Genomic DNA, 72089 nt, shown 5'->3' with positions numbered 1-72089 from the left:
AAGTTTGTATAAGACCGGACCACAAAATGAATAGTCTCATTATATAACGTTGTTAATAATAGAGACTTACATTTCACCAGGATGACCATAAGTGACATGACCTGAATAATCTTGAGTGAGTTGTGAACTCTTGCCTACTAGAAAGCAAAAATACTTCAAATTATACATAGAATCGATATCGGATATGGATACGTCTAGATACATGTCTGATATGTGATTTGTCTGATTATTTTTATTTTTAATTTTAATTTTCAGATGCGTGTATCTGCTTCCAGATATGAAGGGGATACGTTGGTCATTTTTTTTTTTTTTCAAATTTAAGCCCAACCACTCAAAAAACCCAACCCACAACCCATTTTATTTTAGTACATGTTTAGGGGTGATTTTAAAATTATCAAAAATCACTTTTTTTATAAAAAAAAAAAAATACTCGAAAACACACTTTTAATTACTCAAAATTAATTTAGTTTTTAATTTTACACGTTTAAATGCAATTTTCATATCGTCAAAATTAGTTTTGAATGATTAAACATGTTTCACCGTAATTTTGAAAATAACAAAAGTGATTTCAACCATTTTAAAATCACTTCCAAACATAAAAGTCCACTTAAATTGAGCAATGTAAGACAAAATAAATTAAAAATGATAAAAATATAAAAAAAAATGAAGAAAAAAATCGAAACATAATTAAATATTCATTCTTCCCTTTTCTCTCTCTATTTAAATCATGATTCACACCCCCCTTCATCCTCAACTTCATTATTCAATCTTCATCTTCTACTTCTTTCCTACCGTCTATTCTAGTCGCTCAACAATTACTCGACGTTAGTGGATTTTTTTTTTCAAGTTTTCACTCTCTTCTTGGATCTACTTTAATCTAACTTAAAATAAGTATTATAGCAATTAATTAGACATTATATATAAGAAGGGTTTGATCATAGTTGGACTATGAATTATTGTTCATTAGAGGGATCAGTGGTACTTAGGAGTTAGATGTAACTGTAGGAGAAAACAATAATTTTAACCTTGATGTACTTACGAGCAATTTGTGAAGGGTCATCGCACTGTTGACTAATTATATCCAATGGACACAGAGATATATAGTGCAAATAGTGCAACTGTCAGTCTTTAGTGGAGTGACCGGTAGTTAATGGATGTTGAGTAATTTAATTAAAGAAGTTTAATTAATTATTCAAGTACCATTGAAGCTTCATCTACAAGTCCATAAGGTCCCATTGTAGTTAAATGGGATTATTGAGAATTAATTTGAATTGTTCAAATTAATTGAGAGAATTAATTATATATGATCTAATTAATTTAAATTAATTATATGTGATATAATTAATATAATGTATTTGATATATTATAGTATAAAGTTTATTTTGAGAGAAATTAAATATTTGGATATGATTCAAATAATAATTGTATGGATCAGATTCATATAATTAAATTTAGTATAATTGTGATTTATATTAAATACCATACATTATTGAGAGAAATACAAACTATAAGTTATATTGTATTTGATATAATATAAACTATAGGTTGTGTGTTATATAATAATTTAGTTATTATATTTTTATTCAAATTAAATTCTGGTTTTTAATTTAAATTAAGGGGAGGAGGTTATTAAATAACTTCCTTCCCTTTTTTCTCTTTGTGGTGGGAAGTTGGAGGATCTTCATCTTCCTTTTGCCTTTTACGCAGAGTGAGTCGGGTCTGTTCAATAAAAAAAAAATTCATAGAATCTCTCTACCAAAGAAATTCCTCTCACAAAAATCTTTTCCTTCCTCGAAAAATTAGAGATACCCACAACGTTCTATTTATTCTTAAACCTTAAGGAGAATACATAAGATTCTCTTGTTGTGGTGGTCAAATTAGGCTGTTGTACTTTTGTTCAAGGATATCTGAAGTCTTCGTGATCGGATTGATGAGAAATTCATGAAGAATGGGTTCTTCAAGGGTAAGTGTTATTTATAACCTTAATTCTTCCTTTTAGAAGCATGCTGTAAAATATTCTCTATAATTTGCATAATTTGAGATCTCTGTTTTTTTAATTATGTGAGGTTTGAGATTTGGGACCAATCCTCGCTTCCGCTATGGACCTCACAATCCTTCCGCTCGATCATTATTTAAAATTTTATTTTAAAAAGAAGTTACATGTCAATAAGGTAAAATAATTTGTTTAATTATTTTCACGTACTGAAATAAGATTAACAAATCAATTTTAATTATAATATGAACATTTTATTTCCATACTATTAAAAAATTATTTTATATAATTGGTGAATAATAAATAATCTAAAAAATCATGAATTTAAGTAAAATTAAAATGAACATATGTATATACAATTGCATTTGAAGTAAACAAAAATGTATGATTTTTAATATTAATAATAAGTTCGAGTTATTTTTAGTAAATGCATGAACTAATCCAATCCATAAAGTTTTCATGAACTAACCCAACGAAATGAATTAATAACCAAACCCAAAACTTTTTGGATTGGGTTTAGTTGATCAGAGTTTTTCGGGTTATCGAGTTTGTTAGAACAGCCCTAGATATTATACTGACATACTCATCCTATCAAATAATAATAATAATCCGATTAAAGACAAGACTAAGTTACAATAAGATAAATTTTGTATGTCACCTCTCTCACAAAGTCGTACATAAATGCTACTGATACAGCAATAAGTACAGAGTTCTCTATAAGAAATAGAAGTGAGACACTAACCCGACATTTTTTTTTAATCTAATACATTTGGTAAGTTATTCTAAAAAGAAACTAGTTTTTCTTTTAACTAGATTTCTAAAAATATTTTTTTAATCAATCTAAACAATATATTTACATACACTCTTCTCATCAAACAATCTAAACGAACATTTTCTATGACTTCATTTAAATAAATAAATAAATAAGGAAAAAGATAAAACATCGATGGTCATAGCCAAATAATACCTTTTAATAATTTTCACACTTTATTTAAAAATATTTCACATCCAATTTTAGAAAGATAATCCAAGAATCAAGTTTCAAATACCTTGAAAATTCAACTCATGTTTTTATATTTATTATTATTATTTTTAAAAATCCCAACCACCTTAACATTAGTGGATGACAATGCAAATAATAATAGACAATTTCACTAATTCCCCACTTGAAATGTCATTGATAAAATAATAATTGTTGTTATTATTATAAAATTATAATCTTATAAAAGGAATAGCCTGCGCCATTTGACTACCAACTCTTGTTTGTCAAAGGTCAACTCCCATCAGATGTAATTTTAATTTAAGCATAAAAATAAATAAAATAAAATAATACGTTTTTGTGACGTAAACATGATTCCTTTAAGACGTCACAGTGCTTGCCTAAGCGATCACTGAAGCATGCCAATTGGCAATTGCGGCCGTAATTGCGTGCTTCACGTCGGGTTTACCATTGGGCACGTGCATTTTTAGGTTAAATTGTGAATTTTAATCTTTAATATATTTAATATGTATTTAATAAGTTTTTAATTCAATTACAAATTTGGTCTTATAGATTAAAAAAAGTTAGAATTTAGAACGTATAATTTATAATTAGAATTTAGTTCATACAATTTAATAAAATTTTAGTAAATAGTCCTTATAGTGTGTGTTAAATTGTAAAGATACTCATCTTTTAGGATATTCATATGTTACGTTGAGATTTGTTAGGATGTTTGTTAGGAGATCTATTAGGATCTGTTAACTATTTTTAGTACTTGTATACCTATTTATATGTGTACTCTACTTTGTTGAAACATAGAATACACATAGAAATTATTCATTCAAGTATTGTTTTCAACATGGTATCAAAGCCCTGCTAGTTTTTTTTCTCTCTCTTCTTCCATTGTTGTCGTCAACCCCGTAGCAGACAACAACCACTATTATTCTGTGGAGCAACCAACCAGATCGAACAGAAATCGTCGTCCAGATCTTCTTTTGTTCTATTCCATTTTTTCTTCATATCGTTTCGTTTGCCATCTGCTCTCAACCATATCGAACACGTCGTCCGTCGGTGAGATCATGCCTTTGTTGTCCGCCCAATCTTCTTGATCTCCATTCTTTTCGCCCAAATCTCCATCCCGTCGTGTACATGCACTGCCCCAGATCTCTGTTCGTTCCCAGAACTCCGTTCGTTCCAACAACCCTTTTTTTTCTGTCCTTGTTGTCGAGTCATGAAGACGAGCCACGCGGTAAGCCGAGTCGATCTGAGGAAATCGAGCCAAACCGTGCCGAAGGAACCGAGCCGAGCTACGTCGAGCCAAGTACGCCGAGCCACGCCAAGCTGAGCCCTACTGGGTTTTTTTTCTTGGTTGTTTCTATCCTTTTTTGTCTGTCTGATTGTTTTTGTTGGATTTTTTCCGTTATAATGGGAAAAAATGGCATCTTTTGTCCTATCAGCACAATCCTTTATGGAACCAACTACATTACCTGGACCTATCGAATGAAGAGCTTTCTGATTGATCATAAACTGTGGTGAGTTGTGACAGGTGATGTCGCTAAACCTGTCAAAGGAGCTACTAAAGAAGATAATAAGTTTGTGGACAAACAGAAGACTGGGACAACAAGAATCAATAAATAATCACCTGGTTAGATAATACTTCCATCTCAGCATCCAAACCTAGTTTGATGCGTTCGACACAGCTAAAGAATTTTGGGATTTTCTATCTGAATGGTTCCAAACCGTTGGTTTTGCTCACTACTATCAACTTCATATTACTCTGGTTGGCACAAGTCAGAAGATCGAACAATCTGTGAATGAGTACCTCATTATTCTTCAGCCTATTTGGACTCAATTAGACCATATTAAGATTATCTAGATCATCTCCGACTTATCAAGGTTCTTATGGGGCTTTGTCCTGAGTACTAGTTTGTTCGTACTGCCATGTTATGTTGCAGTCCTCTGCCATATTTTAATGTCGCGATTCTGGAAATTCTCTTTGAGGAGAAGCGGCTTGGGCTAGTCTCCTCACCATCTCCGGATGTTGCCCTCGCAACCACCCACTCACAGTCTCCAACTAAGTCAATTTTTTGCAAGAACTGTAAACAACATGGTCACAAGTTTTCCACTTGTCCCACCATTTAGTGCAGGTACTGCCACAGACGAGGTCATATTTTGGACAACTATCCTACCATACCACCTCGGTTTCCAGGATACACCAATAAATCCAATAATTCCTCTAAGAATGGTTATTCGTCTGTTGTGACTGCTGCCACTGGCTCCGATGTGGTACCCTCCAATCTTTTGAGTATCCAAGTCAGCGATCTTCAAGACTTGCTGAAACATGTGCTATCTTCCAGTTCTTCTGCCCTTGCTATCACACTAGGTACATATTGGCTTCTTGATTCAGCATGTTGCAATCACATGACCTCAAATATGGCCTTGTTGTCTTTCTCCACCCCTGTAAATTCCCTATCTCCAGTAGATTCTACTGACAGTAACCACATGCCTATTTCACATATTTGGATTATTAGTACACCGAGTATTAGGCTATCCACTACTTATCATGTTCTGAACTTGACCTTTAATCTTGTCTCTGTTGGACAACTGTGCAACCCGGGACTAACTATTCTCTTTTCCTCTCATCGTTGTCAAGTTCAGGATCCACAGACGGGTCAAATAGTTGGTATGGGTCGCAAGGTGGGAAGATTATTTGAGCCCACATCCTTTCAGCTTCCTATCTTGCCATCTATTTCTGTATCTGTCATAGATACCGACATGTATCACTGGCACCTTCGTCTTGGTCATGCATCATCTGATAAACTTCATAGCCTAATTTATGTTGGTGACTTAAGTAATGTTTCTCAATTTCATTCATTTGATTGTTTACATTGCAAACTGGCAAAACAGTCAGCTCTGTCATTTCCTACTTCAGCATCTCTATGTGATAAACCATTTGGTCTTTTTCATTCCAATATTTGCGGCTCTACTTCTACCTTTACAATAAATGGTTATCGATATTTTGTATTATTCATTTATGACTACTCTCATTTTACCTGGATATATTTTCTTAGGAATCGTTCCTTTTTACCCCAAATTTACATTGAATTTGCTAAAATGATTCAAACTCAGTTTTCTCACACTATCAAAATTCTTCGGACTAACAATGCAATGGAGTATAAGGACTCTCACGTGCTCTCCTTCCTGACCCAACAAGACACTCTTATCCAACGCTTTTGTCCTCATACTTCTCAACAGAATGGTCGGGCTGAAAGAAAGCATTGTCATATTCTTGACTCTGTCTGTGCACAACTTCTCTCCACCTCTTGTCCTGGAAAGTTTTAGGGTGAAGTTGCACTTACATCTGTTTATGTTATTAATCGTCTTCCCTCTACTATTCTCCGCAACGTATCTCCGTTTGAACAGTTACATGGCACTCATCCCTTCTTATTCTTATTTCAAAGTTTTTGGTTGTGCATGCTTTATTTTACTTCATCCCCATAAACATTCCAAACTTAAACCTCTGGCTCATTTGTGTTGCTTTCTTGGTTATGGAACTTAACATAAAAGGTTACGGTGTTGGGATCCCATATCAAACCGATTATGTATCTCTCGTCATGTCACCTTCTGGGAACATCGTATATTTTCTAGTATATCTTCTTTTCATGCTTCTTTTCTTGGTACCCAATCATTCTTCCTTAATCCTACCATGGAAATATTTCTCGCCTATGAATTTTCATCTAGTTTCGAGTCTCCCACTCCACCCGTAGTAGAGTTTGCATCTCCCACTCTACCCATCCCAAAGCTCGATCAATCTTCTCCTTCTGCTGCACTATCAAATCTACCATATGTCCCTGATGCTGATCATGAACTTGCACATGTTCATCTGTCTGCCCGGGTAAGAGAAACCCCTCATTATCTACAAGACCATCATTGTTTTTCCACTATAATGTCCTTAGCTGAACCGTAGTTCTATCATGAGGCTTATACTAACCCTCTTTGGCAGCAAGCTATGGATGAGGAACTTCAAGCTTTAGAAAAGACTCATACTTTGGAGTATGTTGATTTATCACCTGGCAAGAAACCTATTGGATGTAATTAAATCTATAAAATCAATACTCATTCTGATGGATATGTCGAACGCTATAAGGCTCGTCTGTGCCAAAGAATATTCACAGGGATATGGTATTGACTATGAGGAAACCTTCACCCCAGTTGCATGAATGACATTTGACCAGAGTCTTTTGGCCGTAACAGTTGTCAGGCAATGGCCCCTTCTTCAAATGGATGTTAAAAATACTTTCCTCAATGGCACACTGTTTGAAGAAGTTTACATGCAACCACCACCTAACGTCTCCCCTCAACCAAATAAGGTCTGTCATATTCGTCGTGTATTATATAGGCTCAAACAAGCTCCACGTGCTTAGTTTACAACCTTTAGTTCTACCGTTACCAAACTTGGGTTTACCTCCAACGTTCATGACTCTACCCTGTTTACTCGGAAAACTCCCGGTGGAATTGTCCTCCTCTCGTTATATGTGAATGATATGATTATTATAGGTGATGATTCTCAGGCTATTTCGGATCTCCGATGATATCTAGGAAAAAATTTTGAGATGAAAGATCTGGGACTACTCAATTACTTTCTCGGTCTTCAGATCTCATCACGCTCTGATAGATACTACTTATCTCAAGCGAAGTATGCATAGATCTTTTAGCTCGTCTAGGTATCACTGATTTTGCCACAACACCAACATCATTGGATTCCAATATTTGTCCAACCTCTTTTGATGGTGTTCCCTTCCAGGATCCAACATTGTATAAACAATTGGTTGGCAACCTTATCTATTTTACAGTAACTCATCTATACATAGCTTATGTCATTCATGTTGTCAATCAGTTCATGTCCACTCCCTACACTATCTATTTCACAACTATTCTTCGCACTATGCATTATGTTAAAGGTACACTGGGGAATGGAAATTCCATTTTTCTCTAAATCCTCTTTGGTTCTGTCTAAGTATTCTGAAGCTGATTGGGTAGGTAATCCTACAGATAGACGATCAACCACAGGTTACTGTTTTTATTTGGGTGATTCTCTCATTTCCTGGTGGAGTAAGAAACAAACGATTGTTTCTCGATCCAACACTGAATCGAAGTATTGTGTAATTGTTGATGAAACTTTAGAGGTCTTATGGTTGTGTTGACTCTTAGCTGACATGGGGGATCCTCAAAATTATGCCACTGTTCTTTATTATGACAATCATAATGCCATTCAGATAGCACACAATGATGTTTTTCATGAACAGACGAAGCACATTGAGATTGACTGCCACTTTGTCCGCCATCATTTTCAAAGTTCCACTTTACGCCTCCAAACCATACCTACAAGCGAGCAACCGACCGACATCTTCAACAAAATCCTTCACTCTAATCGTTTTCATCAGCTACCATGCAAACTCAAGTTGGTTTCTACCCAATCATCTTGAGTTTGAGAGGGGATATTAAATTGTAAAGATACTCTTCTGTTAGGATATTCATATGTTAGGTTGAGATTTGTTAGGATGTTTATTAGGAGATCTATTAGGACCTGTTAGCTATTTTTAGTAATTGTATACCTATTTATACTTGTACTCTACTTTATTGAAACATAAAATACACACATAAATTATTCATTCAAGTTTTTTTTTTTTTTCAACAGTGTGGACTATTTTTTGGGATTTTATCAAATTATAGAAACTATTTATGAGATTTTATTAAACTATAATGACTAATTTTAATGTTCTCCAAATCATAGGGACCAAATTAATAATTTAACTTATGTATTTTTATGTAACGTTTAGGGCAAATTGCAAAAACCACTCCTAAACTATGATAATAGTTGCAATTTCACCCTTTGAATTTTAAAAATTAAATCCTTTAACTTTTATGTTGGTAAGAATTGGGCCCTCAAAGATTGACAACCGTTGACATGTAAGAATCAAATAAGAAAATCTGTCATTGATTCTCTGTCAATTGTTTAACAAATAATGGCGTGACATATACTTAAACAACACATATATATCAATTGAAACGAGTTTTGAATGGATGTATATTAAACGACAAAATAACAAGTTATAGACGATTTTGGACCGAATGACATAAAACAAGCACAAAACCAACATGACCAAGAAAACAACAAATTTTAGGCCGAAAACAATACCTTATGACCAAAATGGCCTAGGGAACAAAGTTGACTTTGACCAAGACCCAAATCGATGTGTTTAGCCTTAATTGAGCTAGTAAAATATGGTACGAGGTATGTCTCATACATGTCTGACTCGAAACATCACTCCTAAGACTAAATTGGGCCTAGGAGAAGTTGCTCAATCTCGACTAAGGCCAATATCGAGCCTAGAAAATTTGTCCAATAAGGCATGCCTCGACCCAGTGAACAAAAATTATCTAGTGTATCCCCAAAACCCTATTGGAGACAATATTCCTGTAATATATCATTATAGCTCCATGGATAGGAAATCAATTCACACTCTCAAAATTCTAAAACTTTCATATTCTTACACTTTTGACTTAAGCATCGAGTGCGCGGTAAATATCACACTGGTGTCACATATATAATATTTGACTCTCTTTTTTTTCTACATTTTAACATAACAATAACAATTACCAAAATTTATCTATTCAAAGTTTAAACTCAAATTGACCTAAAATTAGAAACTAAAACATAGCGATTTCGAAATTAAATCCATAAAGTAAACAGGTGGGCTCCTTTTTTCTTTGCTTTTCTTTTTTTAAAAAAATACATTAAAATAATAAAATTAATACAGCAGCAGTAGTAGATTGGTAATAAACTCAGTGAACCAATATATATATATATATATAATAATAATAATAATAATAATAACTTTTACATATTTTATTAATATGTAGTCCTCGTGGAGTTGAAATTTAAACAGGTCTTACCAACTATCAACCCTTTGATTAATTCCGGTCAAAATTTTTATTTAATAAATATTTGGTTTAATGTTAACCATCCAATTGCAAAATTAAGTGTCAATTAAAAAATATTTGAACCTCAATTTCAAACTAAAGTACGATTGGCATGCACCTTCGACTTTTTTTTCCCCTTTTAAACTATATTATTTTTAATAGCTGTGATTTTTTTTTTCAAAAATATTTAGTTAGATAACTTGTAAAAGATTAAAATATTGGTGGAAAAAATACAAATTAAGTCTCTAGATCTCGAAGTTAATTTTCATCCGGTCCATTCAAATGTTACATTTCTATTCGTATATTTTGATTTAATTTCTATTTTGTCCCTATATTTCAATGCTACATTTACTCTAGAGTTTTGAATTAAAAATTCATTGATCCTTAAGTTTCAATATTTTACACTTTTACCCCTTTAATTTTTCATAATGCTTACTTTAGTCTCTGAATTTAAATTTTATTTAATTAATTTAAAATAATTATGAAAACTTTTATGGGTGATTTTGGACCGAAGGGTATAGTTAATATTTAAGAACGACAATGTCTAAAAAAGAAGCGTGATGTGAGTAAAAAGTGGAAATTGAGGACCAAAATGGGCCAGAAAAAAAGTCAATGCAATTGTGGGTCTTTAGTGGAGTGTATTAACGAATATTGATTAATTTGGTTAATGAGTTTAACTAATTAATCTCGTTGTAGCTTTTGATCTACAGGTCCACCTGGTCCCTTCGTTAGCTAACTAGAGGATACTTAAAAGGGATAATTTGAATTGTTCAAATTAATTTGAAGAAACTATATATTAATGAGATTAATATATAATTAATTATGAGTATGATCTATAATTAAATTGGAGAATAATATTGAATAAGATTCGAATTAATTAATTCAAGTGAATTAGATTCACAAAGAATTAATTAATAGAGAGGTTTTGCACGTATACATGGGATGTATGTGATAATCAAATGTATACATTAAATTGAGCTTGATGTATAAGTAATTATTTGATTATTGTCCAAATCAAAATTAAATAAGTATTGTTTAATTGTGTAAAATAAATAAGTGTTATTTAATTGGGCTAATTAATTGAATAAGTGTTATTTAATTAAATGAGCTAACTAATTAAATAAGTGTTACTTAATTAATTATAAAAAAAAAAAAAGAAAATATATTGGGAAAGATCCTTGACCCTTCTCTATACAAATACCTCTCAATAGCCCTTTGGGAATGCACAACACTGAATGCATAATTCTCATTGCAGAGAAACTCTGATAATATACAACTTCTTAGTATTATTGTGCATGATTTTCTCTAAGACATAAATTATCTCTACTCTCTGAAACCTTATTCTCCTCTCCATCTCTCAATAGTCGGATACCACCTATCCCTCTAATGAAATCCTAGAGAATAACGAGGTAACTCTCGTGGTAGTATTTGAGATCGCTCAATGAGTTGTTCGTGATCAAGACTGTTTGAAGATCCGTTCGTTGGAACCTTGGAGAGGATTGTTTGTGGCACTTGGAGAATCTACCGAGGTAAGAACCATTCTAATGCTTTCCCCAATAGCATGCTAGTTTACGTGTTTATCTATTCCATCAAGTAAAACGAATTTGTTTATTGTAAAAATGGAATCGCGGGATGCAAGACGTTTTAACAAAACGCTTCCGTTGTGTGATTCAATCCCTCCACAAACAAGATGCTTGGCCTCAACCGCCAAACATAAAACCAGGTCCATCTCTTGGTTTGGTAGGTCATCTAATTATCCTAAGGCGCATTCAAAACTCTAGGAACAACCTAGTTCAAGTTTTCCTATAAATACACCCCTTATGGTTCATATGAAGTAATTACAACTTCTGACTTCTTCTTTATTCTTCAATTATCTTATTAACTTAGATATCAAAGTCATTTTTCTTTGTTTTGCAGGTTCTATTTTCCCCAAATTACAAACTCAACTACCAGTGACATACAAGGGTCAGGTGCACTTTCTCTATCCTAAATTTTGCATCAATAAAGACCTTAATTGCAACTTGATCGGTCATATGCTCAAAAAATAAAAAACTTGAGTGGTGAAAGTACTTTTAAAAACAAATTTGAATTTATTGGTTCATAGTACTTAATAGTCATCATTTATGGTTATTTGATATTAATAGAAATAATCTAACCTTATAAAAAAAATTAAACAAATTTTATATAAAAACACACTTATGAAAACACGTAACCAAACCCATGAGTTATTTTAGACATTTAAAAAAAATATTTAAATTAAAATGACTTTTTGAAAAGAAAAAAAATCTAATTAACTTTAAAAGAAATTAGTTTGTTCGTATCAATCAGTTTTGTTTATTTATTGGTTTAAATATATATATTGGTTGCTAGTTGCTCTGCTAGAAAAGGTCGGTTAAGAATAGCGGGACCCTCTTTAAAAAAAAAAAGTTTATTATTTATTAATTTATTTTACTTGAAAATTCATATGTAAGAAGTTTTTAGTTGAATAGCGAGTCAACTAACTGCACGCACATGCTCAAGGTGCGGTATATACTTTATACTTTATTTATTTATGTATTATTTGTTTATTTATTATTTGTTCTTCCCTTTCTTCAAGGAATGAGGATGTGCTTCGTACTAGAGTGAAACTCAGATTTAGTTTTATTGGCTTTGAGGCGAATCAATGATCAAACTAAATCGATCGATTTTATAAAAAAATGGTCTAAATTTATATAATTAAATTCAACGATTTTATAAAAAAATGTCTAAATCGATATTCAATAAAGAACAATATCGATGAATTAGTTTTTATTTGATTAATTTTAGTATCATTTTGGTTTTTTTTTTTCCTTCTAATTTTTCATCATTTTTTCTCTTTTTACTTTGAATGGATCCTTTTGCTATTTTCAAATTAAAATTGGATCCTCTTTTTTATGGATTGAAATTTATTATTATTATTATTATTTTCCGTTATATAAATTTCTAAAGTTGGAGTTTATTTTTAAACGGTTCGCTCCAATATTTTTTTTTTGTTGACTCCAAATACTAACCAAAATGTTTAATTTTATACTAAAAAAACCAAATTAAACTAGTGAAACGATTACATTGGTTGGTTTTTTTTCAAGATTTCCATTTTTTTTTGCACTCCTACCAAATACTTATTTGTTTCTCAAACATCAAATTGGATTAAATTGAACAATTACTAATTATTTTTACAATTGAGATATCTTTTTTTAATTATATTTTTTTAACGTAATGTGATGTGTATTAAGAGTGTTCGTGGATTGAGTTGAGTTAGGTCGAATAATTTTTTAGACTCAACTCAATTGTTCGGATTGTAAATTTCTTCAACCCAAATAAATTTTATTAAAAAAACGAATCAACCCAACCCAACCATGAAACATTTGGGTTGAGTTGACTTGGGTTACTCGGTTCATTCATTTAAATTTTTATTCTAAAAATAAGTAAAATTTTAATACGTAAAAATCTGATTGAATTATTTTCATATATTGAATTAAGAATAAAATTTAATTTCATATTTATGAAAATTTTATTTTCCAAAGTACCAAGAAAAACTATTTTTAGGAGTTGGTGGAGAATAATTGGTAAAAAAAAATGAACTTAAATAAAACTAAAATAAATATATGTATATATACTTGATACATTTTAAAGTTAATATAAATAAGTTCGGGTTGATTCAAATTGGTTCGTGCTATTTTAAGTGATTCATGAACCAATCCAATCCATAATTTTTATTTATTTATTTGAACCAAATCTAACCAAAATGAGTTGATAACTCAACCCAAACCGCAGGAATTGAGTTGAGTTGATCCGTTTTTTCGGTTCTTCAATACATCAACTTAAAATTATGCTCTATTTGATGATCATTTGATTTTTAAAAATTTATTAGGTACACACCGCTTCTCTATGTTGGTTTTTTATTTAATAATTTTTTCAATTTGAAATTTAACTAAAAATTTAAGTATTTAATTAGAAAAATATTAAAAAAAAGGTTAAGAGACTTTAGAATCAAACCCAATTTAAAAACTTAAATGATTATCAAATAGGAAGATTTTGATGTTCATCTATGCTCTCGTGATAAATACCTCACTAGATAGTTGATTGATGTGTATTTTATATCGTCTCGCTCGAGTTGTGTTACTAGACACACACAACCTTAAATTTTGTAGACTCATGTATGGTAAGTATATTCATGATATATGTGTTTTAAAAAACTATAACCTCGTAATATTTAAATTTTAATTTTGAAGAGTTTGGAGATTTAATATTTTAATAATATTGTTTTTGTTAATAGAATTTATTATATTTTATTTAAATAGAAATTGTATTGGAAATGCTCTATTTAAAGAATTAAAAACCAAAAAAATTATTTAATTAAACATAAATAAAAGTTTGCTTAAAAATATAAATAAATTAAAAAACGATCCCCTTGAAACTCCACGAATGAGGATTGAAATAAAGGTAGAAACGAAGGATGTTTGAGTCAATGAGTTAGTTATTATAGTCCGATTATTATAGTTGGATTATGATAATTTGTATTTATGGTGTAAACTATTTTAGTTTGAGAAGAAAATAATGAACAATATAGCAAATAATAAAAAAATAATGAATGTAAAATAGTAAAAACGGTAGTAAATAGTAAATACTGTAACTAATTAGAGGTTTTAAAATAGTTTTTATTGTAACAAGAGGTAGTTACTATATTTTGATAATAACCCTTACCCCAAACACACCATTTGTCTCTGTTCCATTCTATATATATCTTTACTTTTGACTTACATATTTTATAGCTTATATCAATCAAATTATATTGATATTGACGGAACCACCTTTAAACGTTCCATATAGATAAAATACACTTTTCATAGATACAAAGTTTTTTTTTTTTTTTTTTTTTTGGAAAAAAACACTCCAATTTTCATATTATTTCATATTTAGCAATCATTACAAGAAACTTTTGAAATAAAAATCGATAAAAAAAAAAAAAAAAAGACAGAAAAATGAAAACCATAGAATATATTAGATAAAACAAAGAAGAAGCTTCCTAGATCGTAAGCCATGTCCAGCCCAACGCGCCTGATGGTCCGCGTGAACGTGTTTCCTGTTTAACCAAAATTAATAAAAACCTGAAACCGAACCTTCGGCTCCATCTTCCTCCACTCGCTCAATCACTTAACCCCTAATTCCTGACCGCGTACACCCCTTACCAAAATTAACATTTTTAATTCATAAATTTTGGATGATATATATGTTATTTAGCCCCTAAATTTTAAAATATAATAAATTTAGTTATACAAATTTGAATTTAATTTCTATTTAGTCTTTATGTTTCAAAACTTTACGTTAAACCTTAATTTTTCATTAAATACATATTTTTATTTATTGAAGTTAATGTCTATTAATTAATTTAAAACAAGTGTGAAGTTGAATTTAATTTTAATAGTGATAACACTAAATATTGAAAGTGGATATTTAGTAAACAAATAGACATTAAGAGGCATTTGGCTTGTTGAGTGGAGATAATATGTTGGAATTAGTTAGTTTGTGATAGAGGTATAGAATTGTAAGATAAAATTTTTCGATAATTGTGAAAAGTAAATTAAGAGAGGAAGATGAAGCTACTTGATAAATGTGAAAAAGTAGGAATATAGGAAAAGATGAATTCCTCGATAAATATGATAAGTATAAAAAGATGTGAAGATGTGGTTACTTGATAAATGTGTTGATTTCAATAGTGTTTACTATTTAAGTTGAGTTATTTGAATCAACTCAAAAAATTGGTGGGCTAAACGACTTCTAAAAGTGTAAATCCTGAAACATGAACCAAATTAAAACAAAACTATAATTTTAGAGATAAAATAATAACATTTTTTAAATGTAAGGACCAAATTGAAATCAAACTCAAAACTAAGAACTAAGATCTTATTTGGTGACCATTTCATTTTTTGTTTTTTATTTTTTAAAATTAATGCTGTTTTCTCTAATTTTCTACCATGATTTGCATCTTTATCAAGTACAAAATTAGAATTCCTAGTCAAATTTCAATAACATAAACAAGTTTTTAAAAGTTTCTTTTTTAATTTTTGAAATTTTAACTTGGTTTTTTAAACCATTGGTAAAAAGTAGATAACTAAGGAAGAATTTGGATGTGGGAGTAATGTAGGCCTAATTTTTTTTTTACAAAAAATCAAATGGTTATCAAACGAGACCTAAATGTATATCATTTTTTAAATTTAAGGACCAAACAGAAACTAAACTCAAAATATAGGACTAAAATAGTGTATTCATTATTTGATTTTAGAACAAGTCACAATTACATCCTTAAACGAGTATTAAAATTGGACACTCATACTTTCAATAGTCGTAGATATTCAATCCCTAAATGATAAAAATCGACCCTTCAAACTTATACAATTGTTATAATTTCTAAACTCGTTTCCTATAAAAAAAAAAAAAATTCTACAACTATATAAATTTGAGAGCCTAATTTTAAGACTTATATAAGTTTGAATATTTAGTTTGTATAATAGGATATAATTACAACTATCATCGTACTTTATAAGGCATCTTTGCAATCTTTTCATAATTTGAGTAAAAATATATATATATATATATAAAATAAAGAAAAAAAGAAATGGGTCCAATCTCCAATTTCAAGTCACCGTCAAACAATCCTCTACGCGTTCCCACTTACCCACACGTTTCTTCAAACACTCTGTATTTTTTTTTAATTTTCCTTTCTCTGTTCATATAAATATCAACAATTTTCCTTCATTTCTCATTCTCACTTCCATCTTCTCTTTTCACATTCAACAAAAATTCAAACCCCTTCCTCTAATATTTTCTTCAATTCATACGCATTTCACAAAAATTCCTTCCATTTCATGGAAATCTCCTCTTTCCCATTTCTTAATCAAGAAGAATTATTACCCATCTTCAATCTCTTCTCCGATATGGATAATAATCATAACAACACCAACGCCACTTTCAGTGTGAATCAAAGCCCCAAAAAACGGCGAAGATCAGACGAAAATGGCGACGACCACAGTCAATTCAACAACATTTCCTTCACTGAAAACGATGAAGCTTTACAAAAACTCCCCTGCTGGTTCGAATCTCAAGAAAATTGGATTATGGATTCCGAAGAACCAAAACCCAGAAACGAATTTCATCTCTCTGATCAAAATCCCACTCAATTTTCTAAAAAACCCCGTCGTACAACGGCGGAAAATGGTTCTCCGGCGAAAAATCCCACCGGAGGAGGAGCTCAGCAGCGACGGCTATGGGTGAAAGACCGATCCAAGGATTGGTGGGATCAATGCAACCATCCAGATTTTCCCGATGAGGAATTCCGACGAGCATTTCGAATGAGTAAATCAACATTCGATATGATCTGTAAAGAATTGGATTCGACGGTGATGAAAAAGGACACAATGCTTCGTGTTGCGATTCCGGTACGGCAGCGCGTCGCCGTCTGTATATGGCGGTTAGCCACTGGCGAGCCACTCCGATTAGTTTCAAAGCGATTTGGGCTTGGAATTTCCACTTGCCATAAATTAGTCCTCGAGGTTTGTTCAGCAATTCGCAAAGTTCTAATGCCGAAATTCCTCCAATGGCCAGATGAATCAAAATTAACCAAAATCAAACAAGAATTCGAGTCGATTTCAGGAATTCCCAAAGTGGGTGGCTCAATTTACACAACACATATCCCAATAATCGCACCAAAAAACAACGTAGCTGCTTATTTCAACAAACGCCACACAGAACGCAACCAAAAAACTTCATATTCCATCACTGTTCAAGGCGTCGTCGATCCCGCCGGCGTATTCACCGACGTTTGCATCGGATGGCCGGGATCGATGCCAGACGATCAAGTTCTTGAGAAATCAGTCCTATTCGAAAGAGCAAACATGGGTTTATTGAACGACGTCTTCATCGTCGGAAATTCAGGGTACCCATTAATGGATTGGCTTTTAGTTCCTTATACAGTACAAAATTTGACATGGACACAGCATGGTTTTAATGAGAAAGTTGGGGAAATTCAGGCGGCGGCGAAGACAGCGTTTGGGCGGCTGAAAGGGCGGTGGTCATGTCTGCAGAAAAGAACAGAGGTGAAACTGCAGGAGCTGCCGGTGGTGCTCGGAGCTTGTTGTGTTCTTCACAATATATGTGAAATTAGGAAGGAAAAATTCGATCCAGATCTGAAATTTGAGCTTTATGACGATGAAATGGTGCCGGAGAATAATGGGTTGAGATCGGTGAGTGCGATTCAAGCTAGAGATCATATTGCTCATAATCTTCTTCACCATGGACTTGCTGGAACTGGGTTTCTTTAAGGAGATTGAAATTTGATGAAGAATGGAGAATTTATATATATATTTTTTGTTGAAAAGAAATATTTATATTTGTTTTTTTGGGATATAGAGTATAGTTATGTTTTTAGAATAAGGTGACTTTGTGAGTATACTTGTAATTTGGAGGGAAAAAAAATGAAGATTTGGTAGTTTTAGGGGATTTTCATGGTTAGTGGTTAGTGGTTTAGTGGTAGTGTTACATCTTGGAAAAGGGAATTACAGGGATGTAATCAAGCAATGTTTCTTTTGCATCTTTTGAATGGAAGATTGCATTTTTATAATTTGGGACTTGAATTTGGAAGACCAGGTTTGCTAACATTCTCTTTGGAAAATTTTGCCATGGTTTTTGGACCAATATAAAAAGTATTCTAGACCAATATAAAAAGCATTTTTATAAGTAGTTGCTTGCTTGGATGACACTGGCCTGACTTAACTCCGAGGCGACCGATTCTAGAGCTATGGGTTGGCCAAAAGGGCCTCGACCGATCTCTAGGGGGTCGACCATGAGGCCTTGACCAAAATGGTTTTTGTGGGTTAGTTATCTATAGAGTATTGATAAACCCTCTAGGCCTAGGCCATTTTTTCTACCAAAGGTCATACCGTCGACCTAGAGCGGACTTCTATCTCTTGTGTCAACTTGGGCTCAACCTTTTAACTCTTATGATCTTTTGACTTGATTTAATAGTCATTTTCACACCTAACATGGTTGGTTGTATATATGATTGTTCGTATTAGTTTTGAGTTGAAAATGTAAACATAATAGTTTGCTAAATATCGACAAAAGTCTCTTATGTGCTACATTAGATAAACTTTTCATGATTAAGTTTGGATTGAAGATCTAGTTTGAGAACAACTACGTTTAAAATTCTAAAAACAAGTGAACAAGAGATTAACTATAGATTTCTTTCTATAGAAGGATATATATATTTTAAAGAAGAAAACATACTTCATTAAGAAGAAATACCCCTTATCATGTTACAAACCAGAACATCATGTACAATCATAGGCCTAAGCCACATGGGTATGTTAAAAGTCTACATTCCCCCTCGTATTAGAATCACATTACACTCATGAAGAATGAAATTAAAATCCAAAATATGAATATGAATCATCCACTCTCTAGTCTTGTCTAAAATATCTTCAAATTGTGACTGTTCTATAGAGTTTTCATAAATGTTTTTTTTACTAATCTTTGATAATTAAATTCAACTTATATATTAGTAAGACTCATCTCATCAACATTTTGAAGCACAAAAAGAACCAAAACTTCGATAGCCACCACTTCTACCGATAAACCCACAAATCAAATAGCGAGGGATATTAGTTATACAAGTGTTGTCATTGTTGAAAGACTTTTGCAATAATCTATGAGCTACCACTTAAATGGAGTCAAAACCCAACCTATTCTAAAGAGTCCCCCTATGAATTGGTTACGTACTTACATTTTATGTGGTATAAATTTAGACTTTAGATATCAATATCTAGATTATGTTGGTGGGTTTGAAAATGAGTATGAATTCAATAGGAAAAACAAATGACATGACAACAGTCTGAACACACAAAATTTGGTAGCATATTTGATCAAACTCACAATTTTTTTTTTTGTAGATTACGAGTTTATAATATGTTTGTCATTAAAAAAAACTATGCCTAAAATACTACAAATTGTGGTTTACCTCTAATTTTAAACAATATGTACATAAAAAATTAGTATGCAATAACTCTAGCCTAACTCAATTAATTAAGATAAATGTTCTTTTTATTAAAGTGTCCGATGTTAAAATGTTTTCACCCCTATTAAAAAAAGAAAAATTGATTAAAACATATTTTGATATTTGAAATTTCATGGATAATGGAAGTAACCACTTAGTCCCTAAGTTTTATTTTGTCACAATTTAGTCTCTACACTTTTAAATCCGTGACAATGTAGTCATTGTAACGATTTTGTTCCTATCATGAAAAATATTACAAAGATTTAATGGGAATTCTCATGTAAGTTATTGGTAAACTAATTGTAGATTAAATTTATTTATAAGCTCTAGAAATTAAGTCGGTTCCGTAATAAAAATTGGCAATTAATTTTGATGAGATTTTTCATGCTAGAGACTAACTAGTTACAAATTTGAAAGTATAAGAACCAAATTGATACTGCCTAAATTTAAAGGACTAGAAAAATTAACCTAAGAAAAAAAAAACTTTGACCATCTAAAAGTCAAGTTAAGAGGATAAATTACGACTAAAATAACATTTTGATCCCTATATTTTGGATTGTTCTATTTTAATTTTTGTACTTTTAAATATTTAGTTTTCATCCCTATACTTTTAACACATCTTAAATTTAGTCATTGTAGGTAGGTTAATAGATTATTGTAATTTTTTTAAAAAACAAAGACATAGTCTCTCATGACATTTCCTTTAGAATTTGCGAAAACATGTTCACAAAGGGTATTTTCTTGAATAGAATTATTATTATTAAACCAATTTTGATCGAGGACTAAATTTAAAATCCAAATCATAGGAACTAAATTTATATTTAGTCAAAATATCATTTTGATCCCTATAATTCGATGGTTGTGCAATTTTAGTCCTTATACTTTCAAAAGTCTAATTTTAATCTACATACTTTTAATAAATCTTAAAGTTAGTTCCTAAAAGATAAACTTTTATCAAACTTAGCTAAATAATGACAATAATCTTCATCCAAGGGAATATAATATGTGAATGTGTTTTTAAAATTTAGAGTGAAAATGCTAATAAATAACGAAAAGTTTTTGGAAAAAATCAACCATGAGACTAATTTTAAGATTACTTGAAATTACTGCCTATTAATCATGGTGACCCAAGTATGTTTTCTAGTACGTGTCAGCAGGCTGCAATCATATAAACTAAAATTGAACAAACTTTAAAGTACATAACCAAAATTGTGGAAAAAATTCCTTACTACACAATTTTTCATACTCCCTATTTATTGTGTATCATACCAACATGCTTTTAAAAATAGGGCGAGATTAATAAGCTAATATGCTTTTAAAAATAGGGTGAGACTAACTTATATTGATATGATGTCTAATAATATTTAGGTTTAAATACTACTTTGGTCCTTCTAGTCTTTGTTCATTTTGGTCTCTCTTTTGGTCCTTATATTTTCAATTTGTTGGGTTTTATGTCCTAAAACTCGTGGTATGTAAACAATAAAGCTTATTCTGAAAATTCAATAAAGGTGTTATTGAATAGATATATTGCTTGAATAAAAATTCAATAGATCTAAAAGTCCCTTGACTATTGGATGAGTACTTGAACTTTATGTGGAGACATAAAGGTGGATCAGGTTCAAGTAAATAGTCAAAATGATCTAAAGTATATGGATAAGGATGGGTACCTTATTCTGGTAACACTATTGGATACGACCTACTTTGTAGTTGTTACAAGGAGTTGTAAAGTGCTACAAACGAAGTGATCCTAATTCGTTTATGTTAGACATGAGGAGTGGGAGTGTCCTTGTGCTAAAGAGTTTGTACAAGATCGAACCACGAAATGAGTCACTCTTACTTTATAACGTTGTTTACTGTTTAAGACTGACTATTTCAAAGCGATAACCTAAGTAACTTTACCTTAATCCTGAGCAAACTATGGACTTTTATTTATCTATGATTGCCCTTAAATTTGCATAGGTGAGGGTTGACTCAACAATGCTGGCTCAATATGACTGCCATTTCAGGGGTAAGACCAAATATATAGCTGAGGACATAGGGTGCAAGAGAGAATTCACTCCTACCTGCTTTAGAGATAGTAGAGAGATTGTTCCCTTATGTTGATTATGGGGCTTGAATAAGGGATCTCGCCCTCTCATTTGGCGTGAGAGAGACTTGGTTTTGTGATTGGATCACAAAACAATTGTTCATTAGGGGATCAGTGGGGACTTAAGAAACAAGAGGTAATTTCGAGGGTAAAATAGAGATTTGACCTAACCGTTATTACGAACAACATGTAAAGAGTTAACTTACTAATCGTGGTTATATCGAGTGGACATAATATATCTACAGTGAGGGGAGTTCAACAATGAGCTTTAGTGGAGTGACCCATTAGTTAACGAATGAGGGTTAGATCGGTCTAATGAGTTTAATTGATTAATCTCGAATCGTTGGAGTCCATGTTTTGTAGGTCCATGAGGTCCCCTACTAGCTCGAAAATGGATTAGCTCTAGAGTAGCGTGATAAGTTAATTTAAAACGTTCAAATTAGAATCAAATGAAATTGGAGAAAATATATCTGAACATGATTTAAATATATGAAGATGACTATTGTGCAAAAATTAATTTAATATTTGATATTGAATTAATTTATGAAATTAATTTGTAAAATTAATAAATTTTGATTTTAGAAATAAAACATGATTTTAAAATCAAAATAGATTTTGGAAATTGAAAAATTACACAAAATTTAAAATGAGTTTTTCATGTTCATCTTCAACTAGCTTACAAGGAACTCACCTCTTCTTTTGATTTCCTCCAAGCATGAGTTGCATCACATGCAGGCCATCTCTTTGCATGATAGTCTAAAATATATTGAAGAGATTGGAGTGGAGAAATGGATGATGAACCGATAGAATTTTTGTTGAAAAATTCGGACGAAGAAGGTGTTCTTCAATGGGTTGGTTTAGTGAGCTTTCTCTATATTCCCTTTGATTCCAACTTATTTTGAGTCTCACGACTCAATCTAGAGCACCAAAAAGATAGTAGGGAAGATCCCGTGGTAGTCTACCCAAGAATTCAGAGTATTTAACAACTGAAAATGAAGATTTCGATGGTTCGGCCAAGGTATGTTCTTGAAACCCATTATACTATGTTTAACATGTTTCTTTTCAACCAAAATTAATGAATTAGAATGCTTATGGATCTTGTTTCCTTCCGCTACGTGCTGGTGTCGATCCAACACAATTTTGGTTAATTTCTGTTCCTGTACTTTAAAAATGTTCATTTGGATTACTTTCAACTTTGGTTTTTGAACTTTAAAAAAATGATCGTTTCTATCATTTAGTGAAAATGAACGAATCAAAATGGCAACTTTTTAAAAGTATAAAGACTAAAATGAATTAAAATTAAAAGTAAACGACTTACATTTTAAAATATAAGAACAGAAAAGAACAAAAATTGAACAAAATGAACATTTTAAAATATAAAAATTAAAATAAACTAATATAAAAAAATATAGAGAATAAAATGAATAATTTGAAAACAAATTTAGAACGTGTATAAAGGAAATATACTACTCTCGAAAATTTTCCCAAAATTATTTTAAAAAAAAGACAGTAAAAGTATGGACATAAATTCTGGTACAACGCTCTGACTGTTGCCTGTCTCGAATTTTGATTGCAGTGGCATTGAATGATACATCTCATTGAAAGAGAGAGAGAGCGAAAATGGCGGGCCGCGTCAGACATTGCCAGGTGGAAGGCCATTGCAAAAGCTTTGGAAAGCAATGGAAGGAACGAATCGCCATTTCCCACATTTCAGGTCAACAATTTGGATTTCAAACGAACAAAAAAGTCGTCAGCTTTGTTAATTTTTTGAGGTCCCATTCTTCTCAACAATTTTTACCTCTTACCCACATCACAAAACGGAATTTCAGACAATATACACAGAGAAAATTTCTGGTTTTTGGAGAAAAATCATCAGGAGAAATTGAAAAAACAGAAAACCCCCAATAGAAAAAAAAGGCATTTATGGAGGATCATCAGGAGGTTGAAGGCGAGGAAGAAGATGAAGTGGGACCCATCACTGTGGAGGAGGAAGAAATTGGATTTGTGGGTTCGAGCTTGACTTTGGAGAAGGTCGCTGCAGCAAAACAGTACATTGAGAATCATTACAAAGCTCAGAAAAAGCACATTCAAGAACGCAAAGAGAGGTTTGAACCTGATTCTTCCAAGATCGCTTTCTTTATTTGTATTGGTGAACCTTCATGACAGATTTTAATATCGTCCAAATAACTTTTGTCAAGTTTAAAATTATTTCGAATGATCCTACACTTTTAATTGCAAATTTTATATCATATAAATTGGTATTGAATGATTGCAAAAATCTTTTTGATTTTGAGAATGATAAAAGTTATTTTAACTATTTTTGAGAATCATTCTTAAACATGTACTTAGAAGACCTTGGATTTGAGGTTTACTCTTAACACATGCAATGGTTTTATGAGTTAATCTTCATTTTCTGTGACATGATACATTAAAGTAACTTTGATTCTAATACAGATTTATTTTTTTTCATGTTTTTTTTTCCTCACATTTGATGCATTTTGGGAGATGGGTTCTCGATAGCTACTTCTCATTTTGATTCTTCATCGTCGTTATGTGGCAGGGACTAAATTAATACCTTATAAATTAACTTTCTATATAAATTATGTGTTACTTTTTGCAAAATGGTTATAGATTAGATAGACAGAGGTGTATACTTGTAGAAAAGTTAAGAAATGGAGAAGTTTTATAGATTTTGATTTCATTACTTTTCAGGTTGTGTAGGATCCACTTTTTGTTTCCCGTATTGTCCAGTTGCCTTCTTTCATTTGTCTTAATAAAAGGTGAAACATTATGTGATCCTTTTACAATCCAAAGTGCATGCTACTTGATTTTTCAAGTAACGGGAACTGCATCTTAGTATGTTCTTCTTGTGTTGTTGGATTAGCTGAGGATATAATATGTGTTTATGCAATTTGTGGTACGTGAAAGAGTACCTTTCCTCCTTTAGTCCCTTCAAAGGATGAATGCTGGTAGATGCAAGATGCTACAATAAGTTGATAATTTGATCACTCGATTATAGAATTTTGGTTTGTTAAGGCCTCGTTAGGTAACCATTTAGTTTTCTTTTTGGTTTTTGAAAATTAAGCTTATTGTTAAAAGATAGAAAATAGAGAACACTAGATTTACGTGGAAAACCCTAGAACAGGGAGAAAAAACCACGATAGAAAGTCTCTTTTATTATTTTTTAACACGCAATGAAAGTAACAATAGAAGTCATATTTATAGACTCTAGCAAGCCCTAAAATAAAAAAGGAAATAAACCTAGGGTAAAGTAAAATACTAAAATAACCTTGGGGCTATAAACTATCAACAAAGCCCCTTATTTCCAATACTCCCCCTCAATTGGGACGTAGATATCAATCAAACCCAACTTGCTAACACATGAGTCAAAACTTTGCCTGAGTAACCCTTTGGTGAGAACATCAACAATTTATACTAGATGGAATATACGGAATACAAATACTACCATTGTCTAATTTCTCTTTTATAAAGTGCCTGTCAATCTCCACATGTTTCGTTCTATCATGTTGTACAGGATTATTAGCTATGCTTATAGCCGCTTTATTGGTAGAATACTGTCTTGGTGTAGATCAGACAGAACTTTTTTCAACCAGATTTCTTCACAGATTCCCAAACTCATAGCTCTATATTCGACTTCAGCACTGCTTCTAGCAACAATACTTTGCTTCTTACTTCTCCAATTAACTAGGTTACCCCACATAAAAGTACACTATCAGAGGTAGACTTTCTATCAATCATTGATCCTGCCTAATCAGAGTTGGTATAAGCCTCAATGCATTTCTTGTCAGTTTTTCTGAACATCAGACCTTTACCTGGTGAGCTTTTCGAATATCTCAGAATCCGATTCAGAGCTTCCATATGTTCTTTGTAGGGTGCCTGCATAAACTGACTAACAACACTGACAGCATAGGAAATATCTGATCTAGTATGAGATAAGTAAATAAGTTTTCCCACTAGACACTGATACCTCTCTTTATCAACAAGAACTTTGTCAACAGAATCTCCCAGTTTTGCATTGAATTCAATAGGAGTGTTAGCAGGTCTACATCCAGTCATATCTATTTCTTTTAACAGGTCAAGAGTGTATTTTCGTTGTGAGACAGAGATTCCTTCCCTTGATCTTGCCACCTCTATTCCAAGGAAATAATTTTAGATTCCCTAGATCTTTGATCTCAAACTCATCAACCATTTTCTTTTTCAGCCTGATGATCTCAACACTATCATTTCTTGACAGGATCATCAACATACACAATTAGAACATCAGTTTTCCCAGATACTGATCTTTTTGTGAACAATGTGTGATCAGAGTGTCCCTGAGTGAAACCTTGGAACTTAATAAAGGTAGTAAACCTGTTGAACCACGGGGACTGTTTCAAACCATACAAAGACTTCCCGAGTTTACAAACCTGATGATCAAACTGAGCTTCAAAACCTAGGGAGAAGGGAGAGGGGGGCTCATATACACCTCATTCTTCTAGTTCACCATTCAGAAATGTATTTTTCACATCAAGTTGATGGAGAGACTAGTCTTTATTAACTACAATAGAAAGAAGGACCCGGATCGCATTTAACTTCGCTACAGGGGAGAAAGTCTTAGAATAATTTATCCCATAAGTTTGAGTAAACCCCTTTGCTATAAGTCTGGCCTTGTACCTATCTAGAGTTCCATCTGATTTATACTTCAGAGTAAACACCCACTTGCACCCTGTTATAGTTCTATTGTTAGGATTTTCCATTATTGTAAATATCTTGTTCTATTTTCCTTTTCTATACTTTGTACACTTGTATATATTCATATATTTGGTGAATGAATAAAGTATTCTGATTCTCTCTCAAACCTAAGAGTTTTACATGGTATCAGAGACCTTTAAACAAAATTAGGGTTTTGTGAATGTTAGGGTTTGAGAATTTAGAACCCGTTTGTGTTACATCTAGGGTTTTGTGGAGGGGTGAGTTTACACTTTTGCTCACAGATGCTGTCTTCGATTCGTTTGCCGCCATCGCTGCCAGAAAAAAAAAAGGTAGTTTTTCGAGATCGCCCAGTCCATCGAGGAGTCCGGCCGCCGATCTACAGAACCCCAAAGTTTGGAATCCATCTAACCAGCACGTGAGGCTCACACGCCACTTTTCCCTTCTGTCGTTAATCCACACACCGACGCTTGTAGGCACGTGTGCCATCTGTTGTTGACTCTCCTTGGTGGTGTGTTTTTTTGGGGCTATATACTCACTGTTTGTGGTTCATTGAAGAAAAAAAAAACATCTCTTCGATAAGTTTGATTCTCTTCTGTCTGGTGCTTATTTTTTGAGGTAATGGCTGATAAGAAACCAGTAGTCACGTCTAAGATGATTCCTATGGTGTCAAAAGTAACTGAGCACAAGTTGAATGGATCCAATTATTATTCATAGAGATCAAATGTTCACCACTTTATTAGGAGCATGGAGATGGATGATCACATCACGGAAGAGCCACCGGTTAATGCTAATAAAAATATTTGGTGGTAGGACGATTCAAGAATGCTTCTACAAATCAAGAATTCTATTGACCGTGAAATCGTTGAACTAATAAATCATTGCAAATCAGTCAAAGAACTATTGGAATATTTGGATTTTCTTTATTCTGGGAAAGAGAATATTAATAGAGTGTTTAATGTTTGTAAGACTCTATATCAACCTGATCAAGGAGAAAAATCTTTTACAAGCTACTTTATGGAGGTTAAAAATACACGTGCGGAATTCAATGCCTTGATGCCAATCAGCATGGATCCAAAAGTTCTAATGGCTCAATGTGAAAAGTTATTTATTATAATTTTTTTAGTAGATCTTGCACCTAAATATGAGATGGCCAAAGATCAAGTGTTGTCAAGCTCAAATATCTCATCGTTGGAAGAAGCTTATACTCGAATACTTCGTACAGAGAAGACACAAGTAGTTATGTCATCTAATTCTAGTAGTGCTTTGATTGGGTGCACAAATGATGGGGTTGAATCAATAGCTCCAAAGGTCATCCCAATAACCAAAGATCAAATCCAGAAGGTGTTGTTTGCTATTACTTTCATAAACCTGGCCATATGAAACGTGAATGCAGAAGATTGATGAATAAAGGTCAGAGGGTGCCATCTGCACATGTCGCTTCTACTTCTGATAATCTTGACAAGTCAATCGCGATTTCTGTAGAGGAGTTTGCTAAATTTCAACAGTATTAAGAGTCATTGAGGTCATCATCTTCTCTACTCCCATTACGGCCATCGTAGAGACAAGTAATATCTTTAAATGCCTTCTTTCCTCCACATCAAAATGGGTCATTGACTCTGGTGCTACAAACCATATGACAGGTAATCCCAGTTTATTCTCTAACCTTTGTACATCTATCTCTTCACCTAATATCACTATAGCTGATGGAACCTCCACTCCTGTTTTAGGATCAAGAACCGTCCATTTTACTAAATCGATTTCTTTGTCATCAGTTTTAAATTTGCCACATTTCTCGTTTAATTTGATTTCGGTCAGTAAACTCACTCGTGATCTTCATTGTTGTGTCTCTTTTTTCCCTGTTATTGCTTATTTCAGGATTTTACGACGAAGCAGACTATTGGTAAAGGGCGTGAATTTGGAGGTCTTTACATCTTTGAACCACAAACACCTACAACCATCACATGCTCTAGCGTGTCGTCTCCCTTTGAAGAACATTGTCGTTTGGGTCATTCGTCTATCTTTGTGTTAAAGAGTCTTCGTCCACAACTTCCAACATTTGTCTTCTTTAGATTGTGAGTCATGTCAGTTTGCTAAATTTCATCGTTTGAGTTTGTATCCTCGAGTCAATAAACGAGCTAGTGCTCCTTTTGAATTAGTCCATTCTGATGTTTGGGGTCCATGTCCTATCGGGTCCAAAGGAGGGTTTAGGTATTTTGTACATTTGTCGATGACTATTCTCATGTTACGTAGTTATATTTAATGAAAAATCATTCTGAGTTACTTTCTCATTTTTGTAACTTCCATACTGAAATTCGAACTCAGTTTAGTAGTGCTCTTAAAATCCTATGGAGCGATAATGCTAAGGAATATTTCTCTCATGCACTTAAGTCTTATTTACATGCCCATGGCATTCTTCATCAATCTTCTTGTGTCGATACTCCATCTCAAAATTGGGTTGCAAAACGAAAGAATCGTCATCTCCTTGAGACAACCAACGTCTTGATGTTTCAGATGCATGTTCCAAAATCCTTTTGGGCTAATGCTGTTTCCACAGCTTGTTTCTTAATAAATCGCATGCCCTCTTCCATTCTTAAGGGTGAGATACCTTTTCGTACTTTATGCCCCAAGAAACATTTGTTTCCCATTCCACACAAAATATTTGGTTGTACCTGCTTTGTTCGGGATGTTCGGCCTTAACATACCAAGCTGAATCCAAAGTCCTTAAAATGTATTTTCCTTAGTTATTCCCATGTTCAAAAGGGGTATCGCGTTATTGTCCTAGTCTAAATAAATATTTCGTCTCTCTTGATGTCACGTTTTTTTAACATTCCTCATTTTTTCCATCGTCATCTCTCTTTGAATAAGAGTCAGGGGGAGCATAAGGAATTAGAGGATGATTTCCTTGTCTACATAGTTATTTCTCCTTCTGATCCTCTTCCTGATTCATCTCTACCTGTGGCTACCTCTACTCTTCCACCCATCGTTAAGGTCTATACTCGACGACAACCTCCTTCAGTTCCATGCCCTGTACCAGAGACTTCTTTGTCTCCTTCAGTTCCATGCCCTATACCATAGTCTTCTTCGTCATTGGATCCAGAAACGAGTGATGATCTTCCTATTGCTCTTCGTAAAGGTAAACCTACATGTGCTCATCCTATTTCCTCTTTTGTTTCATATAACCATTTGTCGTCTTCCACATGTTCATTCATTGCATCCCTAGAGTCTGTATCCATCCCTAAAACTATTCATGAAGCTTTGTCTCATCCTGGTTCGTGTGCCGCAATGGTGGAGGAGATGACTGCCTTAGATGTTAATTGTACTTGGGATTTAGTTTCTCCCCCTTCAAGAAAGAAGGCTATCGATTGCTAATGGGTGTTTGCGGTTAAAGTCAATCCTGCTGACTCTGTTGCTCGGTTAAAAGCGCGCCTTGTAGCGAAAGGCTATGCACAAACTTATGACGTTGACTATCCTGGTACTTTTTCTCTTTTAGCAAAAATGGTATCTGTGAGGTTTATTTCATTAGCTTCAATCAATCATTGGCCTTTACATCAACTTGATATTAAAAATACATTTCTTCATGGTGATCTTCAAGAAGAGGTGTATATGGAGCAACCACTAGGGTTTATTGCTCAGGGGGAGAATGGAACGGTGTGTCGCATTCGTAAATCTTTGTATGGATTAAAGCAGAGTCCACGGGCTTGGTTTGGTAAATGTAGTCAAGTGAATGAAAGCTTTGGAATGCGGAAAAACATGTAAGATCATTCGGTCTTTTTTAAGAGATCTGAGGGTGGTGTCATTTTGTTAGTCGTATATGTGGATGATATTGTGATTACTGGTGATGATGCTTTAGGTATCCGGTCCCTAAAGACCTTTCTTCATAGTCAATTCCATACAAAAGATTTGGGCATGTTGAATTACTTCTTAGGAATTGAGGTAATAAGAAGCAAGAAAGGAATAGTATTATCATAGAGAAAATATGTACTTGACTTGTTGACTGAAACAGGGAGACTAGGGGCTAAGCCATGTAGTACCCTACTGATGCCCAACTCACAGCTCACAAAAGATGGAGAATTGCTAAAAGATCTTGAAAAATATAGGAGGTTAGTGGGAAAACTTAATTACCTTACAGTGACTCGACCCGACATAGCCTATTCAGTGAATATTGTGAGTCAGGACATGTCATGCCCTACAGTTGATCATTGGGTTGCATTGGAACAGATTTTGTGTTATCTGAAGGCAGCTCTCGGGCGTGGTTTATTATAGAAGGATTATGGTCATACTAATACCAAATGTTTCTCATACGCCGATTGGGCAGGATCTAAAGAAGACAGAAGATCAACGTCAGGGTATTGTATTTTTATTGGTGGTAATTTGATTTCTTGGAAGAGTAAGAAGCAAAATGTGGTGTCACGTTCAAGTGCGAATCAGAATATAGAGCAATGACACAGTCTGTATGTGAATTGATTTGGATTTATCAACTTCTTGTTGAGTTAGGATTTGAGATCACCACACTGACAAAGTTGTAGGTTGATAATCAAGCAGCACTTCATATTGCGTCTAATCCAGTATTTCATGAAAGGACCAAACATATTGAAGTTGATTGCCATTTAGTACATGAGAAAATTCAACAAGTGTTGGTATCTGCAGCATATGTGAAGACTGAAGAACAATTATGAGATATCTTCACCAAAGCATTAAATGGAACACGTATAGATTATCTATGTAACAAGTTGGGCATGATTAACATATATGCTCCAACTTGAGGGGGAGTGTTATAGTTCTATTGTTAGAGTTTTCCAATATTGTAAATATCTTGTTATATTTTTCTTTTCTATGCTTTGTACACTTGTATATATTCATATCTTTGGTGAATGAATAGAGTATTCTGATTTTCTTTCAAACCTAAGAGTTTTACACACCCAACTGTTTTATGCCCTTTAGGAAGAGCAACAAGGTCCCACGTATTATCCTTTTCAAGAGCTTTCATTTCTTCTATGACGGCAGTCTTCCACTTAGGAATTTCTATAGCCATATGTATGTTTTTCGGAATTATTACTATATCAAGGCTGACAGTGAACGCCCTGAACCAGAAGATAGATTACTGTAAGGCATACAACTATACATGGGGTACTTGGTGCAGGCTCTGGTGCCCTTTCTCAATGCAATGGGCATGTTAAGAGAGAGATCATAATCCTTTGGTTTGTCCGATTCCTCATTTGTAATGGGATTTTGATTACATTTTCCAGCCTGATGAAGAATCTCACCCTCTTGTGTTTCTGTTGAAGTCTCAATACTGCTTGTAACCTTGTTATTCTCTGGGACTAACATATCATTCCTGTCATTCTCAGCCAAATCAACAATATCATCCTCAACACACAAGTTAATATTATCAGTGCCCGTGGTACCTTGAGCTTGCATTGGTTTAGATTCATTGATCGGAGCCGGCGAGCAGTAGGGGACACCATTTCCTTTATGAGATTCTTCTTGTAGTAGGTTATCCAAAAGACTTGTTTAGTGGGTAGAACGGTGTCATGGACACTCAGGATGGGTTCAGGAAGGTCAGTCGGGACTTAAGATGTGGATCAATTAGTCTCTTCATTAGTAATCTCTCCCTGAAGATGACTAACGGGAAAGAAAGGTTTATCCTCAAGGAACTTTACATCGATGGAGATGAAGTATTTCTAGGAAGAAGGGTGGAAGCATTTATAACCTTGCTGGTGAAGGGGATATCCAACGAAGATACATTTCTGAGCACGAGGGGTAAACTTAGTTTGGGTAGGGCCATGACTATGGACAAAGGTAGTGCACTCAAAAACTCGAAGAGGAACATCAGGAATAAGCCACATGGTAGGGTATAACTCCTTGAGGCATTCAAGGGGGGTTTGAAGTTGGAGGACACGGGAAGACATTCGATTAATAAGATGAGCTACAGTCAAAACTGCACCCCCCCCCATAAGTAAGATGGAAGTGAAGTAGATAGCATGAGAGACCTTGTAACCTCAAGAAGGTGATGATTTTTTCTTTCAGCCACCTCATTCTATTGACATAGACACACAAGCTTTGGTGGACAATGCCTTTAGAAGACAAAAAATACGAAGAGTATTATTAAGGAACTCACGACCATTATCACTACGAAGAATAGCAATTTTGATATTGAACCGAGTCTCAACAATAATGTAAAATTGTTGAAATACCGATAAAACCTCAGATTTATCAGTGAGGAGAAAAACTCATGTAAGACGGGTATGATCATCAATAAAGGTCACAAATCACCATTTCCCCGAAGAGGTGGTAATACTCGAGGGACCCCAAACATCACTATGAATAAGGGTGAAGGGCTAAAAAGGTTTGTAAGGTTGAGACGGAAAAGTGACCCTATGTTGTTTTGCACGAATGCACACATCATAAGATTGAGAAGAGACATTAACTTTTATTGAATAAATGAGGAAATAAATATTTCATATATTTGAAATTTGGATGACCAAGGCGAAAATGCCACAACCTACAATCTTTTTCTGAAGTTGAAAAATAAGAAGATAATGAACTAGTCTTATAACAGTTCCTAGAGAAAGCATCATCATCAAGGACATAGAGTCCCCTATTGTGCCGGGCAGTGCCAATCGTCTTCCCCGAACTCAAGTTCTGAAAGAAAACATTATCTGGTGAGAAAGCAACTTGACAATTCAGATCTCTAGTTATCTTACTAATAGATAGTAAATTGTAAGATATTTTGGGTACATGCAACACATTCTGTAAAGTTAAACCATCAAATGAAGAAATATGACCCTTGCCCGCAATAGGAGCAAAGGACCCATCTGCAATCCGAATCTTTTCACTACCAGCACTTGGAAGATATGATAGAAAATTATCAGAAGATCTAGTCGAATAATCTGTAGCCCCTGAATCAAGTATCCATAGTTTCTTATCATTTATGCTGAGGAGACTTAAGGATTGAGAGGTACCTGACTGAGCAACAACCCCAAGGGAAGAGACACCAGGGTCACTTTGGCAATTCACCTGAGGTTGTGAGTGGGGGCACTCGCAGATTCACTCATAAGAGCCCCACTAGGATTGGACCTGTCATTTGGAGGACGTCTTTTTCCATTCAGTGGTCTCCATGTAACTTCCAGCACTGTTTTTTCGTATCCCAAGGTTTCTTGCAATGTTTACACATCAAGGTCTGTTTCCCATTTTGCTTGTCACTATCAGAACCAGATAATTTTGTACTAAAAGCAGCAGAGTCAGTAGCAGATATAGTCGTGATGGTTAAAGCACCGACTTTGTCTTCCTCTGGATGAACCTCAGAACACACTTCCATAAAAGAAGGTATAGGCCTCTGTCCCAGTATGCAACCTCGCACTGCATCGAGCTTGGAGTTTAAACCAACTAGGAAATCATGGACACGATCGACTTCCTCAATCTTAGAATACTGAACACCTCCACAAGGGCACTCCCAGATAATTTGACGACAAATGTCCATCTCCTGCCAGATTAAGGACAAGTTGTTAAAGTATGAAGTGACATCCATCGTCCCCTGTTTGCACTCGTGAGCTTGTTTACTTAGAGTGTAAAGACAAGACACATTCTGCCTCTTAGAATATAATTTCTGAACTACATCCCTATCTGAGGTTCCACACTATTAATCAGCAGTGATCGAAGCAGGGAGTCTTCTCCTTTCCAAATGCGTTCCTAAGGATCCCCTGGCCTAGATCTTGGTATCTCACCAGTTAGATATCCAAACTTGTGATGCCCTTCAAGAGTCATTTTAATGGACTGAGACCAGGAGAAATAATTCTGACCATTCAACTTTTCTACTGCAATTAACCTTATGGAATTTCCCATAGATCCAGACAAATAGTTTGCAGTAGTTAAAGCAGGGAAAGAGGTTATCGGATTCTCTGGATACATCGGTAGACCGGAAGAATATCAGAACTCATTGTACTAGAATTTAAGTTCGTGGAAGCACCTAGGGCTGCCCCAAGAGCAACGATTTGTTGCTGAAAACTTGCCTAAAGATTAGCCAATTGTTGTTGAACCATTACTGGAGATAAACCAATCGCACTTTGATGTTTACAACTAGGCGGCTTATGATGAGGAAGGCCTGGCAGCTGCAAATAGGTTGCTTGCGGCTGAAAGGGAAAAGAGTTGAGGATTCCCGACATTGTCGCTGTAGGGGATTTACCTCTGTGGTAGGTAGATGACTCACCAATCTCGGCTTCAAGGTGTAGGTTTCGGCTACTAGCAGTGAGGTTAGAGAGATAGGCAGCGGCAACTCTCGGTGAAAAGGGAGGAACGTCGACGGCATTGTTAAAAAAGGCAGCGGCGCAAGGGTTTCCATCAAAGGATTGTGGCGGTGCTAAAGTTGGACAGATATGCAAGGACTAAAGGTTCCGATTAACCGCGGCTTGGACAACAGTAACAGCGACGATAGCATCAGTGGTCAGAATCAACAGGAGTGGGGCTGGTGCAGAACTAAGATTATCTTGCACTGATTGGTTTTCGCCGATGGCGGCTAGAGTTTCGTCACCACTCTCTGATACCATGTTAAAAGATAGAAAATAAAGAACACTAGGTTTACGTGGAAAACCCTAGAACAGGGAGAAAAAAACCGCGATAGAAAGTCTCTTTTATTATTTTTTAACACACAGTGAAAGTAACAATAGAAGTCATATTTATAGACTCTAGCAAGCCCTAAAATAAAAAAGGAAATAAACCTAGAGTAAAGTAAAATACTAAAATACCCTTGGCTATAAACTATCAACCAAGCCCCTTATTTCCAACACTTATTTTCTCTTAATTTCTCATCATGATTTTCATCTTTCTTAAGTGAGGCGGAGGAATAATTGGAGGCAAAAGAGATGGATTTGGAGAATCCATGGCATTCGAACGCGAGAGAAAATGGAAGAGGGTTTAAACTACTGATACCATATTAGAAGTGTGAATGAGAGAGAAAAAGTGACTTAATTTTATTAACTTGTCTCAAAGTATATATACATTAGCTAATAATGTAAATAACAGAATTACATTATAAACTAGAAAAACAACAGATTACTGTTATATCTAATAGCAAAAAAGTTGAACTCTTAGCTAAATTCCAAAAACAAAAACAAGTTTTTAAAAACTATTTTTTTAGTTTTTAAAACTTGGCTTGGTCTTTTAAAACATTAATAGAAAGTAGATAACAAATCAAGAAATTTAGAAGTGGAAGGATTGTTTACGTACTTAATTTTTGAAAATCCAAAACAAAACACCAAATAGTTATCAAATGGAGCGTAAATGATATCTTGAATTGTTTGCATTTTCTTCTCGCTCCCTATTCATTTATGCAATTGAAAAGAGTTCGCTTGGTGGCAGATGCCCTTAAACTCAACTGAGTGGGCATGAAATGTTTGAGCCATCAAATAGCATAGGTTCGGACTTAATCTACAAATTTCTACCTCGTAAACATGGGGTCTAGACTTTTTGCATACAGGTTGTCTTGTCTCGTCTCTTAATCACTTGCAACCGTTTCAACTTTTACCTGTTCACATTGTTCTTGATCTCTCAAGTTGATCGAGTCCAAAGCCAGAGACTGCTATTTAACCATGCCATCTTTGTTCATGAAAAGTTTGAATCTAACATGTTTCCCACCTTTGGGGCATAAACACAGTAAAATGTATGATATTTTGTTTGGCTTCCATTATTCCTGTTGCTTGCTTGACTCAATATTCCACTGGAAACGATTTTGGAATCTGTACTTGCATCCATGTAGGTTGTTGATTACACTGGGGACTAAATTATGGATTCTGTGATAGATGAAGCATGTTTCTCTTTAACTTATTATAATATTTGTAGGCGCTCTGTGCTTGAAAGGAAGTTGGCATCTTCAGATGTCTCAGAAGAAGAACAAATTAATCTATTGAAGGATTTGGAGCGCACAGAGACTCAATACATGCGGCTGAAAAGGCATAAAATTTGTGTTGAGGATTTCGACCTTTTGACAATTATTGGGAGAGGTGCATTTGGAGAGGTTGGAAATAGAAATTATTAATTGTGTTGCATATAATTAAACAATTTCTTGTAAAGATTCAAAATTCTCTCTGTACAATTTTATTACACTACATTATGTTAATAGCTCTTGAGAACTAAAATGATTTATCTTATTGGATTAAGACCACACAAATAAATATGCCCATAAGTTGCTTTCTTTGAACATGATTTTTTTAGCCAAACATGTTATGTTTTCCAAATATTTCCACTTTAGTTCTACTTTCCTTCTGGGAGTTAACATAGTTTAATGTATATTCAGTATTATTTTGCAGGTCAGACTTTGTCGGGAGAAGAAAACAGGCAACATATATGCCATGAAAAAGCTGAAAAAATCAGAAATGCTCAGTAGAGGACAGGTAAGATTTGACTTGTATGTGGTAATCTCCGTTAAAATTTTGTCATCCCATTGTTTCTATGAATGCTTTTTCTCACAATGAATGTTAGAAAATTGTTTAGATGAGAAGAAAGTTCAACAAAGCAGAAATTGACTTTTTTTTTCCCCCTTTGTTATTCCCTCCTTTTTTCTGGGTAAATATACCAGTTTCCTTTGTTAAAGATAAAACTTAAATTAGATATTCCGAATGATCAACTCAGATACGGACAATCTTCTACCATTAGATATGGCCTGTGGGGTTCCATCAATTTCCCAAGAGCTTTCCATCTTTGAAGAGATCTCAAGAGGAATCATTATCTGCTTCTCCTTTTTTCAGTATGATTTGTGTCCTATAGTTCTGTTCCTGTCGATGTAGACTTCATTTTGCTTTTTCTTTATACTGAACCACAATTCTGGCCCAGAATCCTTTTGGAATGCTTACAAATAATGCAACTAGGCATTGGCTTGCATTTGGTAAGCACTCTTATTCACAAGGAGAATTTGTACAAAGTATAATAAAATAAGTTACTTCCAACTTCCATCTGATTGCCAATCATAATCGTTATTATCCTAATAATTTCTTTTGTATAACTTGTGGTGAACATACTTCTGGAAAGGACAATCCCTTTCACTTGATTTTGAAAAGTTGTTATCTGCACCATTGTGGAAAAGATGTTTAGTTACATGCTTTTTCAAGAGCAATGTTGTTCAATCTATTCAATTATGCAACATTATAGCTTTTGCACTAGGAGAATGGTCAGTTTACCTTCTCTCACTTGTCAGTTATTTACAACATAGGTTGAACATGTCAGAGCTGAAAGGAATTTACTTGCAGAAGTTGCGAGTCACTGCATTGTGAAACTCTATTATTCTTTCCAAGATGCTGAATACTTGTACCTGATCATGGAGTATCTTCCAGGAGGTGACATGATGACTTTACTGATAAGGGAGGAAACTTTGACGGAAACTGTGGCTAGATTTTATGTCGCCCAAAGTGTTTTAGCAATAGAGTCAATTCATAAACACAACTACATCCACAGGTTGGTTCATTATGTTGGTGCAAATTCACTGACAAACTAGATTGCATCTATTATATCTTGAAGTTCATTATGCGTTTCCACATAGACACACATATACATGTGTGTGGGGTATGTGTTTTCACACAACTTTATAATGTGCTTTATGCATAGTTCATCTAATTTTTCAGAGACATAAAACCTGATAACCTTCTACTGGACAAAAGGGGTCATATGAAACTCTCTGATTTTGGTCTTTGCAAGCCTCTTGACTGCACAAATCTGTCTGCAATAAATGAAAATGAAGTCCTTGATGATGAAAACTTGCATGATACGGTGGATGTGGACGACAGCGTTCCAGGTAAAAAGAGTGGGAGGCGCTGGAAGAGCCCCCTTGAACAACTTCAGCATTGGCAGATTAACAGAAGGAAACTGGTATAAGAAAAACTCTCTTCATGTTCTAGAACTGTGGAGTTCCATAGATATTTAGTGTTTTTTTTAATATCATTTTCAGTAACATAAGCTAATTTTTCAATTAACAAGCACCAACTTTAGAGAATGAAGAATCCAAGTGGTAGGGTCCTAGTAGGCCACTCTTTTAGTTTTAATAAACTAATACTCCTTATTTATTTAGTTTTTTAATTGTCAGCACCTTGATATCTATTTATATTTTCAAATTGACCATAAAAAGTTGTTAGAGAAGGGAGATACGAGAAAAATCAACATTTTTCTTCGTGGATTATATTTCATGGCGCTTTTTTATCATCTTACAGTTCTATATTGTTGTCTATTAATGGTAGGCATTTTCCACGGTTGGCACTCCAGATTACATAGCTCCAGAAGTGTTGCTAAAGAAAGGATACGGTGTGGAATGTGACTGGTAAGTTAATCCAATTTGACTGCATGGCATTTTCCAATGAAATTTATCCGATAGTAGTCATTACACTGAATTTCCTGCTATGCCCGAGAGAAATAGAGAGATGAAAACGTAAAGATGCGCGAAAGATAGTTAATTACTTTCTCTTTGTGCCAACATTGAGCACTGATATGAACTTGTATTATCAATCTCAAGGTTTAAGGTTCAATCCCCCCACCCCACATGTTGTCAAAAAAAAAAAAAAAAATTACTCTCTTCATTATGCTGAACATCATTAGAATGTTCGAAAATTTCTGTTCATCAATTAAGTTAGCCAGATTCTTTGCATTCAACTTACAATATGGTTGGCCGATGGAAATTCTCAATTATGCTAATCTTGTCATTCAATATGGTTTGTTTGCTTCATTGGTCCCTATACCTATACCTTACTGTGTATCTTCCAATTTTTCTCGGGAACAAATTCTTATACATATCCTGGTTGCAGGTGGTCTCTTGGTGCAATAATGTATGAAATGCTTGTTGGTTATCCACCATTTTATTCTGATGATCCAGTAACAACGTGCCGAAAGGTTAAATCTAAAATTACACTGAATAAGACATCTGTTTTTCCTTTTGCTTTCTTCTTTGAATAATGTGACCATTCGAGCTATTCATTTTGAGTTCTATTGGAGCACTTATAGCTCATTCCATATTTTTTCCACTGTTGATGATTCTTTTTAATAAGAAACTAGCAATATTTAATTAAACAGCAAGTGAAGTGAACAAGCAGCCTGATTTTTCGATCAGATACAAAAGTGGCTTTCTGTTAGTACATATATTAGAAATCAAATAGCTAGTAAAATGAACAAGCAGCCTCATATTTCGATCAGATAACTTGCATTGAATACTGTCATAAAGGAGTTCACTGTCAAAGGAACTTTATGAGTATTCCTTTGATAACATTATTTTTTAATGAGTATAGTTTATAGCTATTATGCTAAGTGGTCTATTCTTTACATGTCATTTTCCTTCTACGTCGTGGTTCAAATTAAATTAATGCTTGTGTAAGACCCTAGTTATGGTTATATTAGGATTATTGGTATGGTTATTAGTAAGGGTCATGTTAATAAATAGCTAGTAAGTTTGTTAGAGCTTTTGGTTATAAATAGAGAGAGTGGGTTGGGAGCAAGGAAGAATTTTGTGGGATTTCCTTTGGGGAATTTGAGAGAGACTGGCCTCTTGAAAGGCTATGTTATCTTGTTACTTTGTTACTTTTCTTATAATATTTCAACATATTCCCATACTTGAGTGTATTTGATTTTTCTGTGTTGTTCTTGAGTGTTCTTATTAGGAGGCATCCTAAAGCTTGCTGTTGAATTCCGTAATATCAGATTGTGCATTGGAAAAATCACTTAAAATTCCCTGATGAGATTAGATTATCACCTGAAGCAAAAGACATGATCAGTAGGCTGCTTTGCGATGCCGAGCATAGGCTTGGTTCTGGAGGTGCAGACCAAATCAAGGTCAGTATATGGTATCTTTCCTTAAATTAGATATATGCTGATGTTCTATATATTGACAAAAAAACCTATTAGGCTCATCCTTGGTTCAAAGATACCGACTGGGACAAACTCTATGACATGGATGCGGCATTTAAGCCCGAGGTCAATGGGGAACTCGATACGCAGAATTTTATGCAATTTGATGAGGTGAGGTCAAGATAATCTGTCGTATTTGTTTAAATCTCACTCCATGGATCCACTATTGTTTCATGGTGATCGACTTTTAATTGTATGAATATTCCTCTAAGGGTTGGACATGGTGTTTAAAAGATAGCCCTTGGAGTGAAATAAGAGGTTATTGATCCAAACGGAGTCGTACCTGCATTTTAAAACACATGCAATGAATAGATTTACATGAATTAATTTAGGGACTCTTTCTTATTAAAAACTCACTAGTCGCTTTCTTATTATAAGTTACAAGAGATACAACTTACAACTTACAAGTGACGTTACTAGTCACTTACCATAATAATCAAGTTCCATCCCACTCATAATTGACAATTTTTTCTTTGCTTTATATATATATATATATATATATATATATTTAATATATGGTTTTCTTTTGATAAGAAATCAATGAAAAAACAATTTCATTGATGGTATGAAATTATAATAGAAAGGGGAAAACCTCCAATGGGAGAGATTACAAATTACTTTCCAGATTGAAAGGAAACTAATGTAGTTATAGTGTTGAAGAGATCCATTCGGCTTTAGTTCTGACAACTTTTTCATTGAAAAAATTTCAAGCAGTTTTTGTAAATAATGTGTTTGGCTTATACTATACACACAATAGGAAATTCTTTCACACACATCAAATAAAAAAGAACAAAACAGAGCAATTATGTACTTAGATTGTTGACAATAACTATCTTCTCCTCATCAAGTTTTCTAGATCCTGACAAGGGTGCTGCTCTGTCATAGGTTGATCCACCGCCAACTAGAACCGGATCTGGACCAATAAGGAAGGTACATAAAAAATCATGTATTTTGCTCCATTGCTTTGAATGAAATATTATAAACCTAACATATCTAGTATCCACTCTTCTCATTTTCAATTACTGTTGTTTATGCTACTTAGTTGTTTTGAACTTTTGACAAAATCATAAACAGTATTTGGTATCTTATTGTCTCCACTGACTTTTTATTTAGATGTTGTTGACTCCGAAAGATCTCAGTTTTGTTGGTTATACATATAAAAATTTTGACGCTGTCAAAGGTCTACACCATTCATTTGGTAAGAGATCTATATCCTTCCCAATTTCGTTCTGAGTGAATCATCTCCCTTCCCCATCCCCTCATATAACATGGGTAACAACCCGTTCTATGTGATATGTTGCTAACATTTTCCTTGTTTGATCATGGATTTGACCTAGTCCTTCCAATCGCTGCAAAAGTTTTGCAGTTATTTCTGCGTCATAACCTCTCTTAGACGTATTGTATACATCATCGTTTCTCTATCAATAGGCTAGAGCTTATATGCATTTTTATGCTCACCAAAAAGGAAACTTGCAGACTTACTGCAGTGTGCAAAATTGTGAAAGTAATTTACCTTTTGAAAAATATTTTCTTATCGAGTTATCTCATAATATGAGTTGACTGCTTAGATTCTACAAGCGAATGTAAAAAGTTGGATCTAACTCAGTTGAAGTAAAGAGTTGCATTACTTCGATAACTCTCCATGTTCCTCAAATGGATCTCTTTGAAAATATCCTGAGCATATTTGTAAGTGACAGATTTCAATGACGCATATCAATTTTTATTGTGGTTACTTTCTAAGCCGATATTCTCTTCCCTCGCTTTCTGCAAAGCTCATAGTTTTACGTCGTATCACCTGAACTCAAGTATGATTAAAAAAAATATATCCACCTTATAGCAATAGTTAGTTTTGCCCTCTTCTCACTTTATTAACTACTTTATTCTTCAATCTGCTAGATAGTGACAGACTCTTATATGAAAATATAAATATGCGCATGCTTATCTGAATATTTTGATGTTTTCTGTGATAATGGATTGAGTTCACCAAACATGCCATGATCTCTCTGACATTCTTGTCTGCCCAATCCCTCACATTTCAGATTTGAAGTCAAGCACCACCCCAATTCGAACTTCGTCTGTTGACTCTACTAAAAGTATTTAAGCGAACTATACTTACCGATTTCAACTCAAGTTGTTTTGCGATGAGCTTCTTACCAACACGAACATCTTGTACAGGTGACTCGGCATTGAATAACTACTCTACCACCTACTCACCAGATGACAGGGAAGCCATATTGGCATCATCAGGGGATGCTTTGTCACAGTAAAAATGTCAAAGAGGCCTGTCTGAAGAAGATGGTGACTTAAACTTAAAAGCACCTGCTTATTTTTTCAGTGGGCAAAGGAAAGTCAAAGTTCCAAATTGTTTTGCAGAGTTCATGTACAGAGAGTTTTGGTTTAGAAACTCAAGATGCCCCCCTCCAAATGGCTGGCCTAGGAGTGTGTGAGATTGTGAATTTTCTAAGGCGTTGACTGCCCAGGTTGGTTTATAGGACCTAGCCTTCTCTTGTGGCAGCTTCTTGGCCCATTTTTTGCCTCCTCCTTTGTATTTGAGAAATTTTATTGCTGCATTGACAATCCACAAAGCTATACTTGTTATGTGGATATGAGACGCTTTTGGTGTCTCAAGTGTCCTTTTCATTTTTTTCACAAGTTGCTCACAATATCCCTTCTGTTTTGGGAAACAAGTTCACTTTTACTTTTATTTGTGACATGTTGAATATATCATTTTTTGTTCCAATGTATACACCATTTTTCTCTTATAAGATTTTATTTTCAATCACCTTCTTATTGTTTACGTGAATGTTGAAGAAAATATAAGATAAGAGATTAAATGGTGTTACGATAGTGTTATGGAATCGATAAATAAAGAAAATGTAAATAGTAGATAATTAATACATATATATACATGGTATAACAGTGCATTAACTATATTCATGGACAGAGAGAGAAAGTAGTTTATTATTAAAGAGAAAATATCATATTACGGATTAAACATCTAGGGTTAGAGAGTTCCTCTAAACTCTAGGACCTAAATCATAATTAACATAAATACAAATACAACTTAGGTTTCAAGGACGTTGTCTCCAAAACCCCCACCAAGGTGTGTCACCCCTGGACCTCAACTCCATATTTGGTCATTTAGAACACCAAATAATAGATTTAAGATATTTCAATAGATAGAATAATGATGTATTAGTCAATTCATATTCATTATATTTTATCTCCGTGACAATATATATATGAGTCCAACATAATTCAAGCAATTATTAATTTAAAAAAGTTCCTCCTAAATATATATGTATATAGTACATACATAACTTAAATGTCACAAAGGTTGAAGGACTAAAATGAAATGGACATTACAAAGTAAAAAAGAAAAAAATTGAAGGACCAAGACCAAACTCATATTTTAATAGTAAAAAGAAAAGACAGTAATGTTTTAAAATATCTAGTAAGCCATATTTGCAGGTACAACTCCAGTTCTAGTATGCTTCCAAATATTGCCTTTTATTAGGAGAATTAAATTGAAAGTAACTGTGCTTTCTTTCTATAATGCTTATGACTCATTCTTACCATGGAAGATGAAACCAATTAACTTTATAGTAAATTATAAACACTATATTTGTTTCACTTCTACACCACAAACTTTATTATAATTATTATTATTTCTTTGTTAGGAGAAACTCACACACTTTTTATTAACTACACGATGCTATATAGAGAGAGCTATAATTGGGTGTAAGATGGACCTATTATCCCACTTTCATCGAAGGTGTATTTGACCTAAGGTGTTATGAAATAGAAGTTGTGAACTCCACTCATTGTTTGGTCAAAGAAATTTGTGGGTCCCGCTACTAAAAGCATTCATTTTATAACTCTTTGGAGCTTATCATTCCACTCATTATCCCACGTACTCTTAAAGAAAATGTAGTAATAATTTGGAGATAATTGCCCAAAAGACCTATTTTAAATGTCCAAAATGGTAAATAGTCTAGTTTTTGAAAAAAATGTCAAATGCCCCTTTGCTGATATCATGACCACATGAAGCTATGATATTGTCATTCTTTTTTCTTTTTCCTCTTCTTCTCCGGTACAAGAAATCTTCATCTACACGTCGTCTTTTTCTTCTTCTCATGCTTCTTCTCCTCTGTACGTCTTCTTTTTCTTCTCCGACATGATGAGTCCACAAGAGCAGTTTTGATGCAACCAACTCCGATGAGCAAGAGCGAGAGAAAATAGTGGTTTTGTGAGTGAGGAATCGAAGAGAGAGTGAGAAAGTGAGAGACATAGTAATTTGTGAGTGAAAAAAATAAGAGAGAACAAGACGAGTGAGAGCGAGAGACAATTTGATAGGAACCACATAGATGAGTGTAGTTTGTAGTGCACCTAAATATTTTTCTTATATATATATATATATATATATATTATATACATGTGGAATATATAACCAGTGCTCATGCTTTAACTTCTGTTATCACGAACCATAGTCACCATTTCAGATGGTCAACTAAAACCCATGTCACGGTGTAAGAAACATAAATTAAATTTCTCAATCCTGTTTAATCTTGTAGAATATGCCCCCTATATTCACATTTAATACTATTATTACAAGCATTTATACATTGTCCGGGAAAGCTAGTCTTGGGATTGCTGTTTTATCCTACTGAATGTCATATATTTCAGGAGCAAGATCAGTTCCCGATAAACAAGTCAGAATTGCCTCAACAAAAATTGATGGAATTGGCTACAAATTGGATCTCATAGCTACAATTTGATAATGGAAAAAAATCGTGGGTTAAAATATTTTTTGGTTTCTATATCGTAAAGTTTTTTCGATTGTAAATCTTATAATTTCAATCGTTCAATTTTAATTCTTCTACTTTGAATACTCTCTCAAGGTTAATTTTTACCGAATTTGATTAAATAATAATAATAACTTTCATACAAAGAAATACAATATGTGAATATGTTTTCAAAAGTTAAAATAAAATTTCTAATAGATAATAAAGAGATTTTTTTTTTAAAAAAATAAACAATTAATTAGTAGTGGAAACTAAATTTAAGATTTATTAAAAATATAGGGATTGAATTTTGAAATTAAATGTACTTGAACAAAGTTAAAGTATATCACAGACAATTTATATTTGTAATGCAACGACTTGTTTGAATTGACTTTCTAAATGTTTATAAATATATATAAAAAAAAAATATTTATAACCATTTAAAAAGTCAATCTAAACGGGTCCCAAATTTCATAGGTTGGATTTCTTAACCTCACAGACTATCTAAAGCCTTCATGTTGTGACCAACAATATCTACAACTATACAAATTATAAACTGCACGACTCGGTTAAGAACTATTCACACACATTTGTATATTTATATTTGAAGAATAAATTAATCTTAATTATTAAAGTACAATTAAAACTATCCAAAATATAAAGTGAACTATATAAAGTAATTCATAATTAATGTAACATGTTTGGTTTAATACGAATTAAGCAAAAGAAAATAAAAAAATATGAACAAAAATAGAAACATGTGATGTACTATTCTTTGAAAAGTACTAATTTTCATCCGGTTCGAACTTCATCTTCCGGTTCGTATCACAAACAATCACCGCGACCAGGCTTGAGAAGCCGGTTCGACCCGGTCCAACCACAATCTTCCCAAAATACTCGATTCCCAACACCAATTTTAATTTATAGGCCAAATAGTAGCATGGGCAAAAGCGTAATTTAGCCTGACAATTTTCATTGCCGATCAAAGCAATGAGCTTCCTCCTCCATGGCTTCGCATGAACAACCTTCAATCTGGAGCTTCAACTCGTACATGAAAACAAAAAAAATTGTTCTTTTATTTTTTTTTGAATTTTTTCTAGTACTATCTGATTCTGTAAGAATTTTCCAAACCCTTGAATGTCTTGGATCGTAGTAGCTCGAGTTGAGCACGAATATCGACGATTAATATCGGATTGAAAGTTGAGGTAGATTCATTTCGCTTCTTTTAGTTTAATTTTAAATTTTAATCGAATTGAATTATCGTATTTTTGTTGTATATTTCTTAGTATTTCTGGTTGTTTGAAGTTGGATTGAAGGTGTTTTACGTATCTCGAGAATTTAGCTTCTAGGGTTCCTTCTTTCAAATGTGAGGTTTTCTGTTTAATTTTGGTTGGGTAGTTATTAAATAAAGTGTAATTAACATAAGGTCAACGAAGTAGAATGGAAACATTCTTTAATTAATTTTGGAGCTTCGAGCTGGAAATACTTTTCTAGCAGAATCTAGATGGGTATGTCAATTGGTTATTGGAGTCAAGTTTATGAATGGAAATGCCATGGAAAAGATGTAAAAGTTGCAGATACAGAGCGGAATACTGTATGATGAAACTTGGTTCTTTCCGGAAATGAAATGTAGAAATTTCTTAAAGTTAAAGATATTTTATAGTTGAAAATTTGTATTTACTTGTTTTTTTTGGACATAGATTTTAGTCTGTTTTTATTACAATTTGTGAATTTTGGATCTTGGAATCTCCAAGTGTTTGGAACGTTAATGAACTGTATTGGGGTGGTGTTGATCAGTAGGCTAGCCATATGTGTGTTGAAATGCATTAGTTGATCCAACTTCGTGTTTTTTTAGATTTCTCTACTGTGTCGGCCTCAAATGGTTGGTAACTTCTTCTTCTTCTTTTTTGTCCTAAACTATCATGATAACTTTTAAAGTCAATCTTTATATAATACTATTTTCCTTTGATTATGGTCCATTTGTCTTAGTTTGCGTTATTGCTGGTATAATCACACAATACTGGTTTAATGAAACTGCAACTATGTCCATGGTGCATTTTCACTTTTAGGATTTTTAAAGAGTGGTGTTTATGGCCAACCAAAGTATAACTCAACTAGTTAAGGCGTTGTCATAAGTTTGAATATCACTCGCTTAAGTTATTCAACTCAAAGAGTAGTGCCTATGAGGTTATTTGTATTCGTTGGAGGGGAGAGGTCTGTGTACATAGTCAACTGCCGTAGCTTGAGCACATTGAATTTCTGCAACTGTATCTATAGAAAAGTTGAGTTTCTTACATATTTCTTTCATCTTACAAATATTTAAGACCCTCATAGATGCGATACCTGATTGGAACTTGTGTGCATGTTTACATGAATGAAATGTAGATGGGATTTTGATTCTAAAGACCGCCAGTGTCTGGGATAAAAAATGTTCTTTGTCTTACATGGTTTGCAATTTGATCATGCTTTGGGTGCTTCCTATATTTGTGTCTACTTAACAAATAGTTTCACTTTTGAAAAATGGATTCACACTTCAATGTCAGTATCCTCACGTTTGGGGGTGGGCAGGGTTGGTTAAGTACTAATCATTGACTATTACGGGGGAAAAGTTTGAACATAAACCTAGGATCCGAGAGAGGTTGTCAAGAACCAGTAGCCAGTAGAAAATGTAATTTAGCAAGTTATGCCTATAGAAGTGAGTTCCCCAGATGCAAGGATATAAAGGTAACTACAGGTATTCTTGGTTCATATATTGTGGATCTTGGAGCAGGAAAATATTTCTGACACTTGGGCACAAGTAATCTACTTAGTGGACCAATTATATAATCGCAGCCTTTATCTTCACCCATCTCCTTTCTTATGTAAATATCTTTTCAATGAAATATCTTTTTGATAAAAGTATCATACACCAGTTAATTAAAAAATTGGTCTTTTATTTTGTTGAGATAGTTTTATCTTATTAGTCTAAATTAGTTAGAACTTTTGGCCTTAAGAGGACACAAGGAGTTGATTGGGACATTAGAGACAATCTTTAGTTTCTGACCCAAGGTCTGTGTTCCTTGAATTGGGATAATTATTCAATAGGATTCCAGAGCTGTGCTTCTTAGTCAAGTATGTTTTCCTGTATTTATGTACTGAAATGCTAGCAATTCTTTTTTCTCTGAATATTAGGGTGTGAAGTTCTGTCCTTGTCTTCTTTCCTTATTTGTTTTTTTTCTTACAATCTTGGATAGGTAAACCATCTTTTTGTTTCAAGGTATGAGTCGGGAGCTCCTTGCTGTGTGTTACTTTGCTTGCTATGGCATGGATGATGCACGGACTTTAACCTGATGGTGATGTCTAGCAAGTTTGAATTCACTTCAAGTAGCCCAGATAGACCATTACACTCTAGTGGGCAACGTGGAGCCCACATGGCCGTTCCACTGGACAGATCTGGTAGCTTTCGCGAGAGTTTGGAGAATCCAAATTTATCTACTCTTCCAAATATGTCGAGAAGTGCTTCTGCTGTATCACAGGGGGACGTTTTAAATTTCTTGCAATGCTTGCATTTTGGTCGAAAGTTGGTTGCTACAGATGAAAAGTCTAATCGCCAAGGGGACTTCAGCAGACAGTTGCAACTTGCTCTTAGTATGTCACCAGACGATTCTCCATCTAGTTCTTCAAAAGGTAAATTTCCATCATCTGTGATGCCAGAAGAAATCAAACGGATGAAGGTTAGTCTACGTGAGTGCTCTATCAAAGCCAGGTAACTCTTCATAAACTTTGTATTTTGGATCAGAATTTGTCCAATTTCTTTGTCAGATCCTTTGATTTTTTATTTTCTTCAGGGAACGCTTGAAACTTTTCAATGAAGCCTTATCTGTATTTAACAAGTTTTTCCCAAGTGTACCATCAAAAAAGAGATCCCGGTCAGAAGGTTATAACAATGAGCGGTCCAATCTCATTTTATCTGGTGAGCGGTCTGCGAGGGGGCAAGTAGGCAAGTTTGGAAATCAGAGTCATGCAATCAATGGTGTTTTTGAGCATGAGATGCAGAAATCTGAAGAACGAATAAAAAATGCTTTGCCGAATAAACGCACAAGAACTTCTTTGGTGGATGCAAGGGGGGTTTGTACCTTATACCTCATACATATTTATGTGCTATTATGGCTTTTTATTCAATATTTTGACCCTTTTTCGTATTTTATATGTATGTTTTATACGGTTAACTCATTAGAATGGGCTTTTTGTAGTTGTCCAAATTTTCTTGCCTTTTTATGTTTGACAAATCTTTGATACCCATATATTTCTTGCTTAAATCTTATGTCATACTTAAATATCTCTTGAGTACTAGTAGATTTTTCACAATTTTATTGATATGTTGCAGTTATCCATGCATTTGTGCTGAGATTTATGTGAAATTCAGCTCAGCTTCTGTTCCTTGACAGTCTTCATGGTTTCAAAATCTACAGATGGATGTTCGTGGTAATCCTCCTGTGAGACCATCTGGAGCTGCAGACAGGGAAAGAGATGCACTAAGGCTTCCAAATAGTGGTGCTGTTCCAGGTGAAGATAGGAGTTTATCAATTGGCGTCGATGGTTGGGAGAAGTCAAAAATGAAGAAAAAGCGATCTGGAATAAAGCCAGATGTCTCTTCAAGCAGTCAATCAACGAAACCAGTAGATAGCTATGATGAAGTTAAGCAACAATTGCAGCAAAGACCTGTTTCTGATGCTCGATCACGAATAAATAAAGATAGCCATGGGTTTAGGTATGACTTCTTAAATCTGTAAACATCCCTCTTATAGTCACTATTTGACCATGTGGCTTAATGACATATATTTATGTATCAATTTGATGACTAAATTTTTGGTAACGATGAATTAGTTATGGTCTATGACACATTTTAGTCATATACTCAGGTAAATATCTTTGATATTTCTGATGAAGATGATGCTGGAATATGCATGCAAATCCTTGCCACTTATATTTTACTTTATACTATGGTTTTATGCTTGAAGCTTGCATAGTCGAGATTGCCCCTTGGAGAGTGATAATTATAATGTGGTTTTTATAGGCCAGGGTTTGCTAATGGAGCTTCTGGTGTTGGAAAATCTGATGCTGTTGCCCAACAAAATGGCTTGGGTATTCGTTCATCCATGTCCAGGACTGATTTGGACGGCAATTCCCTTGTCAATGACAGGAGAGATAATTCTTTTGGTTCAGACAAAGAAAGAGTGAATCTCCGGGGTGTTAATAAGTATATCTCTTCCTTGCTACAAGTACTCAAATCATTTTTTAAATGGTCAAAGCCATTGATTGCATGGTCTGAATCATTTTGCTACATTTTCCCTCTTTCACATGCATTCTCCTTCCGTTTAATTCTTGGATTTTAGTTGGTTTAAAATATTTTCCAAGCATTATTACAAATTTGAGATTTGAAATGTCCTTCACCTCTGTTTGCTCTATTTTGATCATGTACTTATGAATTTTCCATCTGTCAATTGGTAGGTCGAATGTCCGTGACGACTTTGTTTCAACCAGTCCTACATCAAATGCTAAAGTAAATCCATCTGTTCGTGCTCCGCGGTCCGGTTCAGGCGTTGCTCCAAAATTTTCCCCGGTTGTTCATAGAGCAGTTGCTTCTAATGATTGGGATATGTCAAATTGCACAAATAAGCCTACTGCTCCTGTTGGTGTGAGCAATCGTAAACGCATGACATCAATGCGGTCCTCATCCCCTCCAGTTTCCCATTGGGCAAGCCAGAGACCACAGAAGATCTCCCGCATTGCAAGGAGGACCAATCTGGTTCCTATTGTTTCAAGCAATGATGATAATCCTTTGGATAACACATCTGATGTTGTGGGCAATGATACTGGCTTGGGATTTGGTAGACACATGTCTGGTAGTTCTCCACAGCAAATGAAAATAAAAGGTGAACCATTATCCTCAGCTGCCCAATCTGAAAGCGAGGAATCTGGGGCTGCTGAGATCAAATCTAGAGAGAAGACCCGAAAATCGGACGATTTAGATGATAAATCTGAACAAGGTGTTCAAAAGGTACCTTCTTTAGTTCTGCCGACTAGGAAGAATAAGTTGGTTGATGAAGACATAGGAGATGGGGTTCGGAGACAAGGGAGGACTGGCCGTTCTTTTACTTCCACTAGGTCTCTCATGCCAATGACAGTTGAGAAGATTGATGCTGTAGGAACTGCAAAACAGCTTAGAAGTGCCAGACTTGGATTTGATAAAGTTGAAAGGTTAGACATATTTTGTATACATGAAGTTTCTAGGAAATGTCATTGCGATATTTCATTTAGTTTCAAAATTCTCATTATTTTTCAAATTCCACTCAGCAAGGCAGGTCGTCCACCTACTAGGAAATTTACTGACCGCAAGGCATATAAACGTCAAAAGCATTCGGCAATCAATGTGGGGACAGATTTTCTTGGTATTGTACTTCAGCTTTGAACAGCAGCTTCTTTGTTAGTGTGAGAATTCCTCCCTCATATTACCCCTTGTCTAATCATGTTTGGTTGACTTGTCTTAGTTGGATCAGATCATGGGCATGAAGAGCTATTGGCTGCTGCTAATGCTGTTACAAATCCTGGTTTGTTCTTAAGATTGCATGCAAACATGTTTCTCTACAGATGTCAAATGTGTTTTTGTTTTTTCTTTTCAATAAGAAACTGAATGTTAAATGCTAGTTTATCTTTCATGCTGCATATGTTAATCACTCTGCTGCAACAGGTCGCACTTTTTTCAGCCCATTTTGGAGACAGATGGAGCAGTTTTTTCGTTTTATATCTGAAGCAGATATTACGCACTTAAGAAAGCAAGTATGGCCTATATTTTCTAGTTACCATTACTTTTCTTTTTTTGTTTCTATCCCTTTATTTTAATCCAGCGGATACTGCAAAGATGGTTATTTCCCCCTTGAAGTGCTATGAATATAATATTTTATATTTCTGCACCTTGAATTAAGTAAAAGATGGAAGGTGGAACATGCTCACGATCTGGTTTCATTTCAGGTTATTGAGCTGAAACTAATAAGCAGAACTTTTGTTTTAGCGGGTTGCATATTCTTTCTAAAATATGAGGCTTCTTTTGAAATTTTCTCTGCTTCTAGTCATCCAGCAGTAGTGTTCTATTTCATCTGAGCACCGATTGTTTTAATTACCTTTTCATGCTTGGCTTCTATGAACAAATCATTTCGTAGATTCCCATCCAAGTTAGTCATGGTTTAATAACTGCTGTAGTTTTATGTCAAAACTATCCTAAATTTTTTCCTTATAGAAAAAAAATGAAAACAAAACTATCCTAATTTTTCTAAGTTCCTGCTTGGTTTCTCTTTCAGGGAGATCTTGAAGGTGCTGCATCAGGGCCAAAAGTTGTTTCAGACAAGGACGCTTACAATATTAGTCACGATAATTTTGAGCACATTGAAAATGAAGCAAGAGGAGAGGTTCCTTTAGAACATATAATTCAAAAGTCAAAAGATCATACTGTAATTCCTTTATACCAGAGACTCTTAGCCTCGTTAATTCCAGAGGAGGTGGCTGACAACGAAAGTGAGGACTCCGAATTTGATAGATACGGAATGTCTGAGTTGGATGAAGATTTTAAACCAAACAAACTGAGTCACGAAATTTCACCTAGTTCTCAGTTTTCTGGGCATTCTGCTAATGATGATTATAACATGAGAGGAGGATCGGGATCAGATCAATATATGCCTGAAACAGATAGACAGGGCATTCCAAACTCTGTGATGATGTTAAATTTCTCAAATTCCCTGAATGGCTTGGTCTCTAATCAAGCTTTGCCTGGAATGGCCTGTCCAGAGTTTCAGTATGAAGACATGCCATTGAATGAGAAACTTCTCTTGGAGATTCAAAGTATTGGAATTTTCCCAGATTCGGTGGTATGTTTACATTCAACTAATTAATTCTTCGGTAGAGGAAATAGATTGAGACATTTCTCCGATGGCACTAATGTATCTTGTTCAATACCTGGAGTGGTTTTATATGTGAATGAACAATTGACATCATTTAAATATTGCTGAAATTTCTTACCCTAGTGTTAAAATTGGTCTCGTGAGTTTTCTTTTAAATATTGAAATCATGTTACATCATTTAGACAGTTCACTGTTCATATTTTTAACATATATATATTATAAGGACTCGGCAATACCTTAGGTCCCTGCAATCCCAAGCCTAAAGTGAAAATATGAAAACATGTTTTTCTTATTTAATAAATGTTATGGAACTGCCAAATGTCTTAGAAGTATTAATGCTAGACATAAATGGATGTGGCTCTTCTTATAAATATAGCATTCGTTTTTCCATTGTAAGCCATGTATTAAGTTTTGGCTCCTACACATACTTTGTGTTGATTCCATTCTTTCAGTTTTATCCCCTGTAATTATAAATAAATTGAAATAATGGTCTGTGCTTTTTTCAGCCTGAAATGTTACAGATAGAAGAGGAAGAGATCACCAATGACATCCGTCAGTTGGAAGAGAAGAAGAATGAGCTGGTATTCCTTTACTCAATGAGTTAAAACTTGCACATTGTAATGATTCTTGCTACACATATCTATATACTTGTCATGGCTTGGTACCTGCATTTTGATTATAGTTCTCAGCTTATTGTGGCAAAATTTCTTACGTTACAATATATTCTTTTCTGAGCACTTTTCTGGTTTCATTCATTGATGCAAATAGGTTTCAAGAAAGAATTCTTTGCTCCACAAACTGTTACAGTCTGCCTTGGGCACAAAGCAACTTCAAGAAAAGTATTGTTTTCTGTTTGGACTGTTTAATGCATAGTAGCATTTTAACTTTCATCAAATCTTCAGCATATTCAAGGTGTTAACAACATTTTTAAATCCCCACAGGGAGTTTGAAAGGCTTGCCATGGATAAACTTGTTGCAATGGCTTACGAGAAGTATATGGTAATCTTCCCTTTCAGCTTTATTGTTAGCTTTGCAAACTTGTTGGCTTTTCCTATGAGTTTCACTGTTTCTCCATTGCCCTTAATTAAGCACATGAACTCTCTGTGACCATTGCAAGCCATATATGATATATGTGAACCTTCTAAAGTTGGATAATGGTTTCAGATAACTGATGAAGACATAATAGGAAATGGACAAAGAAATTCTTTTATTCCACATACTGGTTCTGTTTTCTTTTCCCCCTAGAATGAGAACTATTAACTGGTTTTATTTTATTTTATTTTCTAGCAGAAGTATGAGATGTACAATTTAATTTTTGCTGCCAGTTTTCATTTTTTAATTTTAGCTTGATTTGTTGAGAATGAGCGCTTTCTTTCAACTCCACTAATTCACAAGCCCGTTATGCTCTTCAATGTTACATATTTGTTTATCCTTTCTATATGGAGATATAAGTTACAAAATTTTGCTGCACAGGCTTGCAAAGTTTCTAATGCCTCTAGTGGAAAGAGTTCCAATAACAAAATGGCAAAGCAAGCTGCCTTGGCATTTGTTAAAAGAACATTGAACCGTTGTCATAAATTTGAGGATACAGGAAAGAGCTTCTTCAGTGAGCCTTCATTTAGAGAGATATATTCTTCCTGGTCTGTCAATCCCAATGGTGAAAGGCAATCAGATCCTGTGGAGGGTGAATCAGAGAAATCATATGCCTCCATTCAATCTCTGGATGCCAGAGTCTCAGGTGTGTATTAAGATGCCTTGTAGAAATTTGCGAAATTCTGTGAATAATCCTGTGATATCTTCGACATGAACCTCAATATTGCCATTTTTGTCATTCTGACTAATTTTAATTTGATATTTTTTTTCCATTAACTTCATGTAGATTGTGGGTGATTTTTTTAGTAATATATTTTGTGGAAATTGATTTAGCAAAAGTCACCTACAGAATCATCTCTCTTCCGCAGCTTTGGCAGGTTCACAGAATAGCCCTTCACACTTTAGTCAGAATGTGGAAAACCACGATGTTACCTCTGGCAATGTGCTTCCACCTGCTAATCACCAAGCTGAGAGAACAACCGGAAGAGAAGAAATATGGTCAAACAGGGTGAAAAAGAGAGAACTGTTGCTTGATGATGTCGGTAATGCAGGTGCCCCATCAGTCATTGGGAGTTGTATTTCAAGCAGTGCAAAAGGGAAGAGGAGTGAAAGGGATAGAGATGGTAAAGGACATAACAGAGAGGTGTCGTCTAGAAACGGAACTAAAATTGGTAGGCCAGCATTATCAAATACTAAAGGGGAAAGGAAAACTAAGACAAAGCCCAAGCACAAAACTGCCCAATTATCAATTTCTGTTAATGGCCTTCTAGGCAAGATGCCAGAGCAACCAAAATCAACGCTGTCTCCTCTACCAAAATCAAGTACTTCAACTGGTGGTTCAAAAGAAAAGGATCAATTTGGCTTGGATGGACTTGATGACCCTGACTCCATAGATTTATCTAATCTTCAATTACCAGGAATGGATGTATTAGGTGTTCCTGATGATCTTGATGGCCAGGGTCAGGATCTGGGTTCATGGTTAAATATTGATGAGGATGGTTTACAAGATCAAGACTTCATGGGCCTTGAGATTCCAATGGATGACCTCTCAGATTTAAATATGATGGTTTGAAGTTGCCCTCCTTGTATAGTCTTCAAGTCTTGTTTATTAATACTTTACAAACTAAAAGGAAATCCTACGTTAAGAGTGACTGGTAGTTGCATAGTTATTGGCTACCGATCCAAATTAGGTTATTAGATTCTTTTGAGGCTCCTCTTCAAGTTATTTCAAGTAAATCTTTCGGATGTTTGGAATTTTGCTCCTGTATTTAGTTGGTGACTTTGACTGTAAAGATAGTCTTGTTCAAGCTACAAGTTAGTATAGTCATAGTGATATCTAGGGTACACAGTATCCTTCATGTAGCTTTTTGATCAGAGAATGATTCCTCTTGTACATAAGTTCATATTTGAAATAAATCAGCCTTTTATTCTACAAGGGTCTGGAAATTGTTTAAACTTTATTTCCTAATTTCTTATGGTACATAATTCTTAAAGCATAGTTAATCTGTCAAAACTGATGCAGCGGATATACAGATAGGAAACGGCCATCAAAATCTGCTTGGGAATGTAAGGTGAGTTTTGAAGTTGCAACTTATAAATTGAATGCTTTGGATATTATTTCTCGTGCTCGTGCTAGGAGATCATCGTTAACAGTTTTAAACGACTTGGGTTTTGCTAGTGTATTATTATCCTTAACGTTCTTATGCATTCAGAAGTAATGGAGCCTCTCCAACCTCCATCATGGTGTGGAGGATTCTAGTATTAGAGTGGAAAGGAGTAACAAATCGCAGACTTCTAGAGAGCTTGCTTTGGTAACATAAATTTCATTTCCCAATTTTTGTTTAAAAGGATTTGCTTTTATAATTATTGATATGCTTATTTCTAAGGGAACCCATGAAGAAGACAGTTATAAATTAATCTTGATACAAGACATATTTGTACTTTCTTTCCTTTTTATTTTCAGATTTAAGGGTATTTAGAGAGTTTCAAAGTTGCAATACATTACTTGAGTTTTCTGAAGAAACGTTTATGTACTAGGAACAGAGTCCTAGTTGCATCGGTATAGGGGATACTGATAACCTTCTTGATTGATCTTCTGATGTGTCTTGCTGCAGGTCTTCAATCCATTCACTTGGGAAACTGGTTTACACTTTCCATAACTTGATGTTACCAAAGATATTTGCTTGGTAACTACAAAAGCTTGAGGTAAACAAAACTGAAAGTTTCAGTTTCTCATTTTCATCCGCCCTTTTAAGACTGAAACTAGGAATGAAATTGGAGAGCAAAAAAGAAAGGGGAAAAAAAAAGATGTAAAAGGGATACTGATAGACTTTTTATATATATATATATATATATATTTATGCTTATTTCTCTTGCTGCAGGTCTCCAATTCATCCACTTAAGAAACTGATTTCGATTTTCCTTACTTTGAGGTAATACCAAACGAAATATACATTTCTAGTCAATACAATAGCTTGAATGAAGTAAATAAATTTGAAAGAGTAGGACGTTAGTTTGTCATTTTCATCCAGCCCCTTTAGGATCAAGACTTAACTTTTTATTCTCGGTCTGTTAATTTGTTGTTTGGGTGGTCAAAATTACATAACTAATTTGCTGCATATCTGGATTTCTTTTACAAGCATCTATTCTTCCTATATTACAAAAGAAAAAACAGTTTATGCATTGTCAATACTGGTCATTGTTATTTTTAGAGGAAATATAGACAAACACCTGAAAGTTCGATTACGTGCAGGAAATGAAATCTGAAGATAAACTGTTTAGCCATATAATGGTCATGTCAGGGGACATGGACACCACCAGGAGTTCGAACTTTGTTGAATCCCATACCAGAACTTTGAGCATTCTTACCACAAATGCATTATTCCTTCCTTGAATGCTCACTTCCATGGAAAATTAATGTGAGATTGCAACCTGATATCGGACATGGAGGATCTGAAATCAGAGGAAGACAGGCTAGCAGCTGACAAATGGCGGCTCTCTCCATCATGAAGCTGAGGCACTGTGGACATTGGACACTTCTTATGAGTGCAATCTGGATGCGGAAATCATCTGTCAGAAACTCTCACGGGAAGACGATGTTTAGACTCGGAGCGTTTTATAATCTCAAATGGTGGTGTTGTGCTTAAACTCAGTCTCCACATTCTTTGATTCTTTAGAAGTTGCTTTCAGAAAAGAATCAGTTTCCAATGTGGGATGTCCTACTAGGTAAACAACGATGTGGGATGGTAGAAGGTTTCATCACAAATCAAAGATGCAACCAAACTGCCCATAATCTAGCAAGCCATGTTAGACGAATATGAACAACACAAGTGTGGATCGAAGACCATTCCCTTGGGTGAAGCTTTATGTTTCTTCTTTTTCTCATATGCTTCAAGTTATGTTTCTTCTTTTTCTCATACGATGTAAGAGTATTAGTTAAGGATATATGGGTAAGATTTGTATGATATTAGTAAGGGAGGGGTATTACAGATAATTAACTAGTGTCTTGACTACAAACAAAAGGGAATTATGGACCTTAGAGGGTGTGAATCATTTTGGCGAGAGTTTTCATCGTGAGACTTTGAGAGAGTGTGCCTTCTCGAAAGGTTATTGGTATATTATAACTTCATGTATTCCTCTACTTGCGTTCTTAGTATTTCTATTTTTTCCCCCCTCTTTGTGAGGTGGTATCCTAACAATTATGTACTTATGGATGGTTATGGCCATCCTAGTATTCTTTAGAAGCTACGTGCCCAAATTTAACTTCAGATAACAATACAAAACAAATTGGATACCATTGCATTCGTTAGAATGTTGTTCACCGATCCCACCAACCCCCACAGCCCAACCTCCAGATACTTCACAAAACTCCCTCACTATCCATGATGTGGTTCCTATCCTTGCTGAACATGGACTTTGCATCATGGCAATCCCATCCCAGCCGCCACCAAAACCTAAAAGACACCAATCTACGGTTGGGAAACGAAATAAAATGCAAGGGGAACTTCAAAAATCCATTCGAGAATTCATTATGATAAAGCAGCCACTCTATGTTGGCCAATGAAGATTATCTCATGGAATGTTTGAGGCTTAAATTCTTGGAAAAACATGCTTTGGTTAAGAAGCTTATTCAGCAAAGTAATCCTGGCATTGTTCTTCTCTAGGAAACCAAAGTATCAGAAGTGGACTCCTTTATAATCAAATCTTTATGGAGTTCATTTATTGGCTCGACAACACTGGATGCGATAGACTCATCAGGAGGGATTTTAATCTTTTAGCGTGCTCCTGACTATATTGTTCATGAGCATTTATTCTATATCTTTACATATAGTTTTGTTAGATTGTCTCTTTTTGGCTCTCTGCTGTCTGTGGGCCTTCTCATAATATATGTCGAACAGAATACCGGTAAGAATTGGATGATCTAGTTGGATTGGGAGGTGACAGTTGGATTATTGGCAGTGATTCTAGTGTGACTTGATGGTCTTGGGAAAATTCTCACGATCATTCCATATCCTCCAGTATGCGGATGTTCAACCAATGGATATCCAATTATCAGTTATGTGATTTACCTTTGAATAATGGGAACTTTACTTGGTCCAGCTTTGGTTCTCCATGCTACTTATCTCTGTTGGATTTGTTTTTTTTACCACAGACAACTATCTTTATAAATTTGATACTATGACTGTGCAATATCTTGATAGAATCACATCAGATAACTATCTTTTGATTCTCTCTACTAGTAATATAGTTTGGGGTCCTTGTCCATTTCGTTTGGAGAATTCCTGATTACAAGACACATCCTTTCAACCTTTGGTTGAGGATTGGTGGAACGGAAACCCAACTATAGGATGGCCCCGTCACGGTTTGATGATGAAGTTAAAAGACTTGAAATGTTTTCTTAGAGCTTGGCATCAAAACTAGGTTAATTTTGCAACGAGGCTTCCTTTTATATCACAGCTTAACTATCTTGATAATCTAGAGGATATTATGTTAGACCCCCCATCATCAATATGTACAAGAGGAGGGATAGAAAAGGAAAATTGTCTAGAATAGTGGAAGTTGAAAAAGAATATTTGGATGGGGTGGAGCATGACCAAGAAAAAGAAATATAACCGTATGGATAAGGAAAGGGACCACTTCTGTTCTTCAAATAACAGAGTATAGCGAGGGTGAAAAAGGAGAGAAGAATTTGGGTTATTTGCTAAAGAGCTTCAGCTGAATGAGAGAAACAACCCTTTCGAATAGGGTGAAAAAGGAGAGAAGAATTTGGGTTATTTGCTAAAGTTTTCTTGTTTTCGATATTAGTTCTTGAGGATTATATCTGTAATATTTTCCCTATTGTTGCATAAATATAGTAGAACTTGCTCTGTTTTTCTAGGAATATCTTCTTTGTTGGGTATCAGAGCCATAAAACATCCTGGGGTGAACAAGGCAAATGACACAAAAACAAATGGAAGAGAGAGTGGAAGCCAATAAGAAAGAAGTATCAAGTATGAAGGATATGTTGCTGGTACTATGCAAGAAATTGAGAAACTAACCTAGGAGGTGAAGGAGACGAGCTCGTTGCGGAAGGCGACTGAATCAGGTACGTGTGAGGGCTCGAAACTTAAAATGAAGGAGAAAATCGGTGAATCTGATTCAGGGCTGGGACCGGACAAAGGGTCAAGCAGAGTGGACAAAAGTAAGTACAAAAGACTAGAGATGCCAATATTTTTAGGAGAAAACCCAGAATCTTAGGTATATCGGGCTGAGCACTACTTTGACATACACGACCTCAGTGACTGCGAGAAAGTGAAGGTGGTTGTGGTGAGCTTCACGCTAGATGAAGTCGACTGGTTTCGTTGGAGCCATAATTGACAACCGATCAACACATGAGAGGAACTGAAGAAACCACTGTTCAATCATTATAGGCCAACCAGCGAAGAGAGTATAGGGGCACGACTACTACGGATCAAGCAAGATGGAAGTTACACTAACTATGTGAAGAAATTTGTCACCTACTCCGCACCATTGTCGAAGATGGTCGAGGATGTGCTGACAGATGCCTTTCTGAATGGGTTGGAGCCATCCCTGCAAGTGGAAGTTATTAGTAGGAATCCCAAAGGGCTGAATGAGTGTATGAAAGAGGCCCAACTAGTTAATGATCGTAATCTTGCTCTTAAAATGGCCCTGAGCGAATTAGTTAGGCCTTGTTGGGCCTATCAGTAAAGAATCCCAAAACGCAATAGGAAATAAAGCTTTAGCATCAGGAGTGAAGTATAGTCCAAAGAGGTCCAAAGCTGGGGCGGCCAGGCAAGTCTCAATCTCAGTCAAAACGAATCTGGTGAAGAAGGAGGCACCTGTGAGACGATTGTTCGATAGCGAATACATGAGCACCTGGAAAAAGGGCTTTGTTTTCGGTGTAATGACAAATACTTCCAAGGACATCAGTGTAAGATATGTGAAAACTGAGAACTAATGTTGTTTATTTCGAATGAAGGAGACGATGGGGAAGAGGACCCAGAAACAGGGGTGACAGAAGAGACACCAGAGCTGCAAAGAGTCGAAGTCGTTGAAGACGTAGAAGTATCCCTGCGATCGATGATGGGATTTCCCAAGAAAGGCACGATGAAGCTGAAAGGAACAATTCTTGATTACGAAGTCCTGGTTTTAATTGATTGTGGTGCCACCCACAATTTCATTCATCAACGGCTGATTGACGAGCTAGAACTGCAGGTCACGTTAACTACGGGTTATGAAGTAGTAGTCGGAAATGGAGATGTCATGCATGGGAGAGGAATCTATAAGTTTGTAAAGCTTTTGTTGCAGGGGTTGACGATCGAGGCTGATTTCCTCTCAATGGAGTTGGGGAAAATGGACGTGATCCTAGGTATGCAGTGGTTAGTGACAACCAGTTTCATGGGTGTTAGTTGGTCTTCACTGCTGATGTGCTTCAAGGACGGGGAGAACACAATCCTTCTCCAAGGGGCCCCATCTTTAACTCGTTCAGAAGTATCCTTAAATGTGATGACTAAAGAATGGGAAGAAGATGACCAAGGATTCTTGGTTGAGTTCCACAATGTGGAGTGTGCGGGTGAAGGCAAAATCTAAGCTGTCAGCCGTAGCATACAAGACCCCCTTCATGTGATGATTGAAGCTGTGTTATAAGAGAATGCAGACATTTTCGAACCATCTACCAGACTGCCTCCCAAGAGAGTCGTAGATCATCAAATAAACCTATCAGCAGGGCATCCTCCTGTAAATGTTAGGCCATACAAATACAACCGCCATCAGAAGGAAGAAATAGAAAGGTTGGTGGAGGAAATACTGCAGGTCAGCATCATCAAACCAAGTAGGAATCCGTATTTCAGTCTCGTACTGTTGGTAAAGAAAAAAGACAGGGGTTGGAGATTTTGCGTGGACTACAGAAAATTAAACCAAGCAGCCATAGCTGACAAGTTTCCTATTCCGATGATAGAGGAATTATTAGATGAACTCCATGGATCGACAATCTACTCCAAGCTAGATCTTAAGTCCGGATACCACTAAATCAGGATGAACGAGAGAGATGTTGAGAAAACAACGTTTAGAACTCACGAGGGCCATTACGAATTTTTAGTAATGTCGTTTAGGTTAACAAATGCCTCTACTACCTTTCAATCACTGATGAACCACATCTTCTGGCCATTTCTTCGAAGGTTTGTTCTCATGTTCTTTGATGATATACTTATCTATAGTCCAGATTTATTCACTCATGAAACACACTTAGCCGTTGTTTTTAATGTTTTGCGAAATCACAATCTGGTGGCCAATAAGAAAAAGTGTTATTTTTTCCAAGCACGGATTCAATACTTAAGACACTGGGTGTCTCAAGAAGGAGTGGAGGCTGATGATGAGAAGGTGCAAGCAATGATCAAGTGGTCGAAACCAAAGAATGTGACAAAATTGAGGGAATTCTTGGGTTTGACGAGTTACTACCGGAGATTTGTCCAAAACTATGGCTAGATCGCAACCCCATTAACACAACTACTTCAGAAAAACCAATTCAAGTGGAACGAACAAGCATCCAAAGCTTTTGAGGATTTGAAGAGGGCCATGACGACAATACCAGTATTAGCCTTGCCTGATTTTTCCCTTCCATTTGTGATTGAAACAGACGCATCCGGCTTTGGAGCGGGAGTTGTGCTAAGCCAAAACGACAGACCTATTGCCTACTTTAGTCAAAAGTTGTCCCCCCAAGCGTAAAAAAAATCTATATATGAAAGGGAACTCATGGCTGTAGTTCTTGCTATTCAGAAGTAGCGTCATTATCTCACAGGGAGCAGATTTGTAGCCATTTCGGACCAAAAGGCGCTAAATTTTTTGTTGGAACAAAGAGAGGTGCAACCCCAATTCCAACATTGGTTAACAAAGCTCATGGGATACGATTTCGAGATACTATATCAACCCGGCTTGCAAAATAAGGCTGCTGATGCTTTATCCCGTTTACCTGCTACAGTGAAGGTATTTACATTGACATCACCTGCTTTAGTTGACCTCAAGACAACCTTACAAGAGGTGGAGAACGACGAGGAATTATAGAAAATTATTGCATTATTAAAGGAAGAACCCGATGGGAGATCAAAATATCGGTGGGAACATGGGAAACTACTCTGCAAGGGCCGGTTAGTAATCTCTAAACATTCCTCGCTGATCCCGTCCTTGCTGCACACATTCCACAATTCGGTTTTGGGAGGACACTCCGGGTTCCTAAGAACTTATACGCGAATGTCGGGGGAGTTGTATTGGCAAGGGATGAAGGCGGATGTAAAGAGGTACGTAGAACAGTGTGAAGTACGTCAATGAAACAAAACATAAGCCCTCAATTCTGCCGGCTTGTTACAACCATTGCCTATTCCGGAGCAAATTTGGGAAGAGTTGACCATGGACTTCATTGAAGGATTACCACGATCCGAAGGTTACAATTCTATTATGGTGGTTGTTGATCGGTTGAGTAAATATGCTTATTTTATTCCCCTGAAACATCCATTCTCTGCAAAACAAGTGGCCGAGTTGTTTATTCGAGAGGTCATTAAACATTATGGAATTCTTAAATCAATAATAACCGACCGAGACAAGATCTTCCTTAGTCACTTTTAGAAGGAACTCTTTACTATGATGGGCACGGTCTTAAAAAGAAGCACAACATTCCACCCACAGATGGATGGCCAAACTGAGAGAGTCAATCGATGTCTTGAGACTTACCTACGTTGCTTTTGTAATGAGCAGCCTTCAAAATGGAATAAGTGGATTCTATGGGCAAAATTGTGGTATAACACTACATTTCATACATCCATCAATATTACTCCTTATCAAACGGTTTTTGGAAGGAAGGCACCACCTATATTATCCTATGGAGAGAAGAAAACATCCAATGACATGGTGGAGCAGCAGTTGATGGTGCGTGATTATGCATTGACAACATTAAAGGAACACTTAATAGTGGCCCATAATCGAATGAAGAAACAATTAGATCGCCATCGTCGAGAACTACACTTTGAGGTGGGAGAGAGTTTTTCTGAAGTTGAGACCCTATCAACAGAAATCTTTAGCATGAAAAAGGTGTGAGAAATTATCTCCAAAATATTACAGTCCCTATAAGATTGTAGACATAGTGGGGATGGTGGCCTACAAACTAGATCTTCCCTCAGAAGCAAACATACATAATGCTTTTCATGTCTCCTAATTAAAGAAGAAGTTGAGTCAGAACACTCAAGTTCAACATCATTATCCAACACTCACAGAAGAATTCGAGTTGCAGTTGTCTCCTGTAAAGATACTCAGGGTACGTTGGAATGGAGAGCTAGCATTGAAAGAGTGGTTGGTGCAATGACAAGGACTACTAGAAAGTGAGGCTACATGGGAAGCTGTCCACTTGATCACGGAGCAATTTCCTAAATTCCACCTTGAGGATAAGGTGCATTTCGAGGTGGGCAGTATTGTTAAACCTCCAATTATCAATACGTACAAGAGAAGGGGTAGAAAAGGAAAATTGCCTAGAATAGTGGAAGTTGAAAAAGAATATTCGGACGAGGGTGGAGCATGACCAAGAAAAGGAAATATAACCGTATAGATAAGGAAAAGGACCATTTCTGTTCTTTAAATAGCAGGGTATAGCGAGGGTGGACAAGGAGAGAAGAATTTGGGTTATTTGTTGAAGAGCTTCAGCTGAGGGAGAGAAACAACCCTCTCGAATAGACTGGTTCCTATCTTTTTCTTTTAGAGTTTTCTTGTTTTCGATATTAGTTCTTGAGGATTATATCTTTCCCTAATGGATCTTAAGAAGTTTTTTGATATTATTGACTAGAATTTTCTAGATGTTGTTCTATAGGTTAAAGGTTTTGGTCCTATTTGAAAGTCATGGATTCATGGCTGTATATCTAGCATGAATTTTTTGATCATCCTCAACGATAGGCCTAAGGGGAAGATTGTCCCTTTTTGTGGCATCATGCAGGGGGATTCATTTTCCCCCTTCTTATTTGTTCTTATCGTTGATGGTTTAAGTCGCCTTCTAGATCATAGTTCTTCTCTGAGTCTCTTTGCTACTCATCCGATTGGTTGATCTCATCTTAATTTGAATCACTTGCAATTTGCTGATGACACACTGCTTTTTTCTACTGCTGATTGTATTGCTGTTATGCGTCTTTTCTATGTGGTTCGAATTTTTTAAAGGGCTTCTGGTTTGGCCATTAATTTGTTAAAGAGCGAAATGTTGGGGATTCATATCAGTGACGCAAATTTGGCTTAGACGTTGAATACTTTTGGCTGTAAATAGGGTATCTGGCCTTCTACTTATCTTGGTTTGCCTCTGGGTAGAATCCCTATCTCCAAGTTTTTGGCAGCCTATGGTTGAGTGGATTCAGCATAAACTTCACAATTGAAAACATGCTTATATCTTTAAAGGGTGAGACATATACTGATATAGTCTACGCTTTCTAATATTCCTACTTATTATCTTTTCCTTTTTCACTCCCCATTGTTGTCATTGGTTTGAGATTTTCTCTGGGAAGGATCTCATGGTGATGAATGTGGGCATATTGTTAACTGGGAGATTGTTCAGCTCCCAAGATTGATGGGTGACTTGGGTATTGGTAATTTTTGTCGTTGTAATTATGCTTTGCTTGCGAAATAAATTTGGTGGTTTCTTCATGAGCCTAACGCTTTGTGGTGTGAATTTATTGTGGCTAAGTACTACACCCCATCTATTGGTGTCTGGCCTATTGTTGTTCAGGGTGGATCTTCTAAGTCTCCTTGGTGTTTTATTTCTCAGACTATTGATTTAATTGCATCTTGTATTCGGAATCGTGTGGGCATATTGTTAACTGGGAATCGTATTTCTTCTTCTTTCTAGAAGGACCCTTGGTTGGAATGTGGTATTCTTTGCAATTTTTTTTCCTCGTTTATTTTGTCTTGCGCTTCAACCTGATTTTTCTATGGCAAATGCTTGGATTGTTGAAATAGAGTCTTGGAATATGTGTCTTTGCCACAACCTTAATGATTTGGAGACCATTGAATGGGCTTCTTTGTCCCATATTTTATCATTGATCAGGTTGTGCCCCTTACCTGATTCTTGGTCCTGGTCATTGGACTCCTCTTCATCCTTCTATGTTAAATCCCTCGATGATTTGATTGGGGAGGTTGAGCCCTATGTACGAGACCTTTATTCTGTTATTTGGAAAGATTTCTATCCTAAGAAGATTAAAATTTTCTTGTGGGAGCTTAGTTTGGGTGCGGTTAATACTGCTGATCGTCTTCAGTATCGTATATTTTATATGTTTCTCTTGCCTTCTTGGTGTTCTATGTGTTGGTACAATTGTGAATCTTTAGTTCACCTTTTTGTGCATTGCTCTTTTGCTTCCCCTTTTTGGCATATCGTCTTGGCGACTTTTGGTTGGAATAGTATTTTTTATATTTTGGCATCCCTGCTAGTGGGTCATCCCAAAAGATTGATTTGGTTGGCGCTATTCTTCGAGCTTTCTTTTGGACTCTTTGGTACGAGCGAAATGGTTGTATTTTCAGAGATCCAGTCTCCTCTTTGGAAAAATTTATAGATTTGCTCTTATCTATTATTTTTCATTGGTGCAAGGATAAAACATCCTTTTAATCTTTTTAGCTTGTCGTATTTAGTCTCCAATTGGAAGTGTTTCTTGTAGTTGTCTTTTGGCTTTTAGAGTTTTTTCTTTCATTCATCAATATAATGTTATTAAAAAAAAAAAAAAAAAGTTGTTCACTGATCACCCTTTTAAAGCAACCGAAGGGAATTTATGGAACAGCATTATCAGAGCTCTCTCTTTGGAAGATTTGGGAGGAGAGGGATTCTACTATTTTCAATGAAAAATAAAGATCCTCAGGGGATGTTCTTCAATCATCCATTTCCAATTCCTTTTTTGGTGTAAAAATAAACACCCTCTCAATCATCCATTTTGTTCTCTTTGTAGATTTCACTTATCAATGAAATAGTTTCAAACAAACAAATACGGGATGTGGAATAAAATCATGCAGTGTTTCTGCTGTCATAATATGTATTTATTTCCCTTTGATGCTTCAAATTATACATGGGTAGTGGTAGAATTGGATTACAAAATGTTACAAGCAAGGGCCACAATTTGAAATCTCTTTACACAACATAATATCCTGTTATCATTCTGAACCATCCACAAGAAGGATCAGAACCATCTATATCGTCACTGGCAAAGGACAACTATATCATCCAGTTTTGATTGAAACCTCTTTCATTAAGACACAAACTGAAGTAAAACAAGCAGCATTCATGAGAAACCGAGATCACGGCGGATTCCTTGTCGATCTTTGCAAGCAGCTCAAAAGCAGCAAACGAGATTCCCGTGTAAGAGACAGAGACGATCAACTGTGTAAAAAAATGAAGCATTATTAATACAAACACCAGTAAATGGCTAAAAGCTCGAATGAGAGACAGAGACGGGAAGGGCATATGGGATAGATATCCTAGACAATATTAAATTTCTCACTTTCTTTAATTTTAGGGATTTCAATTGGCCATCAATAACCATCACTGACCATACATAATATTTTTTATCTGAAATTTTAATACTTCATCATTCAAGTAAAATGATAGTCAGAAACACCAACATACCATAGACAGATTTCAATTTCTAGTGACTCTGTAGATCTGATTTTTTAAATTAACCTATCATATAAGCTTTAAACAGGTTTCATGTAGGCTCTTAAGCATCTTGTCCTGTGCTTTCTTATATTCCCTATAGGTCATGGATTCGATCATGCTATATATGTGTATGCACGTATACTTTTCCTCAAGTCTCTTGTCCCAGAGAAAGCCGGTGTCCTTAATTTACTCATATTATGCAGAGTCACACACAGCTATGCTGGGGAGATTGGGAACCAGAGATGGATGTTCAAGATCCCTAACATTGTGAACTGGCAAAGCTGAAAGCAGAAGAATCTCTCACTACTCACTATCAAAGGAGATAAACAGTTGGTTCTACGCTCACTACACCAGATGATAAAAGGGCTAAAAGGGAAAACATAGTTTATAATACATGTTTAGCATGCAAACATAAATTCATAGAAATTTACACTTCATTACACCAAATGATAGATTCCGTTTCAAGGAAGTGATTGCCTCACGTAATTCTCAACAGAATTCAAAAAGATATCAAGAGGAAGCTTTAAACGGGACGTAGTTCCATAACATACCAGATAAAATTTAGAAAGTTGCAAGTGGAGATCCTGCATCGTTGAAGTAAGATGACAGGTCAATATCCGTATCTTCATACATCTTGATGAAAGGATGTTCCTGAAAATCACACAAAATATGAAGAAAAACTTCAAATTTATCTTCTCTATTGTGCTGACATATTGCTTATCAACAAGTGGAAGGAAGAATAATATACCAAAAGTTCACGTGCCGACAGTCTATCCTTCGGGTCCGTTTGCACACTGATATTCATAAAGATTACCAGTTTCCGAGTTAGCAATCTCATAATGTACAACCTACGAAGCATGAACACGGACACGAGACACGGAGATGGATACAACACGTTGGAAATGCACTTTTTTTTTTTTAATTATTATTATTTAGGATATATATAAATTTAACATAAAATATTAAATACACTCCACTAGAAAAAGCATAAAATATCAAGTTAATTAACAATGGTAGGAGATGAAACGTTTAGGTTTCTAAGTTCATTTTTTATATTTCTATTTTTTTTCTTTGGTTAAAAACGTGGGGTTTCCTTTTTTTTTTCTTTTTTAATCTCAATTTAACATATAATTGATTTGGGCTTTAAATTTTGATCCATCATAAAGGGTTGGACCATTTTATCCATACAAAAATTTCCCAAGCGTGTCCAAGAAGTGTCTCAAACAAGTCCCCATGTGTCTGAAATTAAAAATAAATAAATAAAAATAGGACACATAAATTTGTGTGTCGGACCGTGTCTGGAGCGTGTTTGTGTTCGTGCTTCATAGTGTAAAACACTTGAAATAAGGAGCAAAAGAAAATACCTACTTACAGATACAAATTCCTACTTGAAGTACATCTAATGATTGACATAATCTTAGGAAAAGGGACCACAATAAAAGTTGGATCCTTACCATGCAGAAATGAACGAACAGAAGTTGGGAGTAAATTGGTCGGCCGGAGCAGAAGGAGGTTCGCCTTCAACAATGGCTTCCATAAGCTCATAAAAATTAACCCATCCTCCATCTTGCTCTGGTGGAGAATAAGGGAATTTTCCGGTGGCACACTCGAGTAATATCAGACCCAAGCTCCAAATGTCACTTTTATTGTCATATCTTTCTCCCACAATTCTCTCTGGCTATAAATGACAATGCATAGAGACACCATTCAGTTATACACATTGATTATAAAAGGAAAAACGTACAGCTTTGCCAGAAAAAATGAAGGGAAGACAGACGGCCAGAGAATTGTATTTATCCGAATATACTGAGAATTGATACTCACAGACATATAGTTATATGTGCCAACAAAAGTATTAGCCTCTCCAGATGTGCTTGCCATAATCGCACTGACACCAAAGTCAGTAATCTTGACTTCCCCTCTATGGTTTATTAATAAATTAGAAGGCTTTAAGTCCCTATGGATGATGTGTCTTTCGTGGTGAAGGTACGACAGCCCCTTAAGAACCTGTATGGAAGGAGAAAGGGGATTAAAAAGGAAATCTACAATTATCTCCTTCAGTTGAAAAATATTTTTCTTTTTTTAAAAAAAAAAAATTAATTAATTAAAAGAACAAATTCTCCGAATCCAAGCAGGGACTTTTTGTACCTACCTGCTTACAAAGGGCAGCAAGATATGGTTCTTGAATTTTTTTAACCTTTTTCAAAAAATCTGCTAAAGATCCTCCATCCATATATTCTAGGATGATGTATATAGATCCATTATCATAGAAAGATTGGTAACAGACCACAATATAAGGGCACTGCGCTGATTGATTGATTTTCAGTTCTTGTGCGATCTGCTTGCGGTGAGACTCTTCGATTTTCATCTGAATTACCTGAAAGAGTATATGAACTGATTTGAGGTATGGAACATCTTCCCTTTTTTTTGCTAATTAATGCTGCTAGTTGTTACCTTCTTTGGTGATTGTAAAATTTTTAATGGGAAGAGCACGAATAGGAATGTGAAACAGCTTGTGAAAGAAAAATATATCTTCTTTTATTATTAACCATCTTATTTCACCAAAACAATTGTCCATTAATGTTGATATAGTACAGTAGATTTAACTGTTTACAGTTCAAAATTCGAAAGAAAAATATACCTTCTTTTTTATTAACCATCTTTTTGTTCGCAAGAAAATAAGTTAAGAAATTCCATCAACTAAAATCCTCTCATTTTGATAAAGAAATCGTCTAATGATATAGTTGTCAAGAAATTAAAGGACCGTACAGAAAATAGCATCAAAATATTTGGAATCGAGGGGAAAGAAAAGAAAACCTTAAATTCTCATGAAGTATATAAATGCTTTATCTTTCTTAAAAAAACAATCCAGCGAGATTAGAGAGGATGGATAAGAATTTGAACTAAATTGCGTAGAAACAGAGCTCTGCCTGCACATTAGAAAACATGATTTGATAGCAAAGAGCTGTTGAATATGTTAGTTTCAGAAAACTGCAAAGACAGATGAAGGGGGAATAGTCGTTCAGAAATCATAGACCTTCAATTTAATGATGATTAAGATGCTCTAACCACTTTTTGAAGCATGAACTATAAAGTATATAAATCATAGAAGTCAGATGCAGACAATTTCAATAATGTTTAAGCTGTGCACTACCTTCAATGCAAAAAACTGAGCAGTCCATTTGTGCTGAACTAATTGCACAGTTCCACCATTTCCTTTTCCAATGACTTTAATAATGTCTATGTCCGCTAAACTCAACTGATCATCTGTAGGCTTAATCGGAGGTGGCTGAACACACATGTAGACAGATAACAAGTTAGTAGCCTGATATGCACAACATAGTTCAGAAGGCAACATAACCAACTACTTTTTCACTTTGTTCCCCGTCTGTAGGAAAACAAACAAGTTTGGCGTCGCAATTTCACGTATTATATACCTCAATCAATTAAACTGCATCCAATAATGATAACCATCTAGTTTTTAATATTTGAAAATAAAGCTTATAAATACAATTTCCACTTATGAGTTTTTTTTTTCCTACTCCTTGCAAATGTTTTCAAAATTCAACCCAAGTTTTGAAAGCTAAAAGAAATTAGTTTTTGTTTTTGTTTATTTGGAATTTGGCTAGGAATCTAAATATTTCATAAAAGAGAAATGAAAACCATAGTAAAGAAATGATAAGGAAACGAGCACAGTTTTCAAAGACATAATCTAAAAGTGAAATAGATATCACAGAGGCTCTTAGTACTAGAAGTTAGTAACAACTCTAAGCCCAATCACAAATGCAATCCATGGTTAGGGAAATGAGAGCACGGTACATCAGGTATAGTATAAGAATTCATAATTCCATACTTCACTGGAGAATATCTTTATGCAACTCAACAGAAACAAAGACTTTGAAAAGTTAACAAGCTAAAATCGAAGC

General features: G+C 35.0%; 4 protein-coding genes across 10 annotated transcripts in view; 3 read left to right on the top strand and 1 right to left on the bottom strand.

Moving 5' to 3' along the window:
• The first annotated feature begins 16723 nt into the window (after window positions 1-16723).
• LOC120071780 (protein ALP1-like) lies at window positions 16724-18591 on the top strand. The gene has a single exon (XM_039024161.1). The coding sequence runs from the start codon at window positions 16841-16843 to the stop codon at window positions 18290-18292; it is 1452 nt and encodes a 483-aa protein (XP_038880089.1). The 5' UTR covers window positions 16724-16840; the 3' UTR covers window positions 18293-18591.
• A 5053-nt stretch (window positions 18592-23644) lies between these two features.
• LOC120071429 (serine/threonine-protein kinase tricornered) lies at window positions 23645-43437 on the top strand. Of its 5 annotated transcripts, XM_039023706.1 has the most exons (14): window positions 23645-23822; window positions 23938-24213; window positions 36656-36830; window positions 37123-37206; window positions 38022-38263; window positions 38431-38674; window positions 39040-39119; window positions 39601-39685; window positions 40487-40618; window positions 40691-40804; window positions 41579-41623; window positions 41807-41891; window positions 42673-42786; window positions 42869-43437. In XM_039023706.1, exons 2-14 carry the CDS (start codon window positions 24032-24034, stop codon window positions 42958-42960), a joined length of 1674 nt encoding a protein of 557 aa, XP_038879634.1. In that variant the 5' UTR covers window positions 23645-23822; window positions 23938-24031; the 3' UTR covers window positions 42961-43437. The 5 variants fall into 5 exon arrangements, with proteins under 5 accessions (XP_038879634.1, XP_038879637.1, XP_038879639.1 ...); XM_039023708.1 differs by having other exon boundaries at window positions 23646-24213; window positions 42733-42786; XM_039023709.1 differs by lacking the exon at window positions 42673-42786 and having other exon boundaries at window positions 23645-24213.
• A 2990-nt stretch (window positions 43438-46427) lies between these two features.
• On the top strand, window positions 46428-58640 carry LOC120072350. Of its 2 annotated transcripts, XR_005480423.1 has the most exons (18): window positions 46428-46682; window positions 48711-49222; window positions 49305-49584; window positions 49929-50227; window positions 50534-50716; window positions 50968-51717; window positions 51814-51908; window positions 52008-52067; window positions 52208-52296; window positions 52815-53378; window positions 53918-53992; window positions 54180-54250; window positions 54353-54410; window positions 54885-55149; window positions 55373-56575; window positions 57119-57209; window positions 57386-57436; window positions 57757-58640. XR_005480423.1 is itself a non-coding variant. In XM_039024832.1 (15 exons), the coding sequence occupies exons 2-15, from the start codon at window positions 48807-48809 to the stop codon at window positions 56074-56076; spliced, it is 3909 nt and encodes a 1302-aa protein (XP_038880760.1). In that variant the 5' UTR covers window positions 46428-46682; window positions 48734-48806; the 3' UTR covers window positions 56077-56439. The 2 variants fall into 2 exon arrangements, 1 of the variants encoding a protein (XP_038880760.1); XM_039024832.1 differs by lacking the exons at window positions 57119-57209; window positions 57386-57436; window positions 57757-58640 and having other exon boundaries at window positions 48734-49222; window positions 55373-56439.
• Window positions 58641-67503: 8863 nt separating this feature from the next.
• LOC120071790 (mitogen-activated protein kinase kinase 2-like) overlaps window positions 67504-72089 on the bottom strand; it is a 5404-nt gene continuing 818 nt past the window's right edge. For both annotated transcript variants that reach the window (XM_039024171.1, XM_039024170.1), the window contains exons 4-10: window positions 71318-71452; window positions 70316-70540; window positions 69988-70170; window positions 69618-69841; window positions 68912-68957; window positions 68715-68814; window positions 67504-67887 (exon numbers count right to left, since the gene is read on the bottom strand). In XM_039024171.1, coding sequence (XP_038880099.1) covers window positions 68725-68814; window positions 68912-68957; window positions 69618-69841; window positions 69988-70170; window positions 70316-70540; window positions 71318-71452 — 903 coding nt within the window. In that variant the 3' untranslated portion in view covers window positions 67504-67887; window positions 68715-68724. The remainder of the gene's footprint in view (window positions 67888-68714; window positions 68815-68911; window positions 68958-69617; window positions 69842-69987; window positions 70171-70315; window positions 70541-71317; window positions 71453-72089) is intronic.

The sequence above is a fragment of the Benincasa hispida genome, chromosome 2 (genome assembly GCF_009727055.1).
Source record: "Benincasa hispida cultivar B227 chromosome 2, ASM972705v1, whole genome shotgun sequence".
NCBI lineage: Eukaryota > Viridiplantae > Streptophyta > Magnoliopsida > Cucurbitales > Cucurbitaceae > Benincasa > Benincasa hispida.
Note: the sequence above shows the minus strand (reverse complement) of the source record. Positions and strands in the feature narration are given on the sequence as shown.

Excerpts from the sequence above, each read along its gene's own strand:
- LOC120071780 (XM_039024161.1), top strand. The coding sequence starts at position 16,841 with ATGGAAATCTCCTCTTTCCCATTTCTTAATCAAGAAGAATTATTACCC.
- LOC120071429 (XM_039023706.1), top strand. The coding sequence starts at position 24,032 with ATGGAGGATCATCAGGAGGTTGAAGGCGAGGAAGAAGATGAAGTGGGA. Across the intron at positions 37,207-38,021 it reads AAATGCTCAGTAGAGGACAG|GTTGAACATGTCAGAGCTGA; the intron begins GTAAGATTTGAC and ends TTTACAACATAG. Across the intron at positions 42,787-42,868 it reads GTCTGTTGACTCTACTAAAA|GTGACTCGGCATTGAATAAC; the intron begins GTATTTAAGCGA and ends CATCTTGTACAG.
- LOC120072350 (XM_039024832.1), top strand. The coding sequence starts at position 48,807 with ATGGTGATGTCTAGCAAGTTTGAATTCACTTCAAGTAGCCCAGATAGA. Across the intron at positions 50,717-50,967 it reads AATCTCCGGGGTGTTAATAA|GTCGAATGTCCGTGACGACT; the intron begins GTATATCTCTTC and ends GTCAATTGGTAG. Across the intron at positions 52,068-52,207 it reads TAATGCTGTTACAAATCCTG|GTCGCACTTTTTTCAGCCCA; the intron begins GTTTGTTCTTAA and ends CTGCTGCAACAG.